This window comes from Bos taurus, chromosome 26 (assembly GCF_002263795.3).
Source record: "Bos taurus isolate L1 Dominette 01449 registration number 42190680 breed Hereford chromosome 26, ARS-UCD2.0, whole genome shotgun sequence".
Lineage (NCBI taxonomy): Eukaryota > Metazoa > Chordata > Mammalia > Artiodactyla > Bovidae > Bos > Bos taurus.
In genome coordinates this window covers 10,370,500-10,433,591 of record NC_037353.1, presented here as the reverse complement: position 1 = coordinate 10,433,591, position 63,092 = coordinate 10,370,500, and the positions used below count along the sequence as shown (strand labels likewise).

The 63,092-nt window shown below is 38.3% G+C and overlaps 1 protein-coding gene across 2 annotated transcripts; it reads right to left on the bottom strand.

The window, feature by feature from the left end:
- Positions 1–6,057: 6,057 nt before the first annotated feature.
- LIPK (lipase family member K) lies at positions 6,058–48,165 on the bottom strand. Of its 2 annotated transcripts, XM_010819725.4 has the most exons (10): positions 48,067–48,165; positions 25,000–25,115; positions 23,963–24,077; positions 21,771–21,969; positions 18,994–19,103; positions 17,951–18,087; positions 14,492–14,638; positions 13,924–13,995; positions 11,268–11,339; positions 6,058–7,994 (listed from the first exon to the last, which is right to left on the bottom strand). In XM_010819725.4, the coding sequence occupies exons 2-10, from the start codon at positions 25,102–25,104 to the stop codon at positions 7,761–7,763; spliced, it is 1,191 nt and encodes a 396-aa protein (XP_010818027.2). In that variant the 5' UTR covers positions 25,105–25,115; positions 48,067–48,165; the 3' UTR covers positions 6,058–7,760. The 2 variants fall into 2 exon arrangements, with proteins under 2 accessions (XP_010818027.2, NP_001192542.2); NM_001205613.2 differs by lacking the exon at positions 48,067–48,165 and having other exon boundaries at positions 7,761–7,994; positions 25,000–25,104.
- Positions 48,166–63,092: the final 14,927 nt, after the last annotated feature.

Below are 63,092 nucleotides of genomic sequence, written 5' to 3'. Positions count from 1 at the left end.
CGACCCCATGGACTGCGGCATGCCAGGCTTCCCTGTACATCACCAACTCCTGGAGTTCGCTTAAACTCATGTCCATCCAGTCAGTCATGCCATCCAACCATCTCATCCTCTGCCATGCCCTTCTCCTTCTGCCTTCAATATTTCCCAGCATCAGGGTCTTTCCCAATGAGTCAGTTCTTTGCATCAGGTGGTCAAAGTACTGGAGTTTCAGCTTCAGCATCAGTCCTTCCAATGAATACTCAGGACAGATTTCCTTTAGGATTGATTGGTTTGATCTCCTTGCAGTCTAAGGGACTTTCAAGAGTCTGCTCCAACACCACAGTTCAAAAGCATCAATTCTTCAGTGCTCAGCTTTCTTTATAGTCCAGTTCTCACATCCATACATGACCACTGGAAAAACCATAGGCTTGACTAGATGAATCTTTGTCAGCAAAGTAATGTCTCTGCTTTTTAATATGCTGTCTAGGATGGTCATAGGTATATATGTGTGTAAATGGAACAGCAGCTTACTTGAGAGATTTTGCTTTGAGATTGTGAGTATCAACACAAATTGTCCCTAAAAGAGCCCTGATTCCTTAAAATTGAGCTGAGAATATCTTTGTTTCTGGCTAATTCAATAGCCACATAGTAGCCCAAGCTATCTTCATTACTAGCTGGACCACTGCAATCTTCTAACTAAATTTTCTCCATCTGTCTCATTTGTTCTCATTATGCAAACTCTTGTCATCATTTTAAATCACAGATCTGATTCTGTTTTAAGCATTCTTGAGATTAAAAGTCCTTAATGACTTAGCATCCAAACTTCAGTGAGTGGCAAGGAAAGCGTAAAACCAGTGTCCATCTCTTTAAACTCATCTTGCCCCATTTTCCTCCTGTGCTTCTTCGACTTTCTTTAGTAAGCCTATCTCCTTGCCACTGAGAGCTAGTTCCCTATCTGTAACAACTGGCAGAATGTACAGATCTCAGCCAAAATTTCATTTCCTCAAAGAATTGCCTGTCCACTTTGATGAGAGTGGACTCCTTATTGGTGATTCATTACAGTTACATTTAGATTTAATTATGTGAGTAAGTAGCTATAAAATATCTGATTTTTTTCCATTAGCCTTTAAGTTCCACTTGGGAAGGCATGGTGTCTACCTTATTGCCCTTCATGTTTTGAATGCCTAGTTATTAATAGTTCATAATAAATACAACATTATTGCACAAAGATAAAGAGCTTGGTATCCAAAGTCAAGATTTCAGAGTTAGAGAGGTAATATGTTGGGAGAAGTGGCTCAATAGCTCCAAACTTCAATTCCTTAGTCTATAAAATGGGGATAATAATGATATCATTTTAAATGGTGATTATTAAGATTAAATAAGATAATTCATGTAAAGTACTTACAGTTATTTCCTTATGGAAAATGGCTCAATGTACTTGAATTATTTTTTAGGTGGTAATTTTTGCTAAACCATATACTTCCTCTGTGTTTTCTTCCCTTGCATAAACAAGTAACATTTTTATACTGGGGATTCCTATGTGTTTTATTACAGGGAAAGAATGCACTTCTGTGGCCAAAAAATTGAAATAGTTCTTTTGACAACTATAGTTTTTAGTGTAAATTATAAAGACATGTTCTGATTTATGCTTTTCACCTTCTTGTAAGTTTCAGTTACGTGACTGAAACATGCGTTAAGTGTTCAGCATGGGTAAGTGCAATCATTTCTGGGACACTGACAAGTCAAGTGCTAAGATTGGCCAGTCCGATATGCCATAGTCACCAAAGAGGTGCCTCCCTGTGAAAATTTTTGGTGCCCTGCCAGCCAGCCTTCCCCTGCCAACACTCAGATCTTCTTTAATACTCCCCCTCACACCTATAGCTCTTTTATTTAAGTACGCTAAGACATTTTTGAGAAATGAGTCTTAGCCAAATATGTATTCATTGCATGTATGAAAAGTATTCCAGTTTCCATAATACCTAGTCAAGTGCTTAGAGGACAGAGATGGCCAGCCATTCAACAGCTATTTATTGATCACTGAATGTGCCTGAGTAGTTGTGGGTGCAATCATGAATGAGACAGACAGAACCACTGTCACAAGACACCTGTTTTCCCACTCATGTCCATTTAGAAATGGATAGACTTCACATTCTCTGCTTTTTCTTTTGTCTGTAGACACCCAAGTCTTCCCTTACAACTTAGATCATTTATTTCCTCCTCTGGGATGTCTGCTCAGACACTTTAGCCTTGTGTAATCATCCCTTTTTCATGTATGACTATATTCATACCTGGGCTTCATTGGTGGCTCAGATGATAATGAATCAGCTTGCAATGTGGGAGACCTGGGTTTGATCACTGGGCTCGGAAAATCCCCTGGAGGAGGTCATGACAACCCACACCAGTATTCTTGACTGGAGAATCCCCATGGACAGAGGAATCTGGTGGGTTACAGTCTATGGGGTTGCAAAGAATTGGACAGAATTAAACAACTAAGTACAGCACATAGGCACACCTAGATCATAACATTGAGAGCACAGGAAAGTGCTGTTGAGAATTAGAGTAACCAGCTAGTTATTTGCTGTTTGATTTTGGGTACCCTAGTTATTTCAACTACTTATCCTCTTCATATATAAAACAGATATACTAATATCTAACTCATAAGCCATTGTAAGGACTAAATGAGATAACATATGTCTAGTTTGGTCTTGGTGCATAGTAGGAAATAAATATTAATTCTTATTTCTGTGCACATGCTTCTTCTCTTTCTCCCTCCATTGTATTAGGCAGTCTGGCACTGGATAAAATCTTAGAGCCTATTTAATTGCTTGTGTGAATAAATGGAGATTAATTACTTGACAAATGCTATTATTCTGGCAATACTGCATTGTGAGAAGCAATATAGCATCATGGTTAATCAACAATACTGGCCCCCATATTGAGATAACTTTTCCCCAAAATAGTGGGTCTATTACTTCAGCAAGTTATTAATTTTACAAACATACTGTTATGTCTATAAAGATGTGTAAAATGGACAGAACATGGAGTCCATTTTCAGGACTATTATGAGAATCCAACAAGATAATGTATAGAAAGCACTTAGTATAATACCTGGCAAATGTGAAGTGTTTCAAAATAATAGGTAGAGATGATTTCTATTTTTAATGTTTAGTAAGATAAATATATCAAAGTCTCAAGATGGCAGGAAAATAGGATTTTGCATATGTCATTTAATGTCTTGGTATACTTAATTCCTATGTAAATTAAGATTTATATTTTCCATATGGGAATTTGATCATAATTAAATATATTAATCAATTATCTTTGTATGAGTGAAAGTCGCTCAGTTGTGTGTGACTCTTTGCAACACTATGGACTATACCCCCACCAGGCTTCTCTGTCTATGGAATTTTCTAGGCAAGAATTCTGGAGTAGTTTGCCATTCCCTTCTCCAGGGGATCTTCCCGACCCAGGGATCGAAGCCAGGTCTCTTGCACTGCAGGCAGATTCTTTACCGTGTGAGCCACCAGGGAAGTGCCCCACCCAGCATTTTATAAATAATATTTATTAATCCCTTTCTATGTAACGGGCATTGTGTTAAATTCTTTTAATGCATTATCTCATAACAACTCAATAATCAAGGTACTAGTGTTGTCTCCAGGCTTCTCTGGTGGCTCAGTGGTGAAGAATCTGCCTGCTAATGCAGGAGACGTGAGTTCTATCTCTGGGTTGGGAAGATCCCCTGGAGAAGAAATTGACAACACACTCCAGTATTCGTACCTGGGAAATCCCATATAGAGAGGATCCTAGAGGGCTGGAACCCCCCAAAATATTCAGACACAATGTAGTGACTAAACGACAACAAATATTTCCATCTCACAGATAGGAAAATGTGATTAAAGTGATTCATTAACTTGTCTATGGATATAAAGATAGTAATAGGGCTAGGAACCGAATCTAAACAATTGACTTCAGGGCCTATGTTTAAGTACTGTGCTTTACAAATATGCTTCATGTATTAATACATCTTTGGTATCCGTGACAGCAGATGATGTAGGCAGGAAAGAATGTCACTATTTTGTATAAAAGGAAATTGCTGGAGTCAATGATACATGATATTTTTGGTGTCATGTGGCTAATCAATTGTGGAGTTGGCTCTGGAACTTCCAATATCTAATGCTAACATGAGTATTTGTTGTTGTTGTTTAGTTGCTAAGTCATGTCAAACTCTTTTGTGACACCATGGCCTGTAGCCTGCCAGGCTCCTCTGTCCATGGGATTTCCAAGACAAGAATGCTGGAGTGAATTGCCATTCCCTTCTCCTTCCTGACCCAGGGATTGAACCTTCATCTCTAGAATTGCAGGTGGATTCTTTACCACTTAGCCACTGGGGAAGCCCAACATTAGCATTATCCATAACCATTTCTTGTTACCTCTCAATCATTAAAAAGAAAGATAATTACAGCTCTAAAAGCACCTTGAGTAGAACACAACATGGTACAGAAATGAGAATGATTTTCATTATGATGATCTTTATAACTACTGGTATTATCCTTGAGGTCCTTTAAAGGAAGGACTAACAGAACTAGTTCATTCCACTGAGCCAGATGTATCCATGTAACATCACACTGGTGTGTAGGACACAATATTTGGAATCAACACTGAAAGGACTGGATCTGGAAGATGTGAAAGAAAGTGTGAAATGTTCAGCCTCATTTAGGCAATCTCAGGTATGAAGATGAAGGAAAGGCCTTTTCTTACAAAAAATAGTGACTTCCCCAAATTTCTGACTCAACTAAATGTGGAAAGGAAGATTGTTATGTTAAGGGTTGGGTAATTCTCCAGTGTTGCAAGACAGGTCTCCATGGATATTACATTGGGTAGGGTCAAGCGTTTGCTATCTGAAAGTGTGACTATGGAAAAACTGTCAGAACACACCTATCAACACATTGGCAGATAAATACCAACCAGGCTGCCAGATCTGGCTTTGCTCTCTGCCAACCTAATTTTGACTCAGAACCTGGGTAGCCTGTTTCATTTAGTCACCCACACTCCTGCTCTATTACCCATCTTATACCCTGTCCTTGTTTCTGGTTCAGCCACTCCCTTTCTGTTCTCTGGTGATTTTGCTTTAGTCTCCCTGTTTAATCTTAAATTTTATTTAAATAAATAAATGCATGCTGTGTCCTCATTGCTCTTTTCTTTAGTTGCAGGGAGTGGGGGCTACTCTCTGGTGCTCATGGTGTGGCTTCTCCTGTTGCACAGCATGAACTCTAGTGTGTGCAGGCTTCAGTAGTTGTGGCTCCTGGGCTCCAGAGCACAGGCTCAATAGTTGTGGTGCGTGGGTTTAGCTGCTCCAAAGCATCTAGGATCTTCCCTGATCCGGGATTGAACCCATGTCTCCTGCACTGGCAGACAGGTTTTTTACCACTGAGCACCAGGGAAGCCCCCTGTTTACTTTATAGACTTCTCTCTTAAGTAAAAATGTGTATTAAATTCTGCCCTTACCCACTGTACAAAGCCTCAGAAATTCTCTAATAAGCAGGACCTTCCCTGACCAGGACAATCTATATTGGATTTCCTCATCTACATCTTTAGGGAACAATACCAGGAAGTATCAAGAGCTAGAATTTGGATTTCAATAACTCTGCACTCAAGATCCAGATTTGACTATTATTCTTAAATATTTGTCTGAGTTAGTATTTAAGTCTTCTGAGCATCAATGGTCTTCCTTAAAATAAGATAAGCATAGTACTGGATCACAGAAACAGGGACAGGAATAGACATCTTTGGCTATGCCTTTGATAAATGCCAAATAAGCTAACAAGTGCTAAATAAATATCGTGTGTGTCTGTGTGTGTGTGTGTGTGTGTGTGTGTGTGAAAACCTCTCAGTCATGTCCAACGCTTTGTGGCCCCATGGACTGTACAGTCCACGCAATTTTCCAGGCCAAAATACTGGAGTGGGTAGCTGTTCTCTTCTTCAGGGGATCTTCCTAACCCAGGGATCAAATCCAGGGCTCCTGCATTGCAGGAAGATTCTTCATCAACTGAGCCACCAAGAAACCACAAGAGGTGCACGGTAAAATTTTTATATTAATAACTGGTAAGGATTACAAAGACTTGATGTCACCAAGGAGACTCTGACTCCCCAAGTCCTATGCACAGAAGCTTTATAGTGGAACTGAAAAATGGTTCCATATTAAAATGTTCTCCCCTCTGGAAGTTGTTAGTTCAGATTCCTGAACATGTAATTCAAACCAAAAATATTAAATTGATATGACTGATGAGAATGGTGGTGATGTACCTTGAGGCTCTTACTGAAAATAAATTATAAATTAAGATAGAATATTTTTTAAGATGTAGGAATAAAAACAAGAAAATCCTACCTGATTAAGAGATGTAATGTTGTGTACCCACTGCTATAATTAAAATGGATAACCAACAAGGACATATTGTATAGCACAGGGAGCTCTGGTCAATGTTATGTGGTAGCTGGGATGTGAGGGGAGTCTGGGGGAGAAGCGATACATGTATATGTATGGCTGAGTCCCTTTGCTGTTCACCTGAAATTGTCACAACACTGTTCATTGGTTATACTCCAATGCAAAATAAACAGATTTTAAAAAATGGTGTAGGGAAAGTGATCAAGATAGCAGAGTAGGGAGAACTGAGCTCCTCTCCTCCTATGAGCACATCAAAATTACAACTATTTACAAAGCAACTATCGATGAGAATGATCTGAGCACTACCAGAAAATACATGGGGTCACAAAGAGTTGGACACAATTGAGCGACTGAACTGAACTGAACTGAAAGATATAAAAAAAGGAACAACAAGACAGGAAGGAGGAGTGAAGGGAGTGAAGACGTGGTATAATCAAAACCCACACCCCTGGGTAGGTGACCCACTTAAAAATACACTTAAAAACATAGTAAGAGGGTAAATCTTACGTTAAGTGTCCTTACCACAACAAGAGAATGTGGTATCACACTGCGAGAATGAATTGCTAGCAGATCTGCATAACAAGAAATATTCAACTCAGTTCATCATGAGAAGAAAAATAAGACAGAGAAAAATAATGAAATAAGAAACAGGATTTCTCGAGCATTTAACTGAAGAAAAAAATAATGATAATGGTAATAATAATAATTCATTATTAATAATAACAGTAGTAGTTTGCCACTGCTGATAGCAAATGACCATAAATTTAGTGATTTAAAACAGTATTTATTATCTCACTTTCTGTGGGTCAGTAGTTCAGGTATGGGATAGTTAAGTCCTCTGCTCCAGGTCTCACTGGTTCTCAAGCTGCAATCCAGGTGTTAGACAGACCGTTTTCTCAACAAGAGGCCGAACTAGGAAACAGTGGCCTCCCAAGCTCATTCAGGTTTTGGCAGAATTCATTTTCTCACATATGACTGAGAGTCCCAATTCTTTGCAAGTTATCAGCTGGAGGCCACCTGCAGATCCTAGAAGCCACACACGGTTCCTTCCCACATTTGTTTGCCTTATTAAGCCAACAAGGAGAATCTCTTGCTCCAGTTTGCTAAAATGGATTCTTATATAGTAGACTGCAATTAGGGGATGACATCCCATCACCTTTGCCAATTCTCCTGTCTAGAAGCAAGTCTCAGGTCCCTCCCGCACTCGACGGGAAAGGATTACATAAATTTGTGGTTCCTGGGTGGACCACAGATTATTGGAGGGGTTACCTTAGAGTCGGTGTACCACATTCTTATGACTAAAATCCACTTCCTTAGAGAAAGGAAAGTGTATTTAATTTTACAGCCATTCCTCCATCATTCTAATTAGGTCTTGGTAAATTTCAAGGGGTGCATCCTGTCCAAGGTAAAAATCCACATGATTGTAGTGTGGAATTGACTTGTAATAAATGAGCTTGGGAATTTTAGGGAGTAAATTCTCAACATCTTTGAGATCAGCCACGTAGTCCTGTCCACCACTCCACACTGCTGTTGGAACTTCCATATTAGAAACGTTGTATAGAGGAGGTGTAAGCTAAATAAAATTGAAGAGAGAGAAAAATAGTTTTCACAGAAAATCATATTATAGAAGGAACATCAATCATCAGTTGTTAAGCAAGTTCTGTATGTTCTAAATGTTACTGTATATTATGTACATACATTCACCATTGTACTACTATCTTAGAAATAGTCTGAAAATGCAAGCAGCATATGCAAGCAGAATTGAGAGAGAGTGACAGGGAGAAAGAGAGAGCCTGATGATTGTGTATATTCCTGGCTATTGTGAGTTTATCATTATACTTCTTATTTCAGTAAAACCAAACCATATTTTTATAAAATGTAAAATAGAGTGATTTTTACTACTTGCATTGTAAAGACTTACATATTCTATGAACTAAATTATGTTCCCCGCAAATTCATATGTTGAAACCTTAACCCAAGGTGATTGTATTTAGAGAAAAGACTTTTAGGAAGTAATTAAGGTTAAATGAGGTCATAAGATTTGGATCCTAATCCAACAGGATTGGTGGCCTTATAGAAGGGGAAGTGATAAAGAGAGAGAGAGAGAGAGACCTCTTTCTGCAACCAGACACAAAGAGGAAAGGCTATGTGGACATGCATGGAGAAGGTGGCTGTCTGTAATCCAGTAAGAAAGCCCTCACTAGAACCTGACCATGCTGGCACCCCTGCTCTCAGACTTCCAGCTTCCAGGACTGTTAAAAACATATTTCTGTTGTTTAAGCCACTCAGTCTATGGGATTTTTTTATAGTAGCCAAAGGTGATTAATGCACCATAGGCAATTTCAGCAGAAAGACTAAGAAGAAAAGGTTACATAGACCAACTTATAAATCCTTAGAAAACACTAACTTTGGCCAGGAAGAGGTTTCTAAGACTAGAAATGTGCCTGGGGAGACCCCTGACTTGGTAACTGCACCATGAGTGATCCGCAGGCAGAGCGTTGGTGTAGCCATTCCACATGTCACCGTCAGTAGATGGGTCTTTGCATTAGCAAATATCTTAATCAGTAGATGGGTCTTTGCATTAGCAAATATCTTAAGTGTAAGTCCCTTGTAATACTGGGAGACCTTGGATCTGGGCTTAGAAGCAAGCGGTAAATAGGAATGTGTAGCCATGAAAAGACAATGTTAAGAGCAAAGAAGGAAATCAGTGAAGATTAGCACTAATGAGTACTGCATGCAAGGGAATGGTGGGCTAAGGACAGCCTGGTGCACTCAATGCCAAGTGCAATTGATGAAAGAAGACGCTTGCTTTTCCTGACTTGGTAGTGTTCTCAGTAGAATAATACAAGGTATAAATATTCAAATGCAAGGATAGAGCGAGATAAAGAATAGAAAAGCAACACAGCACAGAGGAAGCAAGAATATTAGCAAGCTTTAAGGCACAAGTGGGTCTGAGGAGCTCCTGAAATCAGAATACATTTACTGCAGTAATTAATACCCTACTCAGAAAGAGCTGGGAAGCCCAGAAGATGTCAAAACAAAAATGAACATCCAGATCAGGATCCAAATGAAATGTGATGGCTTTTGGCTCAGAATTTTTCTTTTTTCACTTTTTTTTAAAGTAATACAGGTTTGGTGATTATATTGGTAATTACACCTGTCTAACTTATGATGATATTACTTATAGTTGTGACAAAGGTTATTAATTGTTAAAACTTATACATCAGTGTCTCTTTTGCTGTCTTGTACACCGGGTTATTGTTACCATCTTTCTAAATTCCATATATATGCGTTAGTATACTGTATTGGTGTTTAGAGACACTGATGTATAGAACAGTCTTATGGACTCTGTGGGAGAGGGAGAGGGTGGGAAGATTTGGGAGAATGGCATTGAAACATGTAAAATATCATGTAAGAAACGAGTTGCCAGTCCAGGTTCGATGCACGATACTGGATGCTTGGGGCTAGTACACTGGGACGACCCAGAGGGATGGTATAGGGAGGGAGGAGGGAGGAGGGTTCAGGATGGGGAACACATGTATACCTGTGGCGGATTCATTTTGATATTTGGCAAAACTAATACAATTTGTAAAGTTTAAACATAAAATAAAATTTAAAAAAAACCTTATATATTGTTTACAGTTTAAGTTTTCTTTTCCTCCCTAAAGTTCCAAGCAAAAGATCCATAATTGAACCTGAACCGCCATGTATTTTGATAGAATCTGCGAGCACAATGATGGAGTTAATACCTGTGATTCAGCTTTTATCCAAGTAGGTATTTCTGTCTTATAGGGTAAGGTCATCATCTAAAAAGCTTTTCCTAAAGCAGCTACATACTCTTGCTAGTACAAGGAGTTGTTAATCACAAGAGTAAATAGCACTCTGACACAGTGTGTGAGTTTGTGTGTGTGGGCACACACCTCTCCACACACATACAATTATAGCAGTTTAGGAGAAAATCAGATTTTTCACACTACTTGAAGTTATGCATTTTCACTATCATAGTTATTATGGTAACAGTGAAATTGCTTTAAAAAAACTCCAGATTTCCACATGCCGGATTTGAAAAAAATCCATGTATCTTTGTTGCCTACTTGTTTAATTTGAGCTCAGTCTATTAGCCAGAAGCTAAAGCCATCATTGGATTTCCTTAAATACTGGAAAAATTAACAACAATGCCTATTCACTTTAATATGAAATTTTTTCACAAAGGAAAGTTTTCATATATAATGTCAAGATATACATGGACATATCATCTGGCAAATAGCATTGCTTTTTTCTAAAGGTGATAATCCTGTCTGGAATACCTTTAATAATTCATAATTGTTTTTGAATGAGCAGTAAATGACATCCAAAAACTTATTAGGATAATGTTAGTTCATTTTATCAGGTTCATTTATGAAGGATGGATAAGAAGCCAGAGAATACGCTTTAGAAATAAAATTGCGCATCTTTAATTCTTTCTTTAAAAATATGGTCTTAAGTGCTGAGAGTTTCTATTTTTTTGAGAAGGAGTAAGTGTAACAGAAGAAAGGACTTTTGATCCAGGAACCCTGGGTGGTATTCTGGTTCTTTATTAGCTAAATAATTTCTGACAATTCACCTAACCTCTCTGAGCTTCTGGAAAAATAGAGACAATTTACCTAACCTAATATTTATCTGGGGAGGTCATGCTAAGAATCAAAAACAATGATATGGCAAGTGGTAAGATCCCCCCAAATAGCATCTGATCTATACAAAGTATCTGGCATAGTGAATGGAGCATAGTGAGTAGGTGCTTGATGAGTAGATACTATTTTTACAAATTTCATTTGCAGTATGCAATTGGTGATTATTGTTATTGTACCTGGTGGAAGTGCTTCATGTTCTGATCAGGGTTTCCCCAATCAAAAGCTTGGAACCGACCAGAATTAACAGCCTATAAAAAAAATACAAATAATAAACATGTTAAAATGATATACAAAAACAACATACATGTAAAGACAGTAAGCAAAAAATATACAAAAAGGATTGACATAATATCCCACGCTTTAGAACATGAGCTAAAAGTCAAAGTTTAATAAATGAAATAATAAAAATGATAAAAATTGATACAAATTCATGGAACTATCTTTTCTTCCCTTTTATACTTTTCCAGGGAGAAGGCAATGGCATCCCACTCCAGCACTCTTGCCTGGGAAATCCCATGGACGGAGGAGCCTGGTAGGTAGTCCATGGGGCCGCTAAGAGTCGGACACGACTGAGGGACTTCCCTTTCACTTTTCACTTTCATGCATTGGAGAAGGAAATGGCAACCCACTCCAGTGTTCTTGCCTGGAGAATCCCAGGGACGGGGGAGCCTGGTGGTCTGCCGTCTATGGGGTCACACAGAGTCGGACACGACTAATGTGACTTAGCAGCATACTTTTCCAATGAAAATCTTTGAGCAGTGATGCCTTTAAATAAATTCTATGCTGTGTACATAGACATGTTTTTAAAGATGATACATTGATTCTTAAACATCTTGGCTTCAAGAGTTTTAATATTTTTTAAAAGGCACTAGCTATACATTAAAAAATGACTGCTTCTATTATTACACTTTATACTTTGTTATCTTATCAGACGATCTAGGATATTATGACTATATTCCTTAATCTTAAACATTTTTGCTACCTTTGAAAGGAATGCTCACTCAAAGTACATCTTCAAGGCTTTCTGAGGGATAGTGTCTGTCTGTCTCCTGTCTATATGGCCAAACAGCCTGCCATGTCGTCAGTAACATGGCTATAGGCTGAGTGTCTGAGACCCTGTGTGTGCCCTTTTCTTATTTTAAATTTTAGACTTCAAATATTAATATAGAAATATTAACACTTCTAGGGGTTCCTTTTTCTGGTTATTTGTCACCCATTTGGATTGAAGAGGCATAATTTTTACATTTACCTCAAGCACTTCGTTAAATTATTTTCAGACTACTCCAAAGGTTTTTTTCCCTTTAACTTGATTTTTTTCACATGAACTGACTTAATTTTTTTGTTTGAAATGTTTCCCATTGTGATTTATATTCACAGAGGCAGTAGTCTGCTGTGGTTGAAATTCTGTAGGTTTTCAGCAATGAGAGGCAATAGAATGTACCAAATAGTTAGGAACTTGGGTTCTAGCATCAAACAGACCTAGTTTCAATCCAGGCTTAATGGATTTTTAAATCTGCGATCCAGGCTGTATATGCATCTTCTCTAAACCTGTTTTCTCATCTGTGCAATGGAAATGACAATAGCATTCTTCAATGTACGCAAAGCATGTGGCACCTAGGAACGGTCAAGAAATCACTCTTTTTATTGATATTGTTACCATCATGTCATTATCTTCATCCTTGCTTTAGCTGTCTACGTAACTTATAACCAAATATTTTATCTCCCCACCCCACTCACTTATTTCTATTCTCAAGAGAACTTTCTATCAAAGGAGAAGAGATAGCTTTAAGAAGAGTCAACTGTGAGGGGTAAGGATTGGCTATGACATTTTTAGAGTGGGGAATATCAATGGCTTCATTGAAAGATTGTTAGGAGAATTCATAACAGACAATGAGATATATATCTGGACAATAAGAACACACTGTAAGTGCTCAATGAATATGGAATCGAAGTTGTATTATCTGGAAAACTATGCCTTTCAGAGTCTACCTGTCTCCTCACCAGTAAGAAGCCCTAAATCTGGAATATCTGTCTTCCTTTTGGAACTTGAACACTTATCTCTTGAGGGTGGAACTCTTCAAAGAATTTCAGAAATCTTCAACTAGTATTTAAGACTATCTATAGCAGTGATTGTCAACTTTAAAGCATGGGAGAAATTTATCAGGGTGTAGGTTAAAATTCAGATTCCTAGGGATTTCAGATTCTTATTCAACTTTCAAAGTATTTTAAAATTAAGATATTTAATTAAATATTAAATATTAAACCTCCCCCACTTGTACATGTGCACACATACACACACTCAGACCTACGTGGCTTAGAAAGCTATACCAACTGAATTTGACATCGCTGAGCTTGCCAAATACTGAGAAATATAGTAACACACACAAAAAACTTAAATGGAGAGTAAAAACAGAAACCCTTAATCCACTTTAAACCCTCTCTAACATTTAATTTCCTCTAAATTAAGCAGTATTTCCACACTCTGAAATCGCCCATATCCCAGTTGGAGGGTAAAAAGATCTTTCTAGAATAGCATTTATCATGTTATGTATAGCTCTGTTAGAGTGAATGATTTCCCGAAAGAAGAAACACAAACTTTTCCTAGATAAGACAGTTAGGAGTAATCTGAAGATCAGAATTCAGTCAGAATATCTAGGAATACGCAGAGGACCTGGAGAATAGATGAGAGGAAAACAAATCGACATGAGTTGATCTGATTCCGGAAACATCTACCTGGCACTGGTATAACCCACAGGGTGAGCTCTCCAGACGTGCTGCTCGAGGATCTTGCAGAGATACGTGTGTGTTACATCAGGAAGTGGGAGTACATACCTGGGCCCAGTGAAGCATGGTCTGAACAGATGTTCCGGCGGAGCTCTGTGCAAAATAAACATCTAAGCGACTCTGCAAAGTAAAAAGATTATTTCTTACCTGAAGGCTAATCATGAAATCACACCACAAGTGAATTTGAGTATTTTCTTTCCCTCTCTCACCTGACCCAATCTCTCTCTCTCAGAACAAATATGTACCACATCCTCTGAAGACAAACTAAGCAAAGAAGCCCATCTTTAAGAATTTTCTCTTCCCTCACCTCTATTCTCCTGCCTAGGGCAGTATCTGTGTAAAGCCCAAAGAGGACATCCTGTGGTCAAAGACAAAAGGCAATGCGCTTTTTCTTTCCAGGTCCAAGAATATAGTCAAGAGATATTTAATGAAGCCTCAAATCCTCCTACTCAAGCAGATGAACTCTCAGCTTGGGTTGGAAGCCAAGAACATGCTAGTTGCATTCCAGGAGACAAAAAAACCTTTGAAATGTGGTTTCCATGCAATTAAGAATGAACTCTCCTTATCTCTGTCCAACAAAACAATTGCTTTCCTGGATCTGACTACTTACACGTACCATGTTTAAGTTTTTTGGATCAAATCCGCTCAAAGTAAATATAAAGTTGCTGCAAATACGACGAAATATCTTCCGGTTGCATACCTTGGTGGCAATGAATTGTTCAAAAAATGTGTGAGGAGAGAACATCTTGTCACCGAATAATACCTGCAAGATCGATTTAAGACATCATCAACTTTCATGGATGTAAATGTCAAGTGGAAAATGAGTGGTAAATCAGTCAAGCACTGGACATGGGTGACATCCGCTCGGTACTAGTCCTCAGTGAAACCAAAAAGCCCATTAAATTTTGTCTTTATAGTCCTCCCAACTCACCTCTTGAAGCTTTTTCTTCCAAGATCCTTTAGTTGAAGTGTTTTTTGGAGCATTCCCCTAAAATACTAGTCTCCATAGGAAATTGGTAAGGCTTTGGGGTCAGTGATATCTTGGTTTGATTCTAAACTCTGTCTCATATTTAGTTTTCTATTATTCTGGATTTCCTCAACTAGAAAATAGAAAATAAATGTGCACTAATAATTTCTGTGTAGATAATAAATCACATTTAAAATACATCTAGTGCAAAGTAGGCAAGGTGGTAGAGTAGGAAGACCCTAAGCTCATCTTCCCCACAGGCACTCTAAAATTAGAACTATTTACAAAGCAACTATTGATGAGAAAAACCGGAAGACCAACGTTTGGCTAATAGGAGAGGAAAAGAGAAAACAAAAACAAAAACAAAAATCTTAACTCTCTAAAAGTTGATACCATGCCTATCATTTCATTGTCAAATCCTATAAATTTTGTCTTCTTTTTGCACAACCCTGGCTCGGTTTCTCAACTGAAGTGTAACAATAATTTCTATAACCATTCCTTCATCTTTTGCCCTTCTTATATCTTTTACTCTCATTCACTTCCATTTGGTCCCCAAGAGAATTTTTCAAAAAAGAGCGTTATGCATGCCATTCCTTTGTGTAAATACCTTCCATGATCACCCACCATATATCTAATATAACCCAAGCTTCTTAACTTGGCATTTAAACCCACATTTCCAATATTCCTACATTTCCTACAGAATCTATTCATACATTTCCAATATTATTTCTCATGGCTTTCATAAATTTAAAGCTAAATGAAGTCAATTACATGTGATTTCCCATGGCTTGTGCTTCACCCCTTCAATGGTACTCAGACTTCCCTCTTAGTTTGGAAAGACTTTTTACAAGACATTGTAAATTGAAATCTTGTCCTTTAGCCCAAACTCAGAAATGCCATCCAGGAAGTCTTCTGTGATTCCAATGACTAGAAACATTTTCTCTGAGTTTGTCTGTCAGTGTCTTTGATCTATCATGATTTTGCGGGAATTTCTATTAGGAATTAGTGAGTTAGTCACATGTGGTAGTTTCTCTATTGGAGTTAAAGCATCTTATGGGTAATATTTCTAAAACTACAAAACTGATCAATCCATTTCTCTGTTCAACATTCTTCAGTGACTTCCCATCACCAACCGAACAAAACTCTTTAACATGACATAGCTGCTTTCTATGAACTGTCCATTATTCTCTTCTTGGTCAAGTCTTCCACCATTCACACATGTACCCCAATTTTCAGTCATGCCGATTGGCTGAAAAGTAGCTTTATAGGCATAGCTGTTTCCTGGTGCCATGCTTTTGAAACAGCAGCTCCTAGATCATCTTTTCTTACAAAATTGAATTGAACTGCACTACACTATAGGTAGATCAAAACATTGAAAGCTGAAGCAGAGTTGTGCAAATTGAGAATGTGAAGATCCTACCATCTCAAAATATCTCTTAACTTTGTGGGAATGCTGAAATAATTTAACAAGAAGTCTGGTGCTGTTTGCCTGATAATGTAGGACCGGGTTGGACTGAAATATCTGTGGTGAAAGATGCCCATGTACTATGAGGGATCTGTGAGCATTTTTCACATTGTTATCGTAATTTTGCTGCTACGGTCTTTCTTGGTTGTATAGGTATGGAATTAAATCACCTTGGGATAATTTGCTTATCTCTCACCAATCAGAACTCCTGGCTTCTATAAAAATTCTTTCACTTTCATATGCTTTCACTGAAATCACTAAACAGTCTAATCACTTTCTGTCTGTCACAGGAGAAGCCCATATTACTATGTAACAGGAAAACACATGAACTCACATAGAACAATTCTCTCCATTGAGCAAATAATCATTTAGTTAGCTGGCAGCTAGCAGAAATCATCTGAGGTCTAGGATACTGCCTATGTTTTGAGGAGTTGACAAACAGAGTTGACGAAGTATGGGCAACTTTGGACTTATAGTGTTCTATGGAAATCATGACCACAATAACAATAGCTGGAACTTATTAAAGGCTAACAATGTGTAAAAGATTTATATATATGTGCTCACTTAATCTTCAGAGAAGCCCTACGAGTAGAGACTACTATTATCCTCACTCGATAGATGAATAAAATATTTCCTAGAATTAAGGTCTTGACCAAATTCACCCAGCTACCTAGGATTCAAATTCATGCCATCAGACTCCATACAGTCTGAAATACTACATTATGCTGTCCTTGATACACTAGGGGGCACGGGAGAGAAATTTAACCTACTAAATTAAACCACTGATGCTTTTGAACTATGGTGCTGAAGAAGACTCTTGAGAGTCCCCTGGACTGCAAGGAGATCAAATCTAAAGGAAATAAACCCTGAATATTCATTGGAAGGACTGATGCTGAAGCTGAAGCTCCAATACTTTGGCCACCTGATGTGAAGAGCTGATTCATTAGAAAAGACCCTGATGCTGGGGAAGATTGAGGGCAGGAGGAAAAAGGGATGACAGAGGATGAGATGATTGGATGGCATCACTGACTCAATGGACATGGTTTGAGAAAACTCCAGAAGATGGTGAAGAACAGGGAAGCCTGGCATACTGTAGTCCACGGGTTCGCAAAGAGTTGAATATGATCGAGCAACTGAACAACAACAAATTAAACCAATTAATCAGCCCATCAATCAAATCAGCTTTTGCTATATCTGTGATTGAGGAATCACGTGAGAGAGCAGCCTCTAAATAAAAAATGAAGACGGTAGAGTAGAATGGTATCAGAGTGAGCATCTTGAACTCAATTGGCAAAATTGTATATCATCAGTAAACCTACATGTGTACCTCAAGCATCTATTTTATTCTTTCTAGATGCTCAGTTGTGTCAGACTCTGTGTGACCCCAAGGACTGTAGCCTGCTGGGCTCCTCTGTCCATGGAATTCTCCAGGCAAGAATACTGGTGGGGTTAGCCATTTCCTTCTTCAGAGGATCTTCCTGACCTAGGGATCGAACCTGAGTCTTCAGCATTGTAGGCGGGCTCTTTACCACTGATCCACTTGGTAAAACTTTATGTCTCAAGTTGTCTTTTCTTGAAATCAGTAGACATAGAGCTAGTTTTAGTTACTACAGACTGAAACCTGGGGAAAAGTTGTCACATACCTTGACTGCTTTTCTGGAAAGATTTGTTAATTTTTTCATAGGACTTTGGGTGTATTTCAAGGTGGTGACTGGAGCCAATGCAAAAAATATCTTAATCCTTTTAGCCAGCTCTGGATTAGTGGAGAATGCTATGAAAGCTGAAAGGAAAGAAAATACTAATTCATGGATTTAGAACAATTCTTACTTAACTCACTTTAAGTGATAGTAAAAGCAGATATATTAAAAAAGAACATAAAGACACTTAGAGTAAGCATAATCTGGGGGCAAGGATTTTTAAATTTCCAAAGATGAAACTGGCTAATTAAGAATAAAGTGAGTTTCCTGTTTCTGAAGGATGCAAATCTACTTACAGAGAATATTACAGAAAGGATTCAAATTCTTTCAAAGGTTAGATTTTATATATACATAGAGTTTCTAATGGTATTATCACCATTAGAAAGGATTTGTAAGTTCAGCCATTTATAAATATGGATGATAATGCTCTCAAATGTCTGGTGTAAATGCTGTTAGCATTGTCAAGGTCTCCAGCTGAAAAGACAACAGAGAAGAGAATGGAGAGCCTTGTGGAACTGCCAATGTGGCCCATCCACATCTAGCCTACCCTAGCACCCACTGGGACCTAACTCAAAGTCACATTGATTGTGGCATGTGATCACTGAAATTTGTAATTTTCTGCTTTCTTTTTAGTTTCCCTTACTAGACTGTGAGCTCTTCAAGGGAAAGATGTATACCATATTTGTCTTTGATTTCCTGTTATCTAACCCAGTGTCTGGCAAGTGTTTGTTGAGTACACAAATGAAGAAATAAATAATTGACTTTCTTACAGTCTTATCCATTAATCTCCAAATTTAGTCCTGAGAGGGCAGGAAAATCCCTTAGTCATCCTCACTTTATTTACTCTTCAGAAAGACAGCCAGACGTGATGTTTTTCCAACTCAAATTTCCCAAGCTAGAGACTGCACAGAGGGAAGAAATTCTGACCCCTTTCATGAGAATGAAGAAAATCTCCTGACACCCTCAGATCACATCTGCCCCAAACACACCAATGGTGGTGCCTTGGGAGTGGCCCACGTAGTAGAGTTGCTCTTGTCTGGTTTTCTCTATGATAAAATTGATTGTGGCTGGAAGGTCATATTTAGCCATCTCATCCAAACTGCCAAAGGAAAAAACAAAGCAAAACAAAACGGCATTAGAAAAAAATCCATCTCATTGTTAGGCTTGTAATACTTAAAAATACGTGTTGCAAATCTAGATGCTTAGCTTTTGTTAAATATAAGACTAGAATCAATATATGATGTCAGGCATCTTCTGAGGATCTCGTCTTGATCCAAGAGTAACTTTGTGTTAAGAAACTGAAAAATCTGACTTACAAATCCTACAGAGTTGTTGCAGTTGTTTGGTCGCTAAGTCATGTCTTTGTGGCCCCTTGGTCTACAGCATGTCAGGCCCCTCTGTTCTCTGCTGTCTCCCAGAGTTTGCTCAGATTTCTGTCCATTGAGTTAGTGATGCTATCTAACCATCTCATCCTCTGCTGCCCCCTTCTCCTTTTGCCTTTGATCTTTCCCAGCATCGGGGGCTTTTTTACTCAATCTACAGAGGCTTTTCACTGAATTCTATAGCAGATTTACCAAACTCCTTTGGAAAGAAAAATTACCTGGGATACTTATTTTACAAACAGAAAAAGTGAAGAGACTTGCAGATCTCAGCCCAGACAGACTGAATCAACATTTCAGGGAAGAGGCCTCAGGGGCTTTCTCTTCTGCGTGTGGTCAGGAGAACATTCATCCTGGGAATTGTGATGCTGTTTGCAATGGTGCCGTGACACAACTGGATTGGGATGTGGACTTAGGGATTGACAAACGGCTTCCAGGAATAAGGCGGGAGTGAGGTCAAGGAACAAGCAACGTCAGTGACCTTCAAGGCATGGTTCTCAGCTTCTCTACAAATGCCAGGTTTGCTTCTGTGACTCAGCTGGCCTGACTTCTAAGGCAGACAGCACCCCCAGGGACTGCTGCTGGCAGGTTGGCTGCATGGAGAGATTTCAGCACCCTCAGTCTATGGAGGACAGAGTTCCTTCACTCCTCGGTGAATAAACACTGGAGTGTCATCTCTGCTCAAGTGCTTGGCTCATTTTGACTTAACACGAATGTCTGGTTCTCAGGATTTTCAACCAGAACATTGTCTCTGTTCCCATGTCTTGATCAGTGTCATTATTCCTCTTCATTACGCATACCATGTAAATTTCTGGACTGCGCATTGACAATGTGATAGTCCTGGAATTTGCATTTTGATTTTTTTTCTTTCTTATATACTTTACATACACACAGGCCAAGTGGAGTGTTTAAAACAACTATCAGTGCAATAATAATGGCATTTCTTTCGAGCTTGTGAAGAAAACCTGGGTAGAAGAAGGTATGTTTATTTCCATCTTGTGGATTCCACAACGTGCAGTTGGACAAAAAGGGAAAATTCAAAAGGGTAGTTGCCGGGAGTCAGCACGGGAGTCCCCACCCATGACAAGGTCATGTGGGCGAGTTCTGGTGGGCAAGGCGAGCCAGAACTCAAGGGGTGCCCCTCTGGGCCTGCCTGAGCATCTACCCCAAAACCAGAGTCTGCCTGTTTTACTGCTTCATAACTTTCACCAACTCTTCTGACAGTCAAGGGGGACTATCCCCGACCACCTTTTCTCTGAAGGAAATCAACTTACAGCTCTAGCTAATTAGCCTCCTGGGCATAATAGGAGTGTTCCAATCCAAACCCCTCAGATGGCTCTCTAATTTGCCTGACAGGTTTACCTGGACTCCTACAGCTACACATACGATTGTTTACAGTCTCCCAACCATGAGAGGCATTGGAAGCTTAAGATATTCAAATAGTATAGAGCCTCTCGGAGAGTTAGAAATTGTTAGAACTAGTAGAAGATTTCATTGTTGAGCCAATACTTGCTACCAAGTTTCCACATCCCCTGTATTGTATCCTTGGAAGTGTATTAATTAATATAGTTGGTACATAGAAAAAATAAGTAGTGGCCTTGGTGCTAACAACTTTAGACCCTTAAGGTAATAAATTCTTTCTTGTTGTAAACCCACTGCACCTCTGTCCTATAGGAATGCAACTTTATCTAACACCTTCGGAGGATGGCGCCAAACTTTAAAATAATTACTCTTAGAGAAAATAAGTCTTATGGTTGACAAACCTTTATCAGAGTCATAAAATGTTAACAGGCCTTCTGGCCAGAAGATGATGTAAATCACCTAAACCATTTGTATATGATAAGTTTGCGGAAAAGAAAGCCTGGTCTCAATAAGGATCAAAGACTGCTGACTTTGCACGATTTCACACCCCCTATTATCCTCTATGCACAACTTAAGGTATATAAGCTCCCTTTGAAAATAAAGCTATGAGCCTTGCTCAAAGCTTGGTCTCCCCGTGTTGTTCTTTCTTGTTTCTTTTTCTCTCCTTTTCTTTTCTGTTCTTCCTTCATGACATTTAATTGGAGCGTGGGGGTCCTCTGGGACCACTTACTTGCCTGGGCTTCTAAGACCCACTCGAGAAGGTGCCTAAGGTGGGGGCACCTTCAGCGATTCGAGAGGGCGCCTGCGGCCTCCATGGTCAGAGCAAACCTGATGTCACAGGTTATATTGATTTTCCGCATAAACCAGTTATAATGAGCCTCTAATCTCTCTGCTTTTCTATTCTAATCACCAATGCTGTTCTCCAGAGGAAATCCCTAGATCCAACCGGGGCTGGACCCCGGTAGGTAGTTATCTATATAAAAGAGCAATGTACACACTTTAGTCATTAGTAGTGTTCTTCTTACCTGAAGGCCCAGTATTCTGGTGATTTGGGTGAAAATTTCAGGTGTTTTCTGGACCAAGTATTTCCCCGGCTATTCCCCAGCCACACATCATAACCAACATCTGCCAGAAGGAAAGCCAAGCTGTTGTTGGGCAGATTGCAAATCCAATTACTGGCAGATGCAACTAAGCCATGTTGCAAATACACAACAGGCTTTGGAGCTGCAAAACACAGACAATGAGAATTTTTTATCTGAACTTCCTTGGTGCCTACAAGAAAATTCTCTCTTCTGACTCCCTGTAATACAAAAGAAAGGTTAAGAAAGAAATTTGACACCTCCAGGCAAGTCTAGGTTTTAGGATTTTGAACTACTTCTGAAGCTGGTTAAGTTATTTATCTTCTCCATGTCTTGTTTTTCTCTCTGTAAAACTGGGATTATGTCCAATGCATTGAATTGTTAAATAGCTATTGGAGTCAGAGTGCCCTGCTTCAAAAATTTCTTCTGCTATGCATCAACCTCTTTGTGCCTTAGTTAACTTATTTTGTAATGGGGGATAATAAAAAATGCTATCTTATGGTGTAGTTATAAGAATTAAATTAGAATTAAAATACACATAATTTTGTTCAGCCACAATAATTACCTGCTCTATAATTATTCACATTAATGACATTTTATTTCTCAAAAAGCATCTGATTACAAAGCTAGTATTTTTCCAAGATAAGAACAAAGACAATAAAAATGCCATTTGTTGACTATTTCACTGAATGCCAGGTACTGTGCTAGTTAATTTGCATTGTCAGAAGGTGAAGTGCAAGGTCTTAAGTGAAATGTGCACAAGGTAAAATTCTTCATTTGATATAAAAATTCTGCTCAAAATGTAGAATTGGAACAATTTGACTAAAGAAAGAGAAAAGAAGAAGGAAATGGGGAAGTGGTGCTGAAAACATCGAGAAGAGCAAGAGAAGTGACTTGGATATTTCTGTCTTTTATAAATGGTTTATGATGCTGTGTAGGTACCACAAGGCTTTCCCACAGGTCCCCTTTGGGGCTCGACCAGCTTCCTGAGATTGAGTAGGCGAGACTGGAGTCTCAGAGAGCCTCAACTATCTGGAAGCAAGGACCAAAATCTATATCCATTAATCCGCCTTTTGAGAAAAAGACAGAAGGAAGAGGTGTTACTAATTCTGCTAAAATACCACCAAAGTGCAGTCACAACCCATAGCTCATCTCTAATCTGAGCCTTCAGGCAGCTTCTCATTGTAGAGACAGCTTTCCTTCCATGCTTTTTGGCATCTACCTGGCAGAACTGACAAGGTAAAAGTTTGGGCAAGAAAAGTTCTCACGAGTATTTCCAAAGGTAATGGAGTTATTTTAGGGAATGGTCAGTTCTATAAAGTGAGCAACACTGTTCCATCTAGATTGCGTACATTTTTTTTTAATCTTCTGACAAATAACCCTTCTAATATTGAAAAGTTTGTTTATACAAAGCTCCAAAGAATAAAAGGCGCTAAGAAATGAGAAAAGAAGCAAACAATTCTTGCCAAGTGGATCCTGTCTTCTCTCAGATACTAACCTGTAATGTAGGGAGCTAGGAATAGCTCTTTAATTACAATCAAGTATAGAACTAATAGGGTCAGGTTTACTGTAAAAAATAAAATCCAAATTACTTGTGTACAGAACTAATTACAAATGGAATAAAAGCAGTTAGAAAGCTATTGCAGTAGCTTAAAAGATAACTGATATTGTCAACGATAATGGTGTCTAAGCCTGGACTTGAGTGACGTTGAAACTGAGAGTTTTCAGATTAGAGAGACATTTAGAAGGCAAAATTGGTAGGTCTTGGTGATTGGCTGGATATAGAAAGTGAGGGGAGAAAGCATCAACATGACCCTAGAGTTCTGGTTTTTAAGCTGGAAAGTGAGTATTCCTAGAATAAGACCACACATTTTCTTTTGTTTCCGTGTTTGTTGTGAAAGAGGGCAAAATGATGGAGAAAAGGAAAGACTGAATAGTGCATGCCGCAATGATTTAAAAACTCCAGCATTATATAAATGAAATGGAAGAGTGGAGGTGATGGTGATGATTTTCCTCCACTAGAAGGAGGAATAGAAGAGAATAGGCTCTATTTTAGAATCACAGCTGTCCTGCTGCTATCAGCACATCCAGGAATCTCCCCTTAGGCATAATTCCTTTCATAATGAAATAAATCCTACCTGTTTTTGGACATCCTCTTCCATGAGGAATCCTGTAAGTTCCGAGGATATAACCATCTTCTGTGACAACGTCATATATTTCATAAGGATAGCCCCAGTAGGAAATAATCTGGCTCTAAAAAGGGGAAAGGAACATGTATACCTTCATGATATAATGCCTAGATTTTTACCCACATTGCAATATAATACTTTAAGTCACAATCTACTGTTATCTATGTTTTGGAACAGAATACAGCAGGAAAATCAGGATGATTTGAGGTGGGTTTTAAAAGGAAGATGTATGCCAAGGTGTTGGTAAGGTAAGGTGGTAATCATACATGGTAGTTTTCTTGGCATGGTATTATTAAGGCACTCAGGTTCACTCTGTAAATGTTTTTTTTTTTGAAAAATTATGTCATTGATAGTTCCATTCTTAAAGTTCTAATACAAATGGGTATGGGTGGGGACATGATGGTACACAGTGTATACAAGAAATATGTTTTCCATTGGAATGAAGCATATCGTAAGCATTTGTGACTGGTCTTTTTGTTTGTTTGTTTTTGTTGTTTGCATAGATCTATTTCATTCCACTTTGTTCTAGTCCCCTTCTGATATGAATTTCTGCCTGTTGAGATATTTTTGTTTATAAGCAGCCCAAACCAAATCTGGCTTACTAAACTTAAAATGTACATAAATGTAGTTCATAAATCAGAGATACTGCTCTATAAAAAACCTCAGAAGAGCCCAAGGATTCTCTAAAAAGATCATCAACAGGAATTTGTGAACTTTCTCTTCAAGAAACCACAATGAAATGGTTAGCTCAAGCCACCAGCAGAGGGAGCTTCACTGCCCCAAATTGAGTCAGGTTTTGCAGTTCTTTGTTTAGTCAACGACGCCAAGGAACAAAGGTTGGAAACACAGATTTAGTCAACTTAGAATTTTTAAAAACTAGACAGGCATACCAGTCATATCTAAAAATGACAGCAGGAAAGCCCCTAAAATGACAATAGCTTAATAATTGTCTTATCTTAAATATTTTTCCTTAATGAACGACTTACAATATTCATAGTAGCTTCAGGATTTGTGGTGCATCCTTTCTTGTGATAACCGAATACAGGTCCAAGAAGAAGCATCCAGCATGTTGCTGCTAAAAGCTGCCACATTTGGAATCTACCTGTAAAAGGAAATATTAATATATTTGTCATCAAAGAGAATTCTAAAAGTGAAATTCTGTGTAAACTTTCTATAAGAATACTGTTGGAGGGAGTGGAAAGATCCTTCTAGGTGGTGTCCTAACAAATAATATACTTAATTATTCAAGATTCATCCCATGAAAAATCTGAACTGGTGACTTTTTAGTAAGAAAAGAAAGAAAGAAGAAAGGAAGGAAAGAAGAAAAAAATAAAACCAATATCAATTAAATCTACAATAGATAATTGAACAAAAGAAGGAAATGTATATATAATTCACAGAAAAACCAAAGGACAAACATATGAATCAAAGCACATTTAATATCTCTAGTTATCAGATAAATTAGTACTCTTCTGATGGTGGAAGCGAGTATTGACACAACCTTAATGGAAAGAAATGTGTTAGCACATATTGGAAATTTAAAAATATTTATACACCTTACTCTATAATTCCAATTCCAAGAGTTTATCCAAAAGAAAAAAAATATGAAAGCATCATCTGTAAAATTTACCTTATTGTTTATCTTAATTTCCTAAAATAAGAGAGTGATAAAATAAATTATGGGGGAGGAAGAATGGAATTATTCAACACCCAAATATTATCTTTTTGCATGATATGTGAATTCCCATTATATAATACTAAGGGAAAAATAATGCAATTTGTGCATACATTTTGATCTCAGTGATATAACAAACTATAAAGAGAAAGAAAGGACTAAGCATCAAATTTTAATTATGGTTATATATAGACAGTAAATTTTTTCTTATTTTTAAAGGACTCTCCATTTCTAAATTTTCTATGTCCAATATTACTCTATCATAAGAAAGAAGCTGTTTTTCAAATAGAAAATTGTGAAAATTATGAGATGAAATATATTCCTCATTTGGCTTTTAAACTACTCAAGTTGAAAAAACAAATAATGACTGCAAAAGTAACAGAGGGGGGCATTTTGCAGGTGATCTCCCATTAACCACTATATAAAATGAAAATCTCAATGATGATGACAAGTCTCACTCTGTAAGAAATGGAAGGATTTTTCAGACTATGCCTTCACTATTCTGTTACAGAAAATTTCATGAACTCCTTTCTTGGATTTGTTAAAGTCATAATCTTTGTTGAGTATATCAGTTCAGTTCAGTTCAGTCACTCAGTCGTGTCCAAGTCTTTGCGACCCCATGGACTTCAGCATGCCAGGCCTCCCTATACATCACCAACTCCTGAAGTTTACTCAAACTCGTGTCCACTGAGTCGGTGATGCCATCCAACTATTTCATCCTATGTCATCTCCTTCTCTTCCCGCCTTCAATCTTTCCCAGCATCAGGGTCTTTTCCAGTGAGTCAGTTCTTTGCATCAGGTGGCCAAAGTATTGGCGTTTTGAATCTATACTATAATTAATATGATTAATAATATATGGATTATGTATGTGGTACGTGTGTGCTTAGTTGCTCAGTCGTGTCTGACTCTTTGCAACCCCAGGGACTGTCTCCCACCAGCCTCCTCTCTCCATGACGTTCTCCAGGCAAGATACTGGAGTGGGTTGCCACCTTCTCCTCCAGGGGACCTTCCCGACCCAGGGATCGAAGCAAAGTCTACTGAATCTCCTGCATTGACAGGTGGATCTTTACCACTAGTGTCACCTGGGAAGCTCACATAATACATATGTAGGTTTGTGTTAATATATTTATATACAACAAGTATTGATTAATAGAGCCAAATTCTGGTAAAACACTACAATATGGTAGAGTAATAATGCCACCACCAACAGTGATAATTATTGTAGCTAATATAACTTGTTTTGAACACCTATTATGTGCCAAGTAAGGTGTCAGACGTGATTGTGATGATCTCATTTTCTTTTTAAAATAAACCCAAGGGTTAAGAAATGTTATTACAACTGTATTTCAAATGAAACCTGGTGTTGAGGTCAAGTTGTTTGCCTGAGGTCAGACATATAGGGATGGAGCCAAGGTCTAAACTCTGGTGGCTTAATTCTAAAGGAAATGTGAATCATTAGGCTCTTAACCTTTCTGTCTGAGTTAGGAGATATATGGGCCCCAGGCTGAGCAGCTGGAGTTTGTCCCCTGTGGACAGATGCTCCAAGATGAACAGGAGAAGGAATTGAGCCCTGTCCAGATAAGGCACCACATATTTCTCATTCTCAAGATCAAGGAGACTTTCCCGACTATGCATGTGCAGAAAGGCCCCTTGGAGATCAAACGGGGAGTGATGTCACCTACCCATAGCCCTCTTCACTAGACTCCACTTTGGCTAAGAGAGGGGTGCACACACATGGGAAGAGCCTGAGATATATAAATACAGACGCAGAACCAGGCAAAGCAAGATAATTGGCTAAAGAAAACCCAGGAAAAAAACGCCCCATATAAGTGATTCAGCTACCACGGGGCATGACTCTCTTGGAGCCCATGTGTTTGTCTATACACATGTAGCCTTTTCCTTCTAATAAGCACTTAACATGTTTCACTACTTTCCATATCTTCGTGGGAATTCATTTTTGCAAAGAGAAGGACCAGGCCTTGTTGCTGATTCTGGTCTAGTGGCTAGGATTTAAAGCTCTCACTGCCATGGCCTGACTTCAGTCTCTGGTTGGAAACCAAAATCCAGCTTCAAGCAGCTGCAAGCTGAGGCCTTCTGAGACCAAGACAATTCAGAATAGACTTACTAGGACCCTCTGCTATGTGCCTGCTTAGTATTACATGTGGCCATGGATCACAGACATCAAAATTACTGTTAAAACAATGAAGACTTTTAGAACCCACCCCAGCCAAACCAGATGAGAATCTATGGGTATATAGCTAGGCGCCTGCATTTAAAACCCTCATTTCAAGTGATTCATGTGTATTTCCACATGTGAAAAACAGACTGGATTCCTTGAGAAAAGAAAAAGTTTTGTTCTCATATCTACCTCTTTGAGACCTAGCATGAAGGTTCTGAGAAGTCAAATATTGCCTGCCGTATTAGTAAACAAAGGATGTCAGAGTCATCAGTGATTGCAGCCCTTCAGCAGTGAGCCCCGTGGGAACTAAGGAAGGAAATTAAAAACACCTGCCTTCTAGCAGGCATCAGACTGTGGCCACGCCCTACGGTGAGCCCTGAGGAAACTCAGGTTGTGAAAACCCAGGATACTGGTCCCAGACAGCTGAGGTATATATCAAAGGAATGATTTCAGTAAGCCCATATTCTGACATCTTTCCATACACAGAAAAGCACTACATTCCTTAACCTGAGATATCTAGTTTTCTTTTATTAACAATAATCTTGTGTTCCTACCACCTACCTTTTGTTGAGAAACTCCTATGTGTTCCAACTACCCCCTTGCCTACTTGGAGAAGTTTTCTCAGGATTACTTGAGATGCTACCTCCAGGGCTTGAAGTCTTCAGTATGTCCACTGAATAAAGCATATAATAATTCTCAACTTTTAGTGTGTGAATATATCTTTTAGTCAACAGTGCCTATAAATGTTTGCCAAATATATAGATGGGTGAAAGAAAGCATGAGTACTTGTCATTTAATCTTAAAGACTATCGCAAATTGACTCAGTATTTTGTATCACTTGTCTGCTTTCATCTTACCCCACTGAATTGGTCCTCTCTTTCTGACACTAAGTTTTGAGAGTTCATTGTGTCCTTAATTCATGACTGTATCTTATGGGAATTTGTGTGCTTAGTCACTCAGTTTTGTCTGACTCTTTGTGACCCCATGGATTGTAGCCTGCCAATCTCCCTTGTCCACAGGATTTTTTTCCAGGCAGAAATACTAGAATGGGTTTCCATTTGCTCCTCCAGGGGATATTCCAGACCCAGGAATCAAACTCCTGTCTCTCGTGTCTCCTGCCTTGCAGGTAGATTCTTTACCACCAAGTGATCAGCGAAGCCCCTACAGGAAGGTAGTAGGGCAATTTAAAAAATTAGTCTTTTCTCTCAAGACATTGACAATTTAGATGCTCCAGTCTCTGCTGAGTGGTTGATACTTGAGGCCTCTGAGTTGCGATCACTGGCAAGTGACTGGGGTTCCTGAATTAGAGGAGATTGGACACTCTTCTGAAATGGGCAGACTGGAGACTTTGTGGGGCTTGTAGTGATGCAGGAAGAGGGCTGTGTGCTGCTTAGAAGAGCCCTAGCTGTGTACAAGAATGAATTAGTCATGACAGACTGTATTTTGCAGCCATGACTGGAGGAAGGCCCATTTGGCTGCCTTTGTTTTGTTCTCCTCTGTGTTGGATCTGGGTATGGGAGGGTGATACACCCAGGCAACAGGTGTCTTTGTGTTATATGTTTATAAGAAGTAGCAGGTCCTAACCAAACAACCTTTCTGCAGGTACTTCTCACAGGGCTGTGCTTACATGTGCTTTCTGGGCATGTGTTTACCTGCTCTGTGTAATCTGAGTCTCACAATATTTAGTGTAATTGTTGGGTAAATCTACCTTATTTACTCCTCCTTAGTGATACTGCAACAATCCTCTAATTTCTTTGACCCGTTTCTAGGATAGCTTCCTCATGAATGCGTTGTACATTGACATCCTGCTGATTCCATGTAGAACTAAGAAGAGAGAAGACATAATGTTTGACTAAGAAGACAGAAGACATTGTAAATTCCAGGGAACTTTTAATCTTTAAACATAAAACCTTTAGCCTCAAGAACCCAGACTAAATCAATATAGATTATATTTATTATTTTCATATTATATGAATACAATTTATATTTTATATGTAGATAATATAATCTGTATAGATTATATTGATTTATTACTCTAAAGCATTTATGTTGCTTTGCTGTAAAAGTGACTTCCATTTTAATAGCAAAATGGTATTTTTAAAATCAACTCATGGAAAATGTTATAATATATAGACATAAATGTATGTTTTTAGACTCTCTATATTTGTATATACATATATATAAGCTATGTACATGATTGTTGGAGAGTCTTAACTTAAAATATCATAATTAAGACTCAGTATGGTTCTACAACCAAGATTCTGTTTAACTTTTTATTTTTTCATAGTCTTATTTGCTCTTAGAATTTTATCATTTGAATGACATCAGTTAAACATAACTTGACCCAAATTTTCCAGGGAAAACCTTAGGAAATGCTTGTTTGATATTTTTTCTCTTTCTCTTCATTGTACACTCTGATGACAAGGGAATGGCTACCCTCTCCAGTATTCTTGCCTGGAGAATTCCATCGACAGAGGAGCCTGGCAGGGTCCATGGGGTCACAAAGAGTTGGACATGACTGAGCAATTAGCACTAACACATACACTGTGATGAAGGGGAGGCTAAAACAATGCAAGTAACCAAAAACTGGAACCTCATCTTTGAAAACTTTCCTGTAGGCAGATGCCCCCCATGACTGTGATGAGAGACTTAATGAAAGTGGTTTTAAAAATGATAACACCAAGAATGGTAAGACTTTCCTCTAATGTTCAAAATCTCCTTTCTCTAATGATCACTTTCTTTCTCTCTTTCTTGTTATAGCCCCAGGAAGTACTATGAGACTTCCAAAAAATTGTTGGTGTATTTTTTGCTTCATATTGGCCTTAACTATTTTAAGTCAAATGCATGTGGGTTATACAGGTAGTTCTCATAAGCCATGCATTTTGCACTGACAGATACATTGATGATGAAACCAAGAATAACAATTACTCAACAAAGGAAATAGTGAAGAATTTTATTCTGTTTTTCTCATTGTTCAGTTATAGTCATGTCAGCTTATCAAGCAAACAAGTAACCAGGGATTATGCTGATGCTTGGACAGCATTTTCAATGAATCCCCACTCGAACCCTTAATGATGTTGCAGAAATGGAAGTGAAAGTTAGCCAGATTATACAGGTATAAAGACTCCACAGGTAGCTCTAAGCAAGCTTTGGTTCTGAAAGCACACAAAGGTCAGTTTCTCTGGATGGTTCTTTGATGAATCTCAGTCAGCTCAATGGTAAAATAAAGCCAATAATGAGTCCTGAGTGCTTTGTGAACATTTTTAAGTTAAAATTCTAGATCTGTGCTTTGGAGGGTGTGGAGGCCATGAGAACTTGATCTCAGATCTATGACTACAGGGAGTAGAACTAGTTATGAGCCACAGCTCCTGTGCTCTAGCATCCATCATTGTGTCCCCACTGAAGCCAAACATTTTAGGCACTCTCTAAGTATTGGCTATCACTATTAGCTGTGCTAGTTAATGTAACCTCCCTGAAACTTAGTTTCCTGGGAAGATTAGTTTAAGATGATAAATGATAACTAAGATGATAAATCATGTCTATAAAATATCTAATAGAGTTTGGCATTTAATAAACAGTAGCCATTATTACTGGAGAAGGCAATGGCATCCCACTCTAGTACTCTTGCCTGGAAAATCCCATGGATGGAGGAGCCTGGTAGGCTGCAGTCCATGGGGTCGCTAAGAGTTGGACACGACTGAGCGACTTCACTTTCACTTTCATGCATTGGAGAAGGAAATGTCAACCCACTCCAGTGTTCTTGCCTGGAGAGCCCCAGGGATGGGGGAGCCTGGTGGGAGGCCGTCTTTGGGGTCGCACAGAGTCGGACACGACTGAAGCGACTTAGCAGCAGCAGCTATTATTACAACATGTCTTCTACTATTCAGTGATTGCTTCAGATGGGTAAGTCTTGGCTGTGAAACTAGTCCATAAGTTCTTAAAGGTAAAAACCACATTTTATACTGTGCCTGTATTTAAGCTTTTATATCTTTCATTTCTCTACCCTTGCTCATGCTACATATGATATAACTCTTTGAATTGAGTTGTGAGTAAATGACAGGTTATAATGTACTAACATCTCTTTTCAAATAAGAACACAGCAAAGCTGTTAAAAATTTTCTGTTTTCAGACTCATCACAAGAATGAAAATCAAAACTGTAATCAAAAATCTTCCAACAAACAAAAGCCCAGGACCAGACAGCTTCACAGGTGAATTCTACCAAAAATATAGAGAAGAGCTAACACCTATCCTACTCAAACTTTTCCAGAAAATTGTAGAGGAAGATAAACTGCTAAACTCATTCTATGAGGCCACCATTACCCGAATACCAAAACCAGACAAAGATGCCACAAAAAAAGAAAACTACAGGTCAATATCACTGATGAACATAGATGCAAAAATCCTCAACAAAATTCTAGCAAACAGAATCCAACAGATCTTACATCATGACCAAGTGGGCTTTATCCCAGAGATGCAAGGATTCTTCAATATTTGCAAATCAATCAATGTGATATACCACATTAAAAAACCGAAAGATAAAAATCATATGATTATCTCAATAGGTGCAGAGAAAGCCTTTGACAAAATTCAGCATCCATTTATGATAAAAACCCTCCGGAAAGCAGGCATAGAAGGAACATATCTCAACATAATAAAAGCCATATATGATAAACCCACAGCAAACATTATCCTCAATGGTGAAAAATTGAAAGCATTTCCTCTAAAGTCAGAAGTGAGACAAGGGTTTTGTTAAACATAGTTTTGGAAGTTTTAGCCACAGCAATCAGAGAAAAAAAAGAAATAAAAGAAATCCAGATTGGAAAAAAAGAAGTAAAACTCTCACTGTTTGCAGATGACATGATCCTCTACATAGAAAACCCTAAAGACATCACCAGAAAATTACTAGATCTAATCAATAAATATAGCAAAATTGTAGGATATAAAATCAACACACAGAAATCCCTTGTATTCCTATACACTAACAATGAGAAAACAGAAAGAGAAATTAAGGAAACAATTCCATTCATCATTGTGACAAAAAGAATAAAATACTTAGGAATAAATTTACCTAAAGAAAGAAAAGACCTATATATAGAAAACTATAAAACACTGATGAAAGAAATCAAAGATGACACAAATAGATTGAGAAATATACCATGTTTGTGGATCAGAAGAATCAATATAGTGAACATGAGTATACTACCCAAAGCAATCTATAGATTCAATGCAATCCCTTTCAAGCTACCAATGGTATTTTTAACAGAACTAGAACAAATAGTTTCACAATTTGTATGGAAATACAAAGAACCTCGAATAGCCAGAGCAATCTTGAGAAGGAAGAATGGAAGTGGAGGGATCAACCTGCCTGACTTCAGACTATACTACAAAGCTACAGTCATCAAGACAGTATGGTATTAGCACAAAGACAGAAATATAGATCAGTGGAACAAAATAGAAAGCCCAGAATAAGTCCATGCACCTATGGACACCTTATCTTTGACAAAGGAGGCAAGAATATACAATGGAGAAAAGACAATCTCTTTAACAAGTGATGCTGGGAAAACTGGTCAACCACCTGTGAAATTATGAAACTAGAACACTTTCTAACACCATACACAAAAATAAAGTCAAAATGGATTAAAGATCTGAACATAAGACCAGAAACTATAAAACTCCTAGAGGAAAACATAGGAAAAACACTCTCTGACATAAATCACAGCAGGATTCTCTATGACCCACTTCCCAGAGTAATGGAAATAAAAGCTAAAATAAATAAATGGGACCTAATTAAACTTAAAAGCTTTTGCACAACAAAGGAAACTATAAGCAAGGTGAAAAGACAGCCCTCAGAATGGGAGAAAATAATAGCAAATGAAGCAACTGACATAATTTCAAAAATATAAAAGCAGCTCCCAGCTCAATACCAGAAAAATAAACAACCCAATCAAAAAATGGGCCAAAGAACTAAACAGACATTTCTCCAAAGAAGACATACAGATGGCTAACAAACACATGAAAAGATGCTCAACATGACTCATTATCAGAGAAATACAAAACAAAACCACAATGAAGTACCATCTCATGGTGGTCAGAATGGCTGCTATCAAAAAGTCTACAAACAGTAAGTGCTGGAGAGGGTGTGGAGAAAGGGAAATCTCTTACACTGTTGGTGGGAATGAAAAGTAGTACAGCCACTATGGAGAACCATGTGGAGATTCCTTTAAAAGCTGGAAAGAGAATTGCCATATGACCCAGCAATCCCACTGCTGCGCATCCACACCGATAGAAAGAGACATGTGTACCCCAGTGTTCATTGCAGCATTGCTTACAATAGCTAGGACATGGAAGCAACCTAGATATCCATCGAATGGGTAAGAAAGCTGTGGTACATACACACGATGGACTATTAATTAGTTATTAAAAAAAGAATGCATTTGAATCAGTTCTAATGAGGTGGATAAAACTGGAGCCTATATACAGAGTGAAGTAAGTCAGAAAAAAGAACACCAATATGGCATATTAATGCATATATATGGAATTTAGAAAGATGGTAATGATGATCATATATGCAAGACAGCAAAAGAGACAAAGATGTAAATTACAGACTTTTGGACTATGTGGGAGAAGATGAGGATGGGATGATTTGGGAGAATAGTATTGAAACGTATATATTACCATATATGAAATAGATCACCAGTCCAAGTTTGATGCATGACACTGGGCACTCAAAGCTGGTGCACTGGGATAACACTGAGAGATGAAATAGGGAGGGAGGTGGGAGGGGTTTCAGGATGGGGGACACATGTACACTGTTGGGGGCGAGAGTGAGGCACTCCGCCCGTGGCAAAGGTCATGAGGAAGGAGGCTCGACATATGCAAAGGTGGGATCGAGCCTCAGGAGTCCCCCTGGAAATCCTCAAGCATCTACCCCCATAACCAGAGCCTGCCTGCTTTACTACTTTGTGCTCCCACCTACACCTCTGACTTTATGGGGGGCTGTCCCTCACCACCTCTTTCGGAGAAGGAGTTAACTTAGAGCTCCAGTTAATAAAAACTTCTGGGCGTGACAAGACTGTTTTAACCTACAAACTCCTCTGAAGGTTCTCTAGCCTGCCTGACAGGCTTGTCCAGCCACATGTGATTGCTCACAGCCTCCCAACCGTGAGAGGCACGAGATGCTTTAAACCTTCTAAAAATAGGTTCCTTAGAAAAGTTAGAAAACTATTAGTATAAGTATAATGGACTGATTAGAAATTGTATTGGTGAAGGGTTTTTCATTTGTTGAGCCAATGTTTGTTGCTAAGTCTCCATATCCCCTGCCCTTACACACATTAATGAATATATAGAAGAAATAAGTATTAACCTTTGATATTAATCACGTTAGACCTTAGGCTAAGTAAATTCTTTCCTTAACTAAAACCTACTACACCCTCACCCTATAGGAATGTAACTTTATTTGGGTGGCGTCTGTTTTAAGAATAATCACCCCTGGAGAAATAAGTGTCCTGGTTGACTGACTGCTGTCACAAGGAGAGGGTCATAAATTGTCAGCAGGTCCCCTGGCCAGAAGATGATGTAACACCCCTAAGACCTCTGTATACATTTGTATGAAGCACCTGACTTCGATAAAAGTCAGGACTGCTGACCCCACGTGACTTTTGCATGACATCTCAGTGTATAAAAGTAGACCATGGAAAATAAAGAATTGGGATCAGTTTCTCGAAATACTGGTCTCCCCATGTCGCTCTCTCTCTCTCACTCTGGCTGAGTCTCCATCTGGAGCACGGAACCCGTCATGCTTGCTAATTATGCCTGGGCTTCTAAGATCCGACGGGGGAGGCCTCAGTGTCTCCTCTCCTTCAGGAGAATGGAAGGACGCCTGCGGCCTATGTAAGTGGTGCAAACTTCTTGTCTTGAAGTTTTATTGGTCTCCCGCGTAAACCAAGCTACTCAGCCTCTTTTCTCCACTGAATTTTCTTACTGAGCTATCCTCATTCTATTACTCTTTCTATCTTTGATAAATATTTAAATAAATAGGTCGCCTACGCCGTCTCTCCTTCAAATACCCTGGATCAGCCGGGGCTGGACCCTGGCAGTACACCCATGGCTGATTCATGTCAGTGTATGGTAAAAACCACCACAATATTGTAAAGTAATTAGCCTCCAATTAAAATAAATAAATTAATTTTTAAAATTTCTGTTTGTTTATAACTTTCACCAAGAATTCTTATTTTTTATCATATGAAATACCTTAGTTATTAAATGTTTAATATATATTTCTTAAGCCATTGATTGAGCATGTATATGCTTAATCATCATAAATTATTATTTTTCCACAAGTAGAAAATGCCAATTTAGGATTTGAACAAGGTTTATTTACTCCATGTTCTTTTCACTGAATTTTGCCTTTTCTTATAAAATATTCTATAGTGAAAATATCTCAAAGTATTAAGAGGTGTCTTAACATATGCTGAGTGCATCATGTGAAATGCTGGGCTGGATGAAGTACAAGCTGGAATCAAGATTTCTGGGAGAAATATCAACAACCTCATATATGCAGATGATAACACTTTAATGGAAGAAAATAAAGAGGAACTACAGAACCTCTTGATGAGGGTGAAAAAGGAGAGTAGAAAATGCTGGCTTAAAACTCAACATTCCCAAAATGAAGATCATGGCATCCAGTCCCGTCACTTCATGGCAAATAGAAGGGGAAACAATGGAAACCGTGACAGACTTTATTTACTTGGGCTCCAAAATCACTGCAGATAGTGACTGCTGCCACAAAATTAAAAGATGCTTGCTCCTTGGAAGAAAAGCCGTGGCAAAGCTAGACAACGAAGCAAAAAGTGGAGACATCACTTTGCCAACAAAGATCTGCATGTCAAAACTATAGTTTTCCAGTAGCCATGTATGGATGTGAGAGTTGGACCATAAAGAAGGCTGAAAGTGAAAGTGTTAGTGGCTCAGTCGTGTCCAACTCTTTGCAATCCCATGGACTGTATCTCACCCATGCTCCTCTGTCTATGGAATTCTCCAGGCAAGAATACTGGAGTGGGTTGCCACTCTCTTCTTCAGGGGATATTCCTGACCCAGGGATCAAATCCGGGTCTCCCACATTGTAGGCAGATTCTTTACCATCTGAGCTACCAAAGAAGGCTGAGCACTAAAGAATCGGTGATTTCAAGTTGTGATGCTGGAGAAGACTCTCAAGAGTCTCTTGGACAACACAGAGATCAAACCAGTCAAGCCTAAAGGAAATCAACTCTGAATATTCATTGGAAGGACTGATGCTGATGTTGACGCTCCAATCCTTTGGCTACTTGATGCAATGAGCCAACTCATTGGACAAGACCTTGATGCTGGGAAAGATTGAGGGCAGGAGGAAAAGGGGGCAGCAGAGGATGAGATAATTGGTTGGCATCACTGACTCAATGGATATGAATTTGAGCAAAATCCAGGAGACAGTGAAGGACAGGGAAGCCTGGCATGCTGTACTCCATGGGGTCTCAAGGAGTCAGACATGGCTTAGCAACTGAATAACAACGGAAAATCTGGGCACAGTGTAACTTAGTAGAAGATTTGAAGAGAGGAATAATTCTGATAACAGATTTGAGTGTAAAATTCTTATCATCAACAGAATTGAAAATGAGATAGGGACAAGAAATATGAAACTCTGTGTATGCATGTTGCTTGGCAACCAAATAAAAAATAACAAGAGAAAGCCTGTGTTCGCAAGCACAATAAAATGTAACTTAAATGTGTGGTATTCTCACAGCCCAAGGGAGAGGTGACAACTGTGATGAAAATTATGTATATGTATATAGAAAAGACCCTGATCCTGGGAGGGATTGGGGGCAGGAGGAGAAAGGAACGACAGAGGATGAGATGGCTGGATGGCATCACCGACTGGATGTGCATGAGTATGGGTGAACTCCGGGAGTTGGTGATGGACAGGGAGGCCTGGCGGACACGACTGAGCAACTGAACTGAACTGAACTGAATATGTATATGTACGTTTATAAGTATATATCAGGTGGCACTAGTAAAGGACCCACCTGCCAGTGCAGGAAATGTAAGAGATGCAGGCTCGATCCCTGGGTTTTAAAGATCCCCTGGAGGAGGGCATGGCAACCCACTCCAGTATTGTTGCCTGGAGAATCCCATGGATGGAGGAGCCTGGCAGGCTACAGTCCATAGAGTCACGAAGGGTCAGACATGATTAAAGCAACTTAGCATGCATGTATATATATATACCAAGTATAATATTAGTAAGAAAATTCTGTCATAAGTGATGGCATATCATTCCTATTGTCAATGACAGCATACTTTTCCCTTTCATCTTTTATTAATTAATGAACTGAGAAGGATGAGAAAAGAGGTGTAGGAAGAGAGAGTGGGAGAAAGAAAGTAATCATATCACGGATAATTATTTGGACTAAATGGTAAAAGATGCAAATTTATAATGAATCAGTGTTACATATAATTGTAACCCAGATAAACAATACACAGAAAGAGCATTCTTCCTGTCCCAAAAGAAAGACAATAGGAGAAAAGTTCAAGAAAGAAAGAATTATATATTAACGCTTCTAAGCAATCTGGGTGCTGGTTTTGTTTTTTTTTTTTTTAACTTCCTATCTTAAAATTGTCTATGTTTAAGTAATTTTCCAATGTTTAGTGGTTAGTATACAAAACTCCAAAATCACTGCAGATGGTGATTGCAGCCATGAAATTAAAAGACGCTTACTCCTTGGAAGGAAAGTTATGACCAACCTAGATAGCATATTCAAAAGCAGAGACATTACTTTGCCAACAAAGGTCAGTCTAGTCAAGGCTATGGTTTTTCCAGTGGTCATGTATGGATGTGAGGGTTGGACTGTGAAGAAAGCTGAGCACGGAAGAATTGATGCTTTTGAGCTGTGGTGTTGGAGAAGACTCTTGAGAGTCCCTTGGAGTGCAAGGAGATGCAACCAGTCCATTCCAAAGGAGATCAGTCCTGGGTGTTCATTGGAAGGACTGATGCTGAAGCTGAAACTCCAATACTTTGGCCACTTCATGCGAAGAGTTGACTCATTGGAAAAGACCCTGATGCTGGGAGGGATTGGGGGCAAGAGGAGAAGAGGACGACAGAGGATGAGATGGCTGGATGGCATCACCGACTGGATACACATGAGTTTGGGTGAACTCTGGGAGTTGGTGATGGACAGGGAGGCCTGCCGTGCTGCGATTCATGGGATCGCAAAGAGTCGGACACGACTGAGTGACTAAACTGCATCGAACTGAACTGATACAAAACTCCCAGTAAATTCAAATGACCCTTAATCTATGTTCTCTATGTATGTTCCAGTGAAATATTAGTATATGGCAATGAAACATTTGTTTATATTTATTCTGTCATCAGATAATACATCCTTATTTCACCAGCTATGCAGAGTGTGGGGAAAGTTTATAATACTTTTCTCTATCATAATGTAGAATTATAAGATGTATTAGGGGTTAGTGAAAGAACGTTGGAAGAGTGGGAAGACAAAAATCCTCTTGGGCTTTTCTTTTCCTATCTGGAACAACACTCAAGGCTGAAAATATATGCTCTGTGCAGCCTATATCTGCAGGCTATTGTGAGGGTCCAAGGTGTTAATGTTAAATACATCATGTTTAAATTATGAAGAATTATAAAATGCAAGAATATAAGGCAGCGTGCACCTTCTCTTTAGAAAGATCCAAGGGCAGAAGTTTTTCCTGGAAGGTGATAGAGAGACTTTCCAGGAAATCCAGTGTTGATGACCATATACTTCAGTTCAGTTCAGTTCAGTCGCTCAGTCGTGTCTGACTCTTTGTGACCCCGTGAATTTAGCAGAAGCTTTGAGAGCTTTCCCCTGTGTTTACTATTAAAATGAACTGACAAATCTCACAATCAAAACCACCTGTGAGATTTCTCCTGCTGTCTTCCTCATAATCCAGCCTTTTCTTCACTCAGTTCAGTTCAGTTCAGTCTCTCAGTCGTGTCCGACTCTTTACGACCCCATGAATCGCAGCACACCAGGCCTCCCTGTCCATAACCAACTCCCGGAGTTCACTCAGACTCACGTCCATCGAGTCAGTGATGCCATCCACCCATCTCATCCTCTGTCATCCCCTTCTCCTCCTGCCCCCAATCCCTCCCAGCATCAGAATCTTTTCCAATGAGTCAACTCTTCACGTGAGGTGGCCAAAGTACCGGAGTTTCAGCTTTAGCATCACTCCTTCCAAAGAAATCCCAGGGCTGATCTCCTTCAGGATGGACTGGTTGGATCTCCTTGCAGTCCAAGGGACTCTCAAGAGTCTTCTCCAACACCACAGCTCAAAAGCATCCATTCTTCAGCACTCAGCCTTCTTCACAGTCCAACTCTCACATCCATACATGACCACTGGAAAAACCATAGCCTTGACTAGACAGACCTTTCTTGGCAAAGTAATATCTCTGCTTTTGAAGATACTATCTAGGTTGGTCATAACTTTCCTTCCAAGGAGTAAGCGTCTTTTAATTTCACTACTGGTGTCCTAATTTCCAGCTCCATAATTCTTTAGCCACATCCACTGTTTGTCCCTGTTCCCCCTGATTCAATGGCATCATGTATTCTGTCCGCTGCTCACTCTTCCTTGTCCCATACGCATTCTCTCCCTAACCATGTGCTTTCATGTATTCTAAGTGAGAAAGAAATCAAATCCATACAACCTACCCTGACCACTCATCTGAGCTCTAATTCCATATTTCCTTGAGTGTTCAGGATGTATCCACTTTTTCTTTTTTAAACCTTTAATCCAGCATGTTTCCAAATAAAATCACCCTCTTTTTTTTCTTTCTCAATTCCTCTTTTGTCCCCTCAGTTTTAGACTCTTTTCCCCCTTCATCCTGAAAGCTGGGATCTTAGACATTTTCTTATATTCTATGGCTTCTTCAAACCCTATCTCCAAATCTTTAACTAAATAATAATATTCTTCCTTCAAACTTTTAAAAACTCTCCTTCAAAACTTTGCTCAGATTTTCATTTTTGCTATTATTCTCTCAAAACTATTTTCAGTTACTTCTACTACCTCTCTAGCCCACAGCTTCATTTCAAATACCTGTATCATTTTACTGGGGTCCTGGTTGGGCTTTCATTAGTCTTTATGACTCAAATCATTATGTATTTTGCTGACAGATTGATTTGTATAAAATTCATTTTTTCACGCCAAATTTCCATTCAAGAAATCATAATGAAAGACTTGAACTTATCCTATCATGCTGCAGTAACCCATACAAGACTAGTTGTCTCATAGATAGATAGAAGTCAATTATTTTCAGATATGAGGCAGCAGGGTAGAGTATTATTAATACTACTCAGAAGCAGGTATATTTTACAAAGCCAATAGAAGAATCAAAACAGAATGCTAAAAAATCTTTGATCATCTTAGAAGAAGGCAGAAAAGGGATAAATAGATAAACAGGAACTGAAAGAAAGTAGGAGGAAAGAGAGAGAGACACACACAGAGAGAAACAGAGAGAGAGAAAAAGAAATGATAATGGAAAACAAATGGAAAAGATGGCAGACAAACCCAAATGTACCAAAAATTATATTAAATGTTAATGCACGGAATATTCTAATTAAAAGACAGAACTTGTCAGGCTGAATAGAAAAGCAAAGCCCAGCTACAAGCTTTGCACAAGAGACACACTTTAAATATACAGAAAAATAGGTTAAAATTAAAATAAATAAAGGAGTATGCCATGTAGGGGTAAGCATATGAAAGCTGGCATGGGTACATGGGTATAATGATATAAGACAAAGCAGACTTTCAATACTCAAACAAAGAGTATTGTTTGAGATAAAGAAGAATGCTTATAGTGTTTATTAACCTGGAAGACAAAAGCCAGTTCATCAGAACAACAAAACAACCCTACATGTGGAGGTAATAATAGAGATCTTCCTTGATGACTCAGCCATAAAAAATCTGCCTGCAATGCAGGAGATTTGCATTGTGGGGAGAGGTGGTTTCAATCCCTGGGTGCGGAAGATGCCCTGGAGAAGGAAATGGCAACCCACTGCGGTATTCTTGCCTGGGAAATCCCACGGACAGAGGAGTCTGATGGACTAGAGTTCACGGGGTTGCAAGAGTTGGATACCAAAGTGTGACTAAACAACAAAAACCTAATAACAGAACTTAGGAATGCAAAAGAAAAAAACCTGATGGAACCAAAGGGAATTCAGCTTTGTAGTTGTAGATTTCAACATTTGTCTTTCAGTATTTGATAGAAAAAGTAGACAGAACATCAGTAATGATACAGAAAATCTGAACGATACTATAGCTAAATTGATCTAATTGACACTTGCAAAACAGGTCTAAAGACCACACAGCTGAAAAATTAAAAAGGAAAATTAGGAAAAATGTATAATTGATGGGTAATTAAAACACTACTAATCAAAACCAGGGATGCTGCCAAAGTGGTACTTAGAAAGTTATTTATAGATATTTAACTTTATTAGGAAAAAGAAAGGTTTATAATCAGTAATCCAAACTTTTACTTTATTAAGTAGAAAAAGAAAGTTATATTAAGCCCAAAGTGATGCATCGGTAAAGAATCCGCCTGCCAATATAGGAAACTTAGGAGGTGCAGTTTCCATCCGAGTCAGGGAAAACTCTTGGAGTAGGAAATAGCAACCCACTCAAGTATTCTTGCCTGGAAAATTCCATCGACAGAGGAGGCTGGTTGTTGAAAGTTGCAAGGAGTCTAACACAACTGAGCACACAGGCACACACAGACACACAAAAAGTGAGTAGACAGGGAAAAAGCAATTATCAATAAAATAAAGAAGAGAGTATTAGAGAAAATTAACAAAGTCAGAGCTGGTCATAAAGCATGAGACAGATAGTCCTCCAGGATGAGCAGCTGGAGTTCCTTCCCTGTGGACCGATACTCCAAAATGAAGATAGCAGGAGAGAGAGAGGAGGCTAAACCCTGCCCAGATAAAAGATAAGAGACCACATATTTGTCATTCTCAAAGCCAAGGAGACCTTCCCAACCTGTCTGCTCCTTGGAAGTCAAAAGGGGAGTGATGCCAAGCTACTCATAAATCTCTTTGCTAGATCCGTCCTGGCTGAAAGGTGTGCGAGCACACAGGAGGATCCTGAGATATACCAAATACAGACTCAGAACCAGGCAAAGCAAAATGATTGACCAAAGGACATTGGAAAGAAATGCCCATATAAGTGATTTAAGCACCATGAGGATGTGATTCTCTCTCTGAGCCTGCCTCTGTGCCTATCCACACGAAATCTTTTTCCCCTAATAAACACTCCACTTGTTTCACTACTTTCAATCTTTGTGGGAATTCATTTCTGCAAAGCCATACGGGCCAGGGCCTTGTCACTGGTCACTGGTCCCTGATGGTCTAGTGGCTATTATTCAGGCCTCTCACTGCTGCCACCTGACTTTAATCTCTGGCCAGGAACCAAAATTCAAATGGCTGTAGGCCTAGGCCACAAGAGATGGATCAATAATTTGGCAAGATCAATAAAATTGATAAGCAATAGCAAGACTAATCAAAGGAAAGCTGTTTCAGGCAGAAATAGAACATTTGACTAGCCCTATATCTATTAAAGAAATTAAATCTGTTTTGAAAAAACAAATTTCAGACCCAATGATTACACTGGTAAATATCCTATTTAATATTTGAGAAATAAATTATTAAAATTTGGAGAAACAATTAAAATCTGTATTGTTATATTTATGGAATTTTAAAGAAAATTCTTATCTTATATCCAGAGCTTCTGCTCTATAAATTTATACTAAGAAGACAATTCTCAAATTTGAATGCAGGGGAGATTTCTTTTTACAAAATTGCTTTTATGCTTGTTATTTATCTTAAAAAATGAAAAACATTTAAATTATAAAGCGAAGCTTAAACTTTAATACTAGTGAAATTTTATAGATCTAGCCATTAAAATGTATATGAAAGTAAAAGTGTTAGTCGCTCAGTGTCTTATTCTTTGCGACCCCATGGACTGTAGCCCACCTCGCTCCTCTGTCCATGGAATTCTCCAGGCAAGAAACCTGGAGTGGGTAGCCATTTCTTTCTCCAGGGCATCTTCTCCACCCAGGGATCAAAACTGTGTCTCCCCCATTGCAGATGGATTGCTTACTGTCTGAGCCCCCAGGAAAACTGCTATAAAGTGTGTATAAGGACTCCATAATAATGAGAAAACACACATGGAATGATATGTTAAATGGGAAAAAATTACTGTTGGGAGGAAAGATTATAGTCTTTATGCTAAGGTATGCAAGGACTTTCCAGCAGATACATAGACAATTAAATAGTTTAAAAAGAATCAAATTCTAGATCTTTCACTCACATATATATTCTCTCCTCAAATTGATATGGCCTGAGATTTCTAACTTCAATGAGATTCTCATTTTTTAATGTTACAAAGGAAATGCATAACTCTCCTCTCTTGAATTCTTAACTATGATGAATTATCTGAGGTTGTAAAAAAAAATGGGGCCTCTAACGAAGGATAGTGGGGCCCCTAACTTTACAGCATTGACACTGGTATTAGGAAAGGGAGAGTTTAATAAAGTATCAATCCTTTTTCAAAAGCAGGTAACCTCTACAAATCATGTAGTTGCAAATTCTTTGCTTTCAAAAAATTGAAAAAGGATCTACTTGACTTGTTAAGAGGTAAATCATTAAAAATCATTTTTTGTAGATGCACCAGTATGACTTGTGATGTGGAGCTTCAAAAAGTTAAAAGAGTTGAATGGTATTAGGTAAACATGGTTTTCCAGTACTTACATTTATCAAATAAATGGAAAAGAATTGATTAAAGAATTTTGTCACCTGTGAATAAATAATAATTCTCACTGGGTGTATGAATTAAGAGGAAAAGTTCCATTCATATCAGTAAGAGAGTCGTTGCTATTAAGATTTGATTTTAAGACTTAATAATGATTCATTGAACTTTTAATATATTTATGATCCTTTGACCAAATGAATTCTACTAAAGTTATAATAATAAATCATTTAAAAATTAAAAGAAAAATACAGCCTTATACTTTAGTGAAAACAGCTTAAATTTTAATGTATATCCACTTTTCAGTCCTAGAGAAGAAGGATCATTGATCAATAAAATAATTTTTAAGCATATAAGTAAATGCCACTAGGATATATATTTATGGAAATATGTAAAACATCTGTTAAAAAAACTAGGATGGAAACATGAATTCAATAAGAAAATAAAAGGCAGATAAAATTTAATCCATTAAATAAAATATTTTAATGGATAATTTTAGATATCAAAAAACTATTCTATTGGATATATTTTAATAATTTTATAATAATTTCAATTTAAACTGGCAATATTTATGAACTACCTTTAAATACATTCTTTGTAACTATTTAAAATTATAATAAATATTTTTCATATATCAGCCTAAAAATATGTTAACATTTATAGAGTTTTTCAAAATTTGTTTGTGCCTATAGAAACAATACCAAATTTTAAGCAACTACAATCTTATTTCTTTAATATCTCAAACAAATAAACAAACCAAAAAAGTATGATATTTGCAAATTCTGAAAGGATTACTGCTAAATGGTTATGGTTATATTCAAGTACTAGGATTAAAAGTATTCCTCTTCTACTAATTTGCTTCTTGGTTATGTATTTTCCTCACTGACTTTATTAGTTTGAGTTATTCTTTCAATTAAAATGTACTAAAAAGTTTATTATAATGAATATTTATGGTATAAAATATAATAATAATGTATTTATACTGAATAAAGATATTTAGAAATAATTAGCTATAAATTTAAATGCAGTGAGCTCTGAATAAAGGCTCTAGAAGTCTTCGTGTGGGGCAAAGTCCACAAGTTTTAGTATTTCCACCTTGTAATAACCTTTTCACAGTTCCCCAGTTTTTCTTTATTATGAGATTTTTGTCAATGACATGAACAGCTGGGTTTGCCAGAAGCCCATTGTCTGTCAATTAAAATATTTTGGCCTCTGACACAATTTCCCTTTTTATTTGACATTTTCAATCTGATACTGATTAAAGTGTTAGTCACTCAGTCATGTTCGACTCTTTACAACTCTGTGGACTGTAGGCCACCAGGCTCCTCTGTCCATGGAATTCTTCAGGAAAGAATACTGGAGTGGGTAGCCATTCTCTTTTCCAGGGGATCTTCCCCACCCAGGGATAAAATCTGGGTCTCCTGCTATTGTAGGTGGATCTGCTATCGTTGTGTTTACAAAAAGTTAGATTCCGTTTTGCCTTTATCTCAGCAACCTTCACAAAAGTCTGATATTCTCATCTCTTACCAAAGTATAGTGACTCATAAGATCACACAAACATCGGGAGCAAAGTTAAACAGAGTCTAGATTTAAATTTGTTCTCTATTTTTGAATTCCCCCTTCCACAGAGGGAAAGACTTAGTGACTCAGAAAGACTAATGAGGTTATTAACAAGTGAAAGAAAGGAAATCATTGCGCAATCAGATGTCTAGGCCTGCAAATTTCAGACTTGAGGATTAAGAACCTTTCTGTCAAAGGAAGAAGGACTAGGCAACTGTGACAAGATCTTTAAATAGGGTGGAGAGGCTAATAGCTCTGTGCTCCAACATCAAAGGCAACAGGAGAGAAAGGAGTTTTAGAGTGAATGGGAAGAGCAAACGCAAAAGAGAAAAGAAAAATAAATAGCATATACTTTCATGGCTCTTCTACAATATGAAGAATGAAGCACTTGTTCTACATGGCAAGGTAGCCTCTGAAAGTTTGATGCCTCAAAATCTAAAATAATAAGATAAATAACCAAGGAGGAGATGTTAATTTAAGTAAAATGTGAAAGTTGCTCAGTCATGTCTGACTCTTTGTGACCCCATGTCCATGGAATTCTCTAGGCCAGAATATTGAAGTGGGTAGCTGTTCCCTTCTCCAGGGGATCTTCCTAACCCAGGGATCGAACCCAGGTCTCCCACATTTCAGGCGGATTCTTTACCAGCTAAGCTACCAGGGAAGCCCAAGAATACTGGAGTGGGTAGCCTATCCCTTCTCCAGCAATTTCCTCACCCAGGAATCGAACTGGGGCCTCCTGCATTGCAGGTGGGTTCTTTACCAGCTGAGCTACCAAGCAAGGAGGAGGTGTGGAGGAAATATTTTTTTCCTGAAGAACTATTAAAGCAAGCTGCATTAGAGTAAAATGACTCCTTCCGTATTGTCATATTTCCTGCTTGAAGTATGAAATGTATTGTCATGATTATTTATTTGATAGATAAATGATTACATATATTTTTTAAACAAGAGAAAAACCTGGTAAGAACTTCTTTCTTAATTCTAGAAACAGAAAATAAAGAATAAGTATATTGTAAAAACAAACAAAACAACCTGCTGACTTTGATATATAGAATTAAAGGATAATCATTCAATCTCTCAATGTCTGGGGGAGGATGGAGATACTAGTCCATCAAATTGGCTCATCTTCATCTCCCTAGCTTTGAATGCAGGTCTGTAATCATGAGGACTGAAGGAGAATATACTCTTAACATCAACATTAATATTAATCACTTTTTCACTCATTCAACAAGGCTATTCATTATGAAGCAGCAGCAAAAAGTGGCAGGACCTTCAAAAACTCTTTGAAGGGTGTTCATAATGTCCAGAAGCAGGTGTATGACTTAGTACAGTGACTTCTGTCAATCACTTGGTCCCACATTTCCCTGCAGATGACCCTACTCATAAGAAAGAGTATTCAGGCTTCAGGCCTTTGGAAGGAGACAATAAAGGGCTTTAAATGCTGAACAGTTTTTAAAATGTTACTTAAATATTACTTCCCAAACCTCTAGATACACACCCCCGAGGAAAGATCTCTTAAATTCTTAAAAAAGTATCAGTCACTAGCATTTCCAGGTACAGATTTGTGATATCACCTCTCTTTGAGTTTCAAAAATAGCAATGTCTGCTTTGTAAGTGCTACAGCTTTCTGAAAGTGAAAACTCACCCTAACATATCTAGAAAACGGCAATCTATCTTCTCCATTTGGAGTGGCCATGTTTTATTCTTGCTGTCTTTTGCTATCAATATACGATATTCCTTACCAACAACTAAAGTTCTGTACCTCCAAATATTTCCTATGTCTCATTGAAATACCATGATCCAGACTCTGCAAATAAATAAACAGTCATTACCCAATCTCTGAAATGTCCGGGGATCTGTCTTCAAATCCTGGGAGCTTCAGATAGATTTCAGCTTCTTTCAGAGACAGCTGTCAATGGAGCATGATCTGTTTGAAACAGCTCAGAAGATGTTGCAACCAGAAATTTCTCAACTGGAGGCAGATTAATCATGCCTTGAAACACAACACATGCTTCCCAGACAACCTTGTTAGGTGAGTTCTTAGCCTGTGATGAAAAAAAGAGTTGTCATGGACCAAAGTTCCTGCTTCTGCCGAGTAGTGCCTGAGTTGTGTGCTTCCAGGGATAAATGGATTGAGAGCTTCTCAACAGAATATAGACTGTCCATTCAGAAAATAATTTTCACCCAAGGATGGTTGCAATGTCCCAGTCATATAAGCATCTCTGTAAACTACCTAATCTCCTGCATCATCCAACTACAATATCTGTAATTGTATTTATTTCCAATTATTGCCTTAGCTTTCCTAGATTTTTTCTTCTTGTTCAGTCACTAAATTGTGTTTGACTCTTTGCAACTCCGTGGACCATAGCCCACCAGGCTCATCTGTCCATGGGGTTTTCCAAGCAAGGATACTAGAGTGTATTGCCATTCCCTTCTCCAGGGGATCTTCCCAGACCAGAGATTGGACATGTATCTCCCACATTGGCATGGGGATTTTATACCACTGCACCCCCAGGGGAGCCCCCAAATTTTCTCTGCCTTGTTCTATAAATTTCATGTTAGAATTGGCAGGTGACACAGAAAATGTTGTTTCTAATCCTTTCAACTGAGCCCTAGAAAAACAGTATCTGATTTAAGATTTCCAGCTGGATAAAGGCAACAAATAAACAAAACAAAAAACAGAAAAAAAAAAAAGAAAAAGCTTTTTCTCCTACTCTCTAACCAGTCATTCCCCCTAAGTAAGAAGCTCCTGTGTCTACACTGGGCAGAGGAGGCTTGGTGTTCAATTCAGTCCAGTCTTTCATTTATGTCTGATCCTTTGAGACCACATGGACTACAGCTTGCCAGGCTTCTCTGTCCATCACCAATACCCAGAGCTTGCTCAAACTCATGTCCATCCAGTCAGTGATGCCATCCAACCATCTCATCTTCTGTCATTCTCTTCTCCTCCTGCCTTCAATCTTTCCCAGCATCAGAGTCTTTTCCAATGAGTCAGTCCTTCGCATCAGGTGGCCAAAGTATTAGAACTTCAGTTTCAACATCAGTCCTTTCAATGAGTATTCAGGACTGATTTCCTTTACGATGTGTTAGATAGGGGCTTAGATAGGGGCTTTATAAGGGCTTTTTAAATTTTATAGGGACTTAGTGCTAGATAACCTATAAAATTTTAGAATTGCACATTTCTATTTTCCACTTTCATAATTGCAAGAATACAGTTCTAATTTGTCTAAAAAAACTAACCAAACTTCTAAAATGACCCAAAATTAACATTTTACAAACAATAAGAGTCATCTGAAGTGGAGAAAGAGTATTTTTGTTAGTTTGTGAATTTTCATCACTGAGTCAGGAATATCTGTTTCCACTCAGCATATAGGAGATGCTGTCAACACCCTGTCTCAGAATTTTGGTCAGGAAGCCAGAACTCAGTCGCATGAAACTAATTTAAATATCTTCAGATTTTTTAGGATTGTGTCAATTTGTAATTGGATTGGAGTTGATTTGATTCAAAATTGCAGTTGGAATTGGTTTTGCTTCTGTGACTCTCTTTCAGCAGTGTAATTAAAATTATTTAGAGATTTATTTGATTTATTAGAAAGACTTTTGTATCTCTATATTTTTAACAGAAAATTACAGTTTCAAGCAATGCATTCTACTAACATGTCATTTTGAGTCTCAGAATGAAAAACAAAACCAACTGGAATGATAGTATACATGTTGGCAATACACAAATAACTGGAATCCAGTCTAGGGTAGAAAATCAGATTATTCTTGAGCAAAAGAAATGGGAAGGTGAAGTTTTCAAGTATTGGATAGTTGATGTTGGATATATTATCAAAAATTTTCTGCAGTGCATCCCTCGGCAAAGGAAATCCATACCATTCTGGTTGGAAAATTTTTAGAGTGAGTTGACTTATTCATCCATATAAGGGGTCTCTACTGTTTTGCTATTATCTCATATAATTTGGCTGTAATCTCTGTCTCTGATATTCACTCCCACATATTCACCCTCCATTTTATCCAAAAATGTTGCAACATAATATTGTATATAAGGTTTTCACATGGTATTTTATAGTAAATCTCATCTGTTTCCTACTTTTCTTACTCTACACTGTGTTTGGTGAAGGGGACTGGCTATTATGTAGAGTTAAAACACTTGCTTTGTACTATGAAGTGAATAACCTCAGATATGCAGATGACACCACCCTTATGGCAGAAAGTGAAGAGGAACTCAAAAGCCTCTTGATGAAAGTGAAAGTGGAGAGTGAAAAAGTTGGCTTAAAGCTCAACATTCAGAAAACAAAGATCACGGCATCCGGTCCCATCACTTCATGGCAAATAGATGGGGAAACAGTGGAAACAGTGTCAGACTTTATTTTTCTGGGCTCCAAAATCACTACAGATGGTGATTGCAGCCATGAAATTGAAAGGCTCTTACTCCTTGGAAGGAAAGTTATGACCAACTTAGATAGCATATTCAAAAGCAGAGACATTACTTTGCCAACAAAGGTTCGTCTAGTCAAGGCTATGGTTTTTCCAGTGGTCATGTATGGATGTGAGAGTTGGACTGTGAAGAAGGCTGAGCGCCGAAGAATTGATGCTTTTGAACTGTGGTGTTGGAGAAGACTCTTGAGAGTCCCATAGACTGCAAGGAGATCCAATCAGTCCATTCTGAAGGAGATCAGCCCTGGAATTTCTTTGGAAGGAATGATGCTGAAGCTGAAACTCCAGTACTTTGGCCACCTCATGAGAAGAGTTGACTCACTGGAAAAGACTCTGATGCTGGGAGGGATTGGGGGCAGGAGGAGAAGGGGACGACAGAGGATAAGATGGCTGGATGGCATCACTGACTGGATGGACGTGAGTCTGAGTGAACTCCGGGAATTGGTGATGGACAGTGAAGCCTGGCGTGCTGTGATTCATGGGATCGCAAAGAGTCGGACACGACTGAGCGACTGATCTGATGAAGTGAAACCACCTAGGATTTTGCAAGCCCCAAATATCTCGTCTTTAAATTTTATGTGCTTTGTGCTTAGTCTCTTAGTTGTGTCCAACTCTTTGCGACCCCGTGGACTGTAGCCTGCCAGGCTCCTCTGTCCATGGGGATTCTCCAGGCAAGAATACTGGAGTGGGTTGCCATGTCCTCCTCCAGTTAAATTTTATAGGGGCTTTTTTATAAACAACTTTTGTTTTGATGATAGCCATTCTGGCAGGTGTGAGATGACAGTTCATTGGATAATAGTTTTGATTAGCTTTTCTCTGATGGTTAGCTATGTTGAGCATCTTTTCATGTGCCTGTTGGCCATCAATGTCTTCTTTGAAAAAATGTCCATTTAGGTCTTCGGCTTTTTTATTCTTCACCACACAGCATACAGGATCTTAGTTCCCTGACCAGGGATTGAACCTGTGTTCCCTGCAGTGCAAGTGTAGCATCCTAATCACTAGACTGCTGGATAATAAACATATTAAAAAAATTTTTTTTCTGACGTTGAGTTGTATGAGCTGTTCATGTATTTTGGATATTAATGTCTTACTGATATATCATTTGCAAATATGTTCTCCCATTTAAACCTATGGTAACTGTCTCTTCTTTGCCTGCTTCTATCCCACTTCTTCTTTCCTAGCTTAAAGTGCAGCCAGTTAGGGAATCTCTAGATCTTTAGCTTTCCAGGTAAAGTTGGATACCAGGCTGTTTTTTCCCAAACTGTAGGGTATATACCTTGAAAGTGAAAGAAAAGTGTTAGTCACTCAGTTGTGTCTGACTCTTTGTGACCCCCATAGACTGTAGCCAGTCAGACTTCTCTGTCTATGGGCTTCTCCAGGGAAGAATACTAGAGCGGGTTACCATTTCCTTCTCCAGGGGATCTTCCTGACCCAGGGATCAAACCCGGGTCTCCTGCATTGCAGGCAGATTCTTTACTGTCTGAGTCACCAGAGAATACCTTACCCTCTCCGAGTTGCTCTGTTGAAGTCCCTTCCTTGGTCCTGAATTGAGAGGCAGGCACCCACATCTCTGCTCCTTGGAGGAGGGAGAATGTGTAGGGAAAAGAAGAGGTAGAATACACAGCATAGTATTAGGTTTCTCCAAATACCCTCTCCTGAAACCCATAGTTGCTGACCTTTTCAGATCCTTACTATCTTTGTTGGAGGAAGTCATTGAGAGGAAGTGACTGTTGCTTGACCCATGAGCTGGATCTGGGTAACCAGAGGTTCCTCACCGGCTCCCCTGTCCTTGGAACGTGCCTTCTGCTTGCTCTTTCTGCATTAGAAGCTACCCCAAAGACATAGCTTTGAGATAATAAGTTTGTTCGTTTGCTTGTTTCACTTTTCATTTATATTGGAGTATTGTTGATTAACAATGTTGTGTTAGTTTCAGGTGTGCCATAAAGTGATTCATTCACATATATACATAGTAAGCTGCTGTTGAGACCATCTGGGCTATGTATGTGACTGGACCCAGTTAAAATTGCTATATAAATGTTTAAGATTCTAGTGGACAGGTGCAGAGATAACCTGTCTTGTGGCCGTCCAAGACAAGCCTCCTAAATAAGTTCCCTTCCTTATCAAATTCTGTCATCTGCCAATCTGGAGAGACCTGCCTCTTTCTTCAATCTCTCCTTACTCTTAATGTATGGGCCCAGTTTATGACCCAACAGTGTATGAGAATCAAAGAAACATTTTCTCTTACCTTTGTTGTTAATCTTGCATAGGAGTATAGCCCTTCACTTTGGCATACTGTTTTTATTGCATTGAGTCTAAATAGAACTTTCCATGTTATCTCCCTCAAGAGCTACTACAAACCTAAAAATTGATTAGTTAATTTTAGTCCAATGAAACCCACTTTGGACTTTTGACCTTCAGAACTATAAGGTAATAATTCTGTGCTGTGTTGTTCCTGGTGTCCAGCAATAGAAAATTAACACATTATCTATCCATTTGTTGTATGTTCTTCCCATTAGATTCTGAGTTCTCTAAGGTTGGGTTCCCTGGTGGTAAAGAATGGTAAAGAATCTGTCCACAATGCCAGGAGGCACAGATTCAATGGCAGACACATCTGCCAGATGGTAAAGAATCTGCCCACAATGCCAGAAGACACAGATTCAATCCCTGGAATGGAAAGACCCCCCTGGAGAAGGGAATGGCTACCCATTCGAGAGTTCTTGCCTGGAGAATTCCATGGACAGAGGAAACTATAGTTTTCTATAGCCCACTATAGATGGGCTATAGTCCATGAGGTTGCAAAGAGTTGGACATGACTGAGTGATTAACACTTTCACTTTAAGAGTAGGGGTATTTTTAATTTAGTGTAATAAAGTATATAAGGGATTCCCTGGTGGCTCAGAGGGCTTCCCTGGTGGCCCAGCCTGTAAAGAATCTGCCTGTAATATCGGAGACCTGGATTTGATCCCTGGATTGGGAAGATGCCATGGAGAAGGGAACAGCTGCCCACTCCAGTATTCTGGCCTGGAGAATTCCATGGACTGTATAGTCCATGGGGTTGCAAAGAGTAAAACATGACTGAACGACTTTCACTTTGGTGGCTCAGTGGTAAAGAATCTGCCTGCCAATGCAGGAGATGTGAGTTCACTCCCTGGGTCAGGAAGATCTCCTGGAGAAGGAAATGACAACCTACTCCAGTATTCTTGCCTGGAAAATCCTATGGACAGAAGAGACTGGGGAATTATAGTCCATGGGGTCACAAAACAGACACACCTTAATGACTAACCACCAGCAACAACAATAAAGTGCAAGCAAAAATATATAAAATGTTAAAGTTTGACCAATTTAAGTTTATTAAAGAAAGAGGTTAAATATAGTTCTAATGCATTAGCACTCATTTCAATTTTTTGAAGTACCAGTAATAAAACTGTGTTTATTTCTGTTGGCATGTGGATTTTACTTCAAAAAGTAAATGAGAATTGTTTCCAAATTCAGTTGATAGTTATATTAAACTTTTACTTATTCTCTCTCTTCAGGTACTTCATTAAATTTCTTCATAAAATCATGAAATTTTAGGGCTCATGGAATACTCAGATATTATGTATTCATACTTTTTCATTTAAAGAAAAGTTGCATTTAAAAAAGTTAGAATTACTTAAATGTTGTAACAGAACTAAGGTTAGAACTGATTTTCTGTACAGTGTTAATTTTACTAAATTACTGTTTTCATTTACTGAAAGTCACAAGGAAGTTTAATGTATATATGTACATGTACATATAACTATGTACACACAGATTATTTGCAGAACATTCACAGATTCCAGAGATTATGAGGCAAATATATCCCTGAGGGACCATTTTTTCCCCTTGTCAATCACAAGCACACAGGTGGGCACAACAGAATTGGTAATCTTTTCTTCTCATGCATCATTTGAATTTAGAGCATTAGATTTGTTATGCTTCATCAATACACATAGGCTGTATGTATTCTCTGTAATATATCGACTATTATGTGACAGCAATGTTTTTAGAAAGGATTTACTCATTCAGAAACTTATAGTTTAGTGGTAGAAGTTTGAAGTGTACACAAATAGCTAAAAATGCAGAAGGCATTTGTAGTTATTTTTTTGTTTGTTTGTTTTTCAGACAATACTATGATCCCTCAATGGAAAGGAACTCATTAAAACCACTGAGTTCATTTGATAATGAAAAACCACCCTTTCATGCAGGGGTTCATTTACTAAATAGAATTTAAACATCTTCATGACTAAGGTTTTCATCTAAAAAGTGACTGTGGAAGCATTATGAATTCTTTGCAATTTATTGCAAAAGCTTAATGCAAGTTTAATCAAAATTCCTGTAATTTTTGAAAACTTGCTGAAAATGTAAGTTCTACTAAGAATAAAAGGGCAAGACTATTTAAAATATTTTAAAATATTATTTATTTAAAATATTTAGAGTAACAAGATAGAATTTATCCAGCTTTATTTTAAAATATATTTTAAAGCTATTGAAAATTTTTAAAGTGTATCATAGTACAAGAATTGACCACAGATTTACAAAACAGAACACATAAACCAAAAGCAATCACAAAATAGAAAAAATGTAATATATAATATATCACATGTGTGTGTGCTCAGTTGATCAGTCACATTTGACTCTTTGTGACCCCAGGGACTGTAGACCACTAGGGTACTCTGTCCAAGAGGTTTTTTGGTCAAGAGTACTGAAGTGGATTTTCATTTCCTCCTATAGGATATCTTCCTGATGCAGGAATTGAATGCATATCTTCTGTGTATCCTGCCTTACAGGTGGATTCTTGACTTGCTGAGCCATTGGAGAAGCCCCAAATACATTGCATAATATACAATAAAAATAATATACATTCAGTGGAGTAAAGAGGTACATGTATGTTAAAGGTTAGAATGGGAAAATTAGTTGGATAGGTCTTGGGATCTTAGAGGAAAAGCATCATATTTAGAAAGAAGGAATCATTAAAAACATTCTTAAATTTTGAGATGATATTAATAGAAAACCTCCAAAACTAACACTGATGGGGAAGAAAAATAATTTTCCCTCTAACTTTCTAGGTTCTTGGCTGAGACACCACTGTAATAAAAGACAATTTAGTAAGAGAAAAAAACAAGCAAGTTTCACACCATGTATGCCTCCTGTATAAAACATAGAAGAGATCCAGGAAAACTGAGTCATTCCCAGAAATGGCCCAAGCCACCACCTTAAATACCATCTCCAGCTAAAGACAAAAAAGATCTTGGGGTGCAGGGAGCAGTTATGAGAGATGAACAAGAAAACACAGTAAAGACTTATGCACATTTAAGGCACTGTCTTCTCCATACACAAGGTTGTCTAGAGATTTAAAGTCATTCTTCTCTTTCTAAAAAGACGTGGAGACTGCCTTACAAGTGGGGATTTCACTTATAAACTTGTGTCTCTCACAAAATGCTGCTGCTGCTGCTGCTGCTAAGTCACTTCTAATTTGTACTCAATTAGAGCCTTTCCTCTGTGTGCTGTTTCTTAAAAAATAATCGGATTCATGTTGATGTATGGCAAAATGAATACAATATTGTGAAGTAATTGGCCTCCAACTAAAATAAATAAATTTAAATTAAAAAAATAATCAGACTAAAATAATCATTATGCCAAAGAGGCATGTCTTAGGGTGACACAATTTGCTCCCTTTCAACACTATTAGTCATAAATTGAAATCTGTATTTAGACCCAACTCTAAAGCATATGTTCTAATATTCTGTCTTGCAATAAAGAAAAAAAAATATGGCATAAACTGTGGGGGGAAAAGATCTTCTCTTGAGCCTATGTTTATTTCCTCTGTACAAACTAACCAAGACTTTAAGATTAGTGTTTGAAAATAGTTTAATGTTTAAAATTCTTCTGTTAAGAGCTCAAATATTTGGCTGTGCTGTTTGGCTCAATAACTTCAGACTAAAGTGCAGTTAAATCAGCCTAAAGGTATTTCCCTAATTGTGTTATGCATTGACTTCAACTTAAAAATACAGGAAGAAAAATAAAATAAAATAAAATACAGGAAGAGCTATACCTTGGATCATGTATGACTAGGGTCCAGGATATACTTTTGATTGAGGACACTTGCCTTAATAATTTGAAAACACATGAATGACTTGGTACTGGAATCTTGCAGCACTTGCAGAACAAGTGACAGGTGTTATCAACCACCTGCCTGTGTCCTTGATGATCACGGCTTCTCTGGAAAGATTTGCCTTTCTTATTCCACCATGCTGTTTATTCAATGGATATAAAACAGACTCCAGAAAGAGCTTTTAATTGTTATTAAGAATAGTTTGCTCACAGGTGATATAAGGGACTTTCCAAGTGGCACCAGTGGCAAAGAACCAACCTGCAAAGCAGGAGATAAGAGACTAGGTTTCAATCCCTGAATGGGGAAGATCCCCTGGAGAAGGGCCTGGCAACCCACTTCAGTATTCTTGCCTGGAGAATTCCATGGACAGAGGAGCCTGGCAGGTTACAGTCCATGGGGTCACAAAGAGTTAGACACAATTGAAGTGACTTAGCATACATGCATGCATGCATGTGATGTAAATGAAATAAAGTTCTGACCTGGGTAAACAAGTAACCAAATATGTCCAGGAAGAAAAGCCTCCTCATTAATCCTAATTATTCCTGAAAGCACACCTTGATATTTTGATAGGAGGGTGAAAATTCAAGTAATGGCAATATATTCTTAAATTGTCAAAAAACAAAATTTAACTGAGTAAATTCAAAGATCTAATTGGGTTTATTCAATGATTTATGAATCAGCATCATTTTCCCTAAACAGAAAGGAATTCCAAAGAGCTACAGGCTGGGAAAGATTTTTAAGGGCAGAAAGGGAGTGGGACAAGAAAGTCATAAACAAGGGAAAGGATTATTTCAGGAAAGCTCACTTCCCTGTAGGGGAAGACAGGGGTCTATCACGTCGGTTGCCTCCTTACTGCTGGGCTGTGTAATTCCAGATTGACTGGTTAAATTTCATATTCCTGGAAAAGGTTGAAACTGCAATTAAGTCTTGGTTTCTTGACATAGAATTTGGCGCAAGTGACTTCATTTTGAGCATTAAAACAAAACAAACTAAAACACTTCCCCACTTTTGATCAGATCCTCAGATTAGTTCAGAGATGTGATCAAAATTTAAGGCACTAGAGCCGCTGGCAGCTACTGCTCTGGAGTTCGCCCAGTTTTTGCTGATTCTCAGTGTGATACTGACAGGTACTGAAGTTTCTGTTGAGCCTCTCTTGTAGTCATAGGTCACAATTTCAGGTTCGCTCTTTTTTTTTTTTTTTTTCCATTTGATCATTCCCTTTATTCTATTTTTGATGTTCCTGTCTTAAGGAGATCATATGCTTGGGCTTATGCATGCAGTATCTGGAACATGCATTTAAAGTCCTTGAGAGAATACAAGGCACCAGCAGAATTACCATGATTGTTATAAGCAGGATAATTCTCAATGTCTGGAGTGTGCTTCGAAGCCATAGTTGGTGAGACCCAAACCAATCAAAATCAAATAAGTCAAAGAAAGATCCCACTGAGGGAATAATCATTTTAAGCCAGGTGGCTGCTCAGTGATCTTATGTAACTGAATTTCAATGTCCCCAGAGGCACCAATCCAAGTGCAGTACATGGTGTTGATCACAGCATAGATAACCCTTTGCTCAGCTAAAGGATAATTCAGGGTTATCATATTACAGGGCTTCCCAAATGGCTCAGTGATGAAGAATCCACCTGCCAATGTTGGAGACACAGGTTCGATCTCTGGGTCTGGAAGATCCCCTGGAGAAGGAAATGGCAACCCACTCCAGTACTCTTGCTTGGGAAACCCTGTGGACAAAGGAACCTGGTGGGCTACAATCTATGGGGTCACAAAAGAGTTGGACACAACTTAGCCCCTAAACAACAAGTTCTCCACATATTACTATTCCTATTGTATTATAAGAACAACTTTTCCAGTGAGTCTAAGGATTTTTGTTGGGCAGCTATTGTTTTATATATCCCCAATACTTTCAAGAGTCAAGGAAGGCTTTCTGATTATAGACTTATTTGCAGGCCTACCTCAGAGATATTTCAGGTTCAGTTCCAGGTCACTGCAATAAAGTGAATATCACAATAAACTGAGTCACATGACTTTATTTGCTTTCCCAGTGCATATAAAAGTTATGTTTACACAATACTATAGTCTATTAATTGTGCAATAGCATTATGTCTAAAACAATACTGTACATACCTAAATTGTGAAGTCTTTCGTTGCTAAAAAGTGCTAACCATCACTTGAGCCTTAAGCGAATTGCAATATTTTTGCAATAGTAAAATAGGTTCATTTTAGCTTATGGGAAAAGGCTTAAAAACTTAAAAAAAAATTCTTTTAAATATCTTTCAGTTCTCAGCTGGGAAAAACAATAAACATTTCTGCAGTACTGAGCAACTTCTTGAACTCAAGTGATATTCCCAATAAGGGTGCAAAAGCTATATTATTTTCCGTCTTCTACGTTAGTACTATAGAAGGATCTGGGCCAACTCACTTTGGTAAGAATTCTCACCCTTTGCCAGTTCTAGTATTCCCAGGATCCTATCTGTAGCTTAGATATCTATCAGAGTTTGGAAAGGTTTTCTTTTTTTTAATTTGGATGAAAATTAGTTTTATTTTTTTTAGGAATATTTTATTTTTTTAATTTTTTATATATTACACATGTTTTCTATGTTATTTCCTTAAACAGCCAAGAGAAAACTAAAATTAATTTTTAAAACCTTTCTTTTAAAAATTAATTTTAGTTTTCTCTTGGCTGTTTAAGGAAATAACATAGCAGTTTACTAGAAAATCTCTCAGAGTCCCATTGACCCTGGGAGGGCTCCATACAGGAGCTGTCCTTTAAGGGTAGATATAAGGGTAACCCAATCAATGGACATGAATTTGAGCAAACTCCAGGAGATAGTGAAGGACAGGGGAGCCTGGCGTCCCAGTCCATGGGGTCAAAAAGAGTTGGACATGGCTTAGTGACTGAATTACAACCACATAAGGGTAACCATAAGGTAACTAAGCGACGTTTAGTTTACAGTCTTGTAGTCTCTTTAGATGGAGAAGGCAATGGCAACCCACTCCAGTACTTTTGCCTGGAAAATCCCATGGATGGAGGAGCGTGGTAGGCTGCAGTCCATGCGGTTGCTAAGAGTCGGACACGACTGAGCGACTTCACTTTCACTTTTCACTTTCATGCATTGGAGAAGGAAATGGCAACCCACTCCAGTGTTCTTGCCTGGAGAATCCCAGGGACGGGGATCCTGGCAGCCCTGGTGGGCTGCCGTCTATGGGGTCGCACAGAGTCGGACACGAATGAAGCGACTTAGCAGCAGCAGCAGCAGTCTCTCTAGAATGGAAAGACAAGACAGAGAATGACTAGAATGAGTACTCAAATAAAAGGTGGTAGAAGAGAGCAGTAGCAATCACAACACCTACTGTCTTTTGAGTTTTTTGTGTGTGTCTTTAATTTTCTTTAGCATTTCCAATAAATTTTTTAAGGAAGCAATTTCAATACTGAAGAATCTCATTTTGTTTACTTTCAGGATCCTATTTTCAAGCATGCTTTTTAAATGATCTTATTTAATTAGAATGTTTCTCATTATGGCCATGGTAATTTCCCTGAGGACTGCCTGTAATTCAGTAGGATCTTAGCTGCAATCAAGGTAAACTCATATTTCTGTCTGGTCATATCTGGGGGCTCCCAACCTGGTGCTTACCAAGCTAAGTTCTGAGGAAACAAAACAGTAATCTTGTCTAAATCTACTTGTTTTGAGTAGGATTTTGTCACATTCATAGACATTTGTATCTTCTAAGACCACAGTTCTTGGAAATAAAATAGATAGGTGTGCTGGTGGCTTGGTTAACTCTTGAGAATTCAAAGGTTCCATATTTATTTAAACTAAGATCATGGCATCTGGTTCCATCATTTCATGGCAAATAGATGGGATAATAGTGGAAACAGTGGTAGACTTTATTTTTGGGGCTCCAAAATCACTGCAGATGGTGACTGCAGCCATGAAATTAAAAGACTCTTTCTCCTTGGAAGGAAAATTATGACCAACCTAGACAGCACATTAAAAAGCAGAGACATTACTTTGTCAATAAAGGTCTGTCTAGTCAAGGCTATGGTTTTTCCAGTAGTCATGTACAGAAGTGAGAGTTGGACTGTGAAGAAAGCTGAGCGCCAAAGAATTGATGCATTTGAATTGTGGTGTTGAAGAAGACTCTTGCGAGTTCCTTGGACTGCAAGGAGATCCAACCAGTCCATCCTAAAGGAAATCAGTCCTGAATATTCATTGGAAGGACTGATGCTGAAGCTGAAACGCCAATCCTTTTGCCACCTGATGTGAAGAACTGACTCATTTGAAAAGACCCTGATTCTGGGAAAGATTGAAGGCAGGAGAAGGGGATGACAGAGGATGAGATGGTTGGATGGCATCACTTACTCAATGGACATGAGTTTAGGTAAACTGTGGGAGTTGGTTATGGACAGGGAGGCCTGGCGTGCTGCAGTCCATGGGGTCACAAAGAGTCAGACATGACTGAGGGACTGAACTGAACTGAAACCTATTTATTTGTCTATTTTAGCAAAGTTTTGGGGGCTGTTGGAGCCAAACTAATACTTAAAAGGTATGTGCTACTGGATTGGGAATTGTGTTGTGTTTTACAGTGTACCCCGTTACACAAAACTTTTCTTGAGGTTGGTGAGCTACCTAGTGTCAATTGAACCCAATCTATGACCAATATATCCTAACATGGAAGTCTTTAGATTAGGTGGTAAGTGCAATACTCAATCCATGCCCACCACTTTTTGACTTTTAAGATTCCCATTGGTAGTAACCATTATATATACAAAAGAAAGCAAACATGTGCATTTTAATATATCCAGGCAGTTAACAAGAGATGCTGCTGCATCCTGGCCAAGAGAAGGCCCTGGGTGCACCACCAACACCTCCCATCATGGAACCTCGGAATGCAGAGAAGATGGACTGGGGACTGAGAACTGGCGGCTCTACGTTAAAGGGGAACTGGGAAATGCCACTAACAGTTCCCAAGTGGATCTTGGGACAAAATCAAAGGTTAAGAGTTTTCATTGATTAATGACAATTGTGATCTGAAGTAAAAGATAGAGGCTTTGCTCCAATCAGAACTATTTACCAGCTCAAGCTGACTTGCCCTGTGTTGAAAAGTAGATTATATCAGAAACTCCATACAAAGATCCTGGACCTCAGAAATGAGAGGAACTTATCTAGGGCCCTTAGAAATGGTGAGAAAGACAAAGAGCTCAAAGGGTTTGTAGGTGTCACGTCTGTGTTTAACCAAATTTGTTAAAAAAAAAAACAAACAAATTCAAATAAGTAAATTTGAAGATTTAATTGGCTTTATTCAACAATTCATGAATTGAGCAGCATCTCATCTAGGAAATAGAAGTTCCAAAGAGTAGCAGAAAAGAAATGGTTTTTAAAGGCAGAAAGAGATTGGGATAAGAAAGTCATAAACAGAAGAAAGGATTATTTCAGGCAAGATCACTTCCTTTGGGTGAAGGCAGAGATCTATCAGGTGGATTGCTTCTTTAATGCTGGCCAGGAAATTCCAGACTGTCTGGTTAAAGGTATCATTCCTTCGTGAAGTTACCATTGCAATTAAATTGTCCTTGCAGACAAGGAGCTTAGCACAGTTAATTCCATTTTGAGTCCATTGTTTATTTTTAAATCATATACAGGCATATCTTGTTTTACTGTACTTGGCTTGACTGTGCTTTTCAGATATGGTGGAATTTTTTTTGTTTGTTTGTTTTGTTTTACAAATTGAAGGTTTTTGGCAATTTTGCATTGTCAGATGATGGTTAGCATTTTTTTTTAAGCAGTAATGTATTTTTAAAATTAAAGCATGTACTTTTTAAGATATTCTTTTATTTTAGTATCTTTTAGATATTATTTTATTATTTTATTGCACTGTAGTAGATTACAGTATAGTATAAATATAACTTTTATATGTTGTGGTAAACAAAAAAATACCTGATTCACTTTATTGTGATGTTCACTTTATTGCAGAAAGTGAAGAGGAACTAAACAGCCTCTTGATGAGGTTCATGAAACAACAGAGTGAAAAAGCTGGCTTGAAGCTCAACATTCAAAAATCCGAGATCATGGCATTCAGTCCTATCACTTCATGGGCAAATAGAAGGGGAAAAAAACAGAAACAGTGACAGATTTTATTTTTTTGGGTCTCAAAATCATTGTGGACAGTGATTGTAGCCATGAAATGAAAAGATGGTTGCTCCTTGGAAGAAAAGCTATAACAAACCTAGACAGCATATTAAAAAGCAGAGACATCACTTTGCCGACAAAAGTC

Bases quoted from the DNA above. Each gene is read 5' to 3' on its own strand.
- LIPK (XM_010819725.4), bottom strand. From the start codon at position 25,104: ATGTGGCAGCTTTTAGCAGCAACATGCTGGATGCTTCTTCTTGGACCT. The intron at 24,078-24,999 runs GTAAGTCGTTCA...TCCCCTTTTTAG, and splicing joins CTGAAGCTACTATGAATATT to AGCCAGATTATTTCCTACTG. The intron at 14,639-17,950 runs GTATGTGACAAC...TCGATCTTGCAG, and splicing joins TTTCCAGAAAAGCAGTCAAG to GTATTATTCGGTGACAAGAT.